This window comes from Sminthopsis crassicaudata, chromosome 1 (genome assembly GCF_048593235.1).
Source record: "Sminthopsis crassicaudata isolate SCR6 chromosome 1, ASM4859323v1, whole genome shotgun sequence".
Taxonomy (NCBI): Eukaryota; Metazoa; Chordata; class Mammalia; order Dasyuromorphia; family Dasyuridae; genus Sminthopsis; species Sminthopsis crassicaudata.
This window is the reverse complement of record NC_133617.1, coordinates 507,695,394-507,767,482: the sequence shown is the minus strand read 5'-3', so window position 1 is coordinate 507,767,482 and position 72,089 is coordinate 507,695,394. Positions and strand designations below refer to the sequence as shown.

The 72,089-nt window shown below is 33.9% G+C and overlaps 1 long non-coding RNA gene across 1 annotated transcript; it reads left to right on the top strand.

Moving 5' to 3' along the window:
- The first annotated feature begins 32,994 nt into the window (after positions 1-32,994).
- On the top strand, positions 32,995-46,422 carry LOC141555127 (uncharacterized). Its single transcript, XR_012486080.1, has 3 exons — positions 32,995-33,212; positions 34,594-34,722; positions 43,825-46,422. It is a non-coding gene; the product is annotated as an uncharacterized LOC141555127 (long non-coding RNA).
- Positions 46,423-72,089: the final 25,667 nt, after the last annotated feature.

Genomic DNA, 72,089 nt, shown 5'->3' with positions numbered 1-72,089 from the left:
GTTTTGGGCACATTTGTATGTTGAAGATAAGCAGCCAATAGGCTGAGAGCAATTGAATATGAGTAAAAGAGTTGAAATGACAGAGAGTGCAGGTTGAGGGAGAACCAAAAAATGGAATGGGATCATTTGTAATGTAGAAGGGTTGGTTTTGGCAAGAAAAAAGTAAAGGGAGAGATAGTAGCAGAAGGTATCTGGATGATGTGAGATTAGGAACAGAGGAAAAGCGAAATCTCTGCTCACAGTATGTGCTTAATAAATGCTCTTTCTCTGTCTCTCATTTAGTCAGTCTTTTCTGATACCAGGAATAAGAGCTGTCCAGTAATGGTCCTAAAACCATGTTAATAAAGGACAGATTTTCTATAAGCCTTTTAATACTTTGTCAAGAAAGGTTAGGATGTAGTAGAATTATTTACTAGGATTCCTACCTTGTAGAAGCAGGTAAATTTTCTTAACAGTCAGAAATGTTATCCCATAGACTAAATAAAATTTGTTTAAAATGCTAGGGTTCAAGCTGTTGAAACAATTTCTTTATCACTTAGAAACAGCTAAGCACCTCAAGCCTGAAAGATGTTCTGTTGTCATAGAAGTCAGCATATTGTTCTGATTAGTTGTGTTTCTTTCATTTACATCAGTTAAAAAGGGTTGGAAGAAGGAAAGGCCATATCTATCGGAACCAGAACTGAAACCTTTCTGTATATCCTTGCCCCACAAAACGTCTTTTGTTAATTGTTAGATAACCTATGGCTGGCTAATTTAATTCCCATCCCGGGCCTGATTTGGTTGAACCCACTGGACCAGTTATAGTAAGTCCTGCCACAGAACACCTTTGTGTGTTTGTTCTATCATTGAGCTTATTTCATTTATAATTATTTATTCATTTATATATTATGTATTATTTATAAGAAACATGATTTTAATTTGCTTATTTTGCTTTTATGTGAAATATATGCATAGGTATATGTGTATTTTATTTATGTATCTAGATACTTGATCTTTCTTGGTTAGATGGGCTCTATTAATTTGAATTTCTAAGTGTTATTATTATTAAGGTAGCATTACATGATAGGAATTTTGGGGGGAATAAATCTGTGCTTTCATTGGGAAAGGGAATCACCGATGAAGAAACTCTTTCTACCATTGCAGATGAATACCTACTACTCAACTTGGTATTGCCTATATAATAGTATGACTTGTAGAAATAAGTTATTGCAAGTAGGCAAAGTCATGTGTTATATTTAATGGAGCTTGAGAATTCTCCTGGTGAAAGAAAGGCATTTACAATGAGACAATTGTAAATGATAGGTTTTATAAAGTTTTATTTTCTTCTAATGCATAACTAGGGACTCATTAACCCTCAAACACTAATTTCTTTTAGTGTTTTTTCCTTCATCATGCAGTATGGTTTTAAATATACAAAATATTCAGTACTTGGTTAGAGGCTGCTTTCTGACCCTTAGATCTGCCCAGGGAATCAGGGACAGCTGCCTGCCGCCCTTTCCCCACCCCCATAACTTCAGATACACAGCTGTTTTTCCTTTCATGGCATTCTGCATGTTTGACAGAAGGAGCAATTGAAGAAAAGGTCAAGGATACCATGGAATTGGTTTATAATAGAGTGGAGATTCTGAAAGGTACAATGAAAGTGACTTATAGAGGATCAGAAAAGACTAATTTGGATTTGTGGAGGGATAGAATGGGAATGAGAACACAGGAGGAGATATTAGGAGAAGGCTTCGCCTTCTTCTCCCAAACTCATACCTAAGTACTAAAGTTCAGGATGCTGTTCCCTTGTGAAACAATAGATATAAAAAGTAGGCTTGAGAGAGATACTAACTATACAGGAAGGGATTTGATTATTTCAAGATTAAAACTAGAATACTGATAACTTGCTGTTTCGCTGGTTCTTTTGTTCTTCTAAAATTGATTCCCTGTCACTACATACAAAAGCATTTCCAAGTCTTTCCTCTTTCCCCAAGCATTCTGCACTTCTCCTTACTCTTTCTCTCATCACAGCTGAAAACATCAAGAGCTTTTTCCTCCCCCTCTCTTCATCTCAAAATACCTTAAAATCATCCCTTACAGAATCCAGCCATTCTGGAGAGCAATTTGGAACTATGCCCAAAAAGTTATCAAACTGTGCATACCCTTTGACCTAGCAGTATTACTACTGGGCTTATATCCCAAAGAAATACTAAAGAGCGGAAAGAGACATGTATGTGCCAAAATGTTTGTGGCAGCTCTTTTTGTTGTAGCTAGAAACTGGAAGATGAATGGATGTCCATCAGTTGGAGAATGGTTGGGTAAATTATGGTATATGAAGGTTATGGAATATTATTGCTCTGTAAGAAATGACCAGCAGGAGGAATACAGAGAGGCTTGGAGAGACTTAAATCAACTGTTGCTGAGTGAAATGAGCAGAACCAGAAGATCACTGTACACTTCAACAACAATACTGTATGAGGATATATTCTGATGGAAGTGAAAATCTTCAACATAAAGAAGAGCCAACTCACTTCCAGTTGATCAATGATGGACAGAGGTAGCTACACCCAGAGAAGAAACACTGGGAAGTGAATGTAAATTGTTAGCACTAATACTTTACATGTACCTTCGGAATCTAATGCTTATTGTGCAACAAGAAAATGGTATTTACACACATGCATTGTATCTAGGTTATATTGTAACACATGTAAAATGTATGGGATTGCCTGTCATCGGGGGGAGGGAATAGAGGGAGGGGGGGATAATTTGGAAAAATGAATACAAGGGATAATATTATAAAAAATATATAATTAAAAAAAATCATGCCTTACATTATTCTTCACTTCTGTGTCTGACAAAGAGATGGCCTTTCTCCTCGATATAGCCAACCTTCTCCACATGGCTTGATCCCATCTTCTTTTGTCTTCTCCAGTAGATAATCATTTCAAACACCCTCCCCTTAACCTTCAATCTCTATCTATTGCTTCCTTTCCTACTGCCTTCAAACAAAATCAAGTCTCCCATATCCTTAAAAACAAAACAAAAACAAAACAAAACAAAAAACCCTCACCAGGCTCTGCCATCCTTTCTCTCCTCCTACTATCCACATCATTTCTTACTTTCTCAGCAAAACTCATACAAAAAGTTTTCTTCAATCATTGTATCCATTTTCTTTCTTTTTACTCACTTTTTAACTCATTGCAAACTGTCTTCTAGCTTAATCAATCATCTGAAACTACTCTTTACAAAATTACAAATTATCTCTGAGGGAAATCTGATGATCTTTTTTTCAGACCTAATCTTTCTGAATCTTTCTGCTGAATTTGACACCATTCACCATACTTTGCTCCTTGATAACTCCCCTCTGAGCTTTTGTGACACTGCTTTCTCTTGGTTTCCCCATTTCCTTTTCCAGTTTCCTCCGTTGATTCATCATCCAGATCATGTACCCTGTCAGTCTTCCCCAGAATTTTTTCTCTGCACTGTCTCCTTTGATGACTTCATCATCTCCCATGATTTCAATGATAATCTCTGTCAATGACTTCTAGGTTTGCATATCCAACACCAGTGACACTTTGGGCTTCAATCATATGTCACTAATTTCCTATTTGACATTTCAAAAAGAATATCCTGGAGAGATTTGAACTTAATGTGTAAAAAATAGAGGATATATACATATATATATATATATATATATATATATATATATATGTATGTACGTGTGTGGATATATGTATATATACGAAGTGTGCATATATGTATTACAAAGCTTTAATGGATATGCATATTCACACAATACATGTACACACATGTTTTATACACACATGTGTACATATGTATGTAGACATGTGTTTATGTATGTATTTATGTACTCCCAAATAGCTCTTCTTCTAGATTTCTCTGTTTCTGTCCAAAATATCACCATTCTGTTGCGTTCTCAGATTTATAACATTGGTTACATCCTACATATACAATCATTGGCCAATTTTTTCCACTTTTACCTGTATAATATTTCATGTATTCATTCTTCTTTCCCTGCTAACACAGCTAACACTTTAGTTCAGGGCCTCCTCACACTGTACCTAGATTACTGTAGCAACTTAATTGCTCCCTCTTTCCACTTCAGATCATTTTCTTCCATACCACTACAAAGTGATTTTCTTTGCAGATCTAACCATATTGCTTTCCAAATCAGGCAACTCCAATCACTCCTTATTCTAGAATTAAATCTAAGCTCATCTGTTTAGTTTTTAAAGCCCAAACTGACCCCAAACTATCTTTCTGGATCTTTTGGATATTACTACCCCTTGTTGTTCACTGTTCAATCACATGCTACTCCATGAGATCTCATGAAGTTTTCTTCGAAAAGATACTGGAGTTGTTTGCTGCTTCTTTCTCTGGCTAATTTTACAGATGAGGAAATTGAGGTAAACAGAATTAACTGATTTATCTAGGGTCACACAACTAGTAAATATCTGAGTCTAGATTTGAACTGAAATACTCTTGACTCCAGGCTCTGTGATCCATCCATTATACCATCTAGTTGCCTTCTTAATTTTTCTACTTTCCACCAAAGTGTGCTTTTTATTCCTCCCATTTGACACTTGAACTTCTGCTGACTGTCCCTAGTCCCTCCTCATCTCTATCTAAATATAATCCCTTTGTTTATTTAAGGTTCAAACCGAGCCTTCTACAGGATGAAGCCTGAACCATATTAAAATGTTATTGGGAAATAATGAAATATATAAAAATAAATATCCTTACATTTTAAAACTAAGTCAATATGTGGCCTGTGTCTCTATTTGAGTTTGACACCACTGCCTTATACTAAAACAATCACAGTAGATATGTAGTTTTACACATCTTAATGCAATTTTAAGATTATATAGCTCACAACTACACTAACACTTCTGAAAACCTTGAATATCTCATTCTTGTTTCCCTATTACAATGTAAGCTTTGTGGGAGTTTGGATTGTTTCATTAATTGTATTCCCAGCACTTAGATTAATACCTGGTACAACTACATATATAGGTGTTTTTAGTAAATACTTGATTGACTGATCAACAACCATGTAAATATTCCACAATTCACTTGTGAGGGATTATTCTCTGAAAGCCCAGGATCTAATCACTGAGATAGTTAAGGGACCAAAATGAGGTGCTAAGCTAACAGTAAAAAAATAATAATAAACAAAGGTGTATGGGGGACTAAATCTATGAAGTTCAAGGAACAAAAACAGAGCAAAACTGGCAAAAATAAAAAATAAAAATAAAAAAGGTTTCTCACCAATCTCCTCATCCAACACACACACACAATCCCTTCCCCTTAATCCTCCACCCATTGCCCTTAAAAGCTAGTGGACCTGTTTGCAAGGAGGTCAACTTGACTGAGCCAGCCATAAAGAACTCAGTCTTGACAAGATATGAAAAGAAAAGGCCTCCCAGTGGGAGAGAGGCAGCATGGGCTAATTGGGTACAAGTTGTGTTAGGAAAGATATTATGTTTTTGAAACTCCTTTCCCAGACTACAGACCCCAAGATAGTAATTCTCTATTTCCTTTGAGAGGGGAAAGCTTGTTTCTTAAAAGTCTGTTTACCTTTCTTTGTTTTAAATGTTTATTTTTTCTTATAAACAGTTGTTAACCAGGGCATTGGCTAGCCTGAACATACTTCTTGGGAATGTATTTGGTTGGCAGTTATTAGGAGTGGGGGAAAAGGGAGGAGGAGGAAAGAGAGAGTTTTAAAGTGAAGCATTTTGTCAGTCGGCTATCTCTGGCTTAGAGTTAAAAACTGGAGAGAATTATGGATTTGTTTTTTATGACTTCCCAGAGAAGAGAGAGAATATTTTTAATAGAGAGTCAATCTAGGGATTGAGTCAATAATAGGTTGGGGAGAGAATAAATAAGGATGATTGAAAAATCTTGTATACCTTTCCACTCCAACACTGTTACACACTAAAAATGAATAATGAAAATTAAACAGTAATATGACTTTACCTCAGTCTCATCAGAATGGCAAAGATAATAACAGAAATTATTAGTGTGTTGGAGGGTCATTTGAAAGACTGAATGAAAACATACTATTGACAAGTCTCTGAATTGTTCTAAACATCTTAGAAAAACAATTTGAAATTATTTTGGGAGACTAAATTAATTGTTGATCATTTTTGATCCAGGAGTATCACCAATGGGCACTTATCCCAAATAAGTCAAAAACAGAAAGAAAAGCCCCCAAAGTATAGATTCTTAGCAGCAATTTTTCTCAAAACAAAAAACTGGGGAGAAAGTAGATTCTTACTGATTGGGTAATAGCTAGGCAAATTGTAGTATATTAAAGTGAAAAAATATTAATGTACTCTAGGATAGGCAAATATGAGGAATTCAAAGATGAATGGAAAAACTTAGATGAACTGATGCGAAAAAAGACAACAGAACCAGAAGAATGTGTTCAATAATTATAATAATATAAATATAAATGAAATTATAATATAAATAATATAAATACATGATCTGATCATAAGACATCTTTTCTTCTTTTTGGTAGCGGGATAGGGAACTACTGTTGCTAACTCTTGTAAACATGGTCAGGAACAGTGGTAATATCAGTTCATCTTAACTTTGCATAAGGGAGAATTTTGAGGTGTGGGAAGAAATATTAGGAAAATTTGCAGCGTAAAAAAAAAAGATATCAAGAAAAGGGTTTTCTTCTTCTTCTTTTTTTTTTTTTTTTTTTTTTTGAATGACTATGCATGAAACCTAAATGAGACCCGGGGAATAACAGAGTAAACACAGTCTAAGGTCAGACTAGAGTTCAAATAAACTAGGTGGCCAACAACGGTCTAAACTTAAGCAAAGTAGCTACATTTGTCATGCTCAATTAGGTGACAGGGCCTGCATTCTTCTAGGTCTGTTTTGCTCTATTACTCCTGCTTTTCTTGCTCCTCTGAATGACCTTCAGCTGTGGACTTTCAACATTATTAGGCTGGTGGAATGGAATGTTGCTCAATGTAGCACCCCAAAATGGTCAGAGAGCCTGCTAATTGGAGTAGTTCTCAGGTTCACTACCCCCTTTCAACCCAGATTTTAATTCTACAGCAAATAAATACTGAAGATTTTTGTTCATAAGATCATAAATACAGACCAGGAATAGTCCTTGGAAGTCATCTAGGCAAATTTAATTTTATAAGTGAAGAAAATAAGACCCTGAGGGGTTCAATTAACTTGTCCAAGGTTACATAGGTGATGAAGAGCAGTTCTAGTTAATATATGGTTTCAAGTCCTTGGGCTCCTAATTCAGCAACTTTTTCCATTGCATCATGCAAGTGGAACTAAATTTAAAAAAAGAAAGAAAAGAAGAAATCAAGGGAGGAAGAAAAAAAGGAAAGAAGAAAGAAAAAAGGAAAGAAATAAAAAGAAAGAGAAGGAAAACAGACACCAAGTATAATTTACCTTTTTAGGTTCCAAAGTTAACACTTGCTTATGGCTGTAATGTATTATTTTTGATCTGAAATAATTAGTGTATTTTTCCCAGAGTATCTAATTAAGTATTTTTTTTGGCGAAAGATGTACTATGAGAATTTTAATGTGTGTGGAAAGAAAATATATATATTCATGTTTATATGTGTATATATAGAGACATATATACAAATGTATGTACATACACATCTATGCATATACAGGAAGTATATTTGTGCATTATATACATATACACATAAATTTCCTATCTACAATAGCTCTGTGATTATATATGTTTATATATATCATGTATACACACACACACACACACATATATATATATATATATATATATATATATATATATATATATATATATATATATATATATATATATGCTTTATAGAGCTCGCTCTCTCTCTCTTTTTTCTTCTTTCCTTTCTTCCTCCCTCCCACCCTTATTTCCTCTCTCTCTGTCTCTCTGTTTCCCTCTTTTTCTCTCTCTTGCTGATTTCACAACATAATCTTGGGCAAATTATTTAACTTTTAAGTGCCTATGGGCAATTCTCTAAAACTACACAGTTATGGATTGCAGATAAAGGACCTATTAATATTTATAGAGGGTATTCCTCACTAGGATTTCCATTCACAGAAGAACTCATACCACATGTTTTCTTCTGATATTATCACACAATATTTCCTGTCTCCAACTTGTCTCTCCACCTCATGCCCTGGGAACTTGTGCTCTGATCAGTAAGAATTCTTCCCAAATAGCTAAACCCATAAGACTATACAGTCTTCTCCCCTATTTTCATGCTATTCTGCTGCTTTTGTACTCTTCCATCCACTCTCATAACAAATCAGCACTCTCATTCCTAGAAAGAGGATGTTAATCAATGCTCTACTTACCATCACTGTGACTTTCCCAGTCCAAAATACTTCTCCCTAGCTCCCTTTCTGTAATCGGTCAGAATTCTAGAGAAATTCTTACAACAAGGTGCTAACTCAGTGGAAATGATTAGCCAATGGTTGTTTAGTTTATCATGTTCTCTAGTTCAGTACATGTATTTAGTACTTAATATAGTTCTACAAGATTGACACTTATTCTGCAAGATTCACACTTACGATGATGTAATTATAATAGAGTATACAAGAGCCAACAAGGACTGAAGGAGAGACATTCACTCTATCTTCCACCACTGGTGGCTGGCCTGTCCTTCTTCATTTCTCCACTGAGACCAAGGCCTGTCTGAAGGACCTCCAGAAAGCTAGCCCGGGCCCCAGGCAAGGAGACAGACTGTGAAGGAGACAATAAAGAATCTGGACTTTATCCCTGGCTATTCTTGTGGTGATTACTCTGCTGAAATGAAGGCTGGTCCAAAGACCTCCAGAAAGCAAACTGGAACATTATACCTCACTATTTTATGTATAGTCTTATTTTATTAGAATGCAGATTCCTTAAAGACAGGTAGTTTCTCTCTGTCTCTGTCTGTCTCTCTGTCTCTCTTTCTTTGTCTCCCTTCCTCCCTTCCTCTCTCTCTTCTCCCCCCTCAAATGTATACCAATGCTTTTTTCATTTTTTATCCCTTAATCCCTGCAAGCTTGTGAGAGATATTATCCATTAATTTAATAAATGAATGAATGAAGAATGAAAAAGCATTTATTAAGTATTTATTATGTACACTGTGCTAAGTATTTGGAATACAAATAGAAAAATAGGATAGTCTCTGCTCCCCAAGGGCTCATATTATAATATGGAGAGACAACCCGTAAAGGTTTCAGCAGCAAATCAGAAAGAAAGATCTTTTATTTATTTATTTATTTTGTAATATGCCTTCTCTAATGTCATTTCCAAAGATAAAACTTTATCCATCCCTGTTGCTGAATTATTTAAAAGCACCAAGTTCTTTGTTAGAACTTTTTCTCAGTCTTTAGTAGCTATGGCTGATGAAAAGACAGTAGACACTCTGCGGGCAGTTGCCATGTTGCCACAAGTATTGCTTCTACAGATGGTCCAGGAGAAAGAGCCAAAGGCATAGTGTAAATAAGGGGGACCACTGCTATTATTGTAGCTCTTAGACTTAGAGCCTTGAATTATCTCCATTAGAGTTTGAGAGGAAGTGATAGTCAAGGAAGTATCAATGGCTTGCCAGGTGGCTGAATGATTCAGTAGAGACAATGCTGGACCTGGAGCATGAAGATCTTCCTTTATATCTGACCTCAGACACTTACTGGCAATGTGAAAGTCTTGGCAGGCCATATCTGGTTACCTCAGTTTCCTTAGCTATAAAATGGGGACAATAATAGCACTTATCTCACAGGGGTTGTCAGGAAGATTTGAAAAGTGCTTGACATGGTACTTGGCCCTTAGTAAGCACTATATAAATGTTAGCTGTAATCATTATCAATAGTTTATGATTATTATTTGTCTGTCTTGTGTTGCCTGTCTCTGCCCTTGATGCCTTAGGGAGGCTTACTTACATACCTGCTGGTGGTAGTTGGTAGTTTTTGTTGTTTTGTTGGTAGTGGGGGTAGTGAGCCTCTTCTTCACAGTGGTTGTTCCCTTGGATGGTAGCTTTGGGAGTTGGATTAACAGCCTTGGGGATACTGATTGATTGAAAACATCCATGCATTTGTATTCACAATCCACTTAATGGGTTTGTGTGTTATATAATGCAGAATAGGAGTGAACAGCAGCTCATGTGAAAGACTTAGGGATTTTAGTTGACTGCAAACTTAGCATGTCAGCAATATTACACGGCTACCCAAAAAGCTAGCACAATTGTAGGTTGCATTAGAAGAAGCATACAGAAATATGCACTGTTGTTTCAGTCAGTAACAGTTGCCTTGGAAAATCACCTTCACTTTCTCAGTTTTTAGGATTTTAGCAAGTTTAGGTCATTTTCACAGTCACAAAGAATGGGGAAAAAAAGTTCAATGACCCAGCTGGAATGTGTGAATAAGAATGGGGGAGTGTGTGTGAGAGGGAGGGACAGAAACAGAGAAGAGAGAAAAAAATATAAAAGAAAAAAGAGAAAAAAATCAGTACTTCTGAATATTGTCTTTATCATACATCTTTGAGGATGATGTGCTACAACACCAGGTTTGCTGAATTGATACTTCAAGTATAGTACCTAAGTGGTATATTTTTAATATGAGATACATTAAGATGATATGCTATTACATCATGTATGTGTATATGTGTATATATATGTATTTATGTATATGTGTTTACATATATATGTGGAGAGAGAGGTAGAAAGAAATGAAAAAGGGAGGAGAGAAGGAAAAGAAAGGAAGAAAGATAGAAAGAAAAAGAAAGAGAAGGAAGGAAGGAAGGAAGGGAGACAGAAATCAAATCTATGGTTTTCATCAGTACAAGGAACTCTCAGATTAGGAGTTAAGATAAGAAACTCTACCAAACTAGGCCAGCTCCAGTCATCAAATCCAATAAGCTGGGTGCTCAACATAAACCATATGGTAAGAAGTACCTTGTTTCCTCTTGTTTATTTTTTAAAATATATGTTTATCTTTTTCTCTGCCTCTGTCTTTCCTCCTTAAAAACATTATGATTGGGTCTTTTTTTTTTTTTAATTCTGTGTGGCTTTATTAAAGTGACCCAAATTTTCCAAATCCTAAGTACTGAGAAAATGAAGTACTGAGGTCACTGTCTCATGTGACCTCAAGTGATCAAAGTAATAGTGTACATTTCCATGAAACTTGACAAATTTGTGATGCATTCCTATTATCTTCCTGGAGATTTGTACTATCTTTATATTAGTAGGTATAAGAATTTGACTTGTGATTTCAGTGATATAGGGAATTCCCAAGTGAGGGAATTCCTGCTACCAATGCGAGGTTGCTACTTACTCTGCAACTTATTGTCTTGGAGATTAACAAGAACACTAAGATATTAGTGACTTGTCCAAATTCACAATCAACTTTGTGTCAAAGGACTTCTAGGCCAGCTCTTTTTCATAACATAATCCAGTCTTTATGTTAGTTTGTTAATTCAGCCTACAATTGCATTAACTTTGTGAATTGTCATATCATATTGTTATTGAGTTTTATTGAGTTTATAATCAATTTTTTTCATCCAAGTTGTTGCTCCATTCTGTCCCATCCATAAGTGATTTTTTTTGGGAAATCATTTAGGATTTTATGTTTATCCCCATTTCTATAGAAGGATATAAAAATTAATGTAACTATTCTCTGAAGTCCACACAGAAAGATTTTTTTCATTGATTTTGGTGTTAGTAATCTACATCAGGACTTCTTAAACTTTTTCTACTCATGATCCCTTTTTGCCTGAGAAAATTTTACATGACCTCAAGTATATAGGCATGTAAAATAGGTATACAAATCAAATATTTACTGATAATAAATCATAATTTCATCCCCCCTCCATTCAGTTATGTGACCCCATATGAGGGTTTAGGAAGTTTTGATCTACTGAATGGGATTTACCCACTTTCTCATTTCTTGTGGAATATTTATCTTCACCAAATTCAGAGTTGATTTATTAAATTAAACTTTGATAAATAACATTGTGTAATTATTCAGATGCCAAGTTGTTGCCATTAATAACTTTGCAATGAAATCATTCTTATATTTTCCTTTTCTTGATCTGTTCTCCAGATCTGTCATTTTTCTTATGTTTCATATTCTGTTCTATCCTCTCATTTTTTATAATCTGTTTGGTTATTTTTTGGTCTCTCATTGGCTTCCCCTTGCCAAATTCTAATTTTCTTTTTTTTTTTTATTTTTTTTTATTTTTTTTTTATTTTTAAATAATACCATTTTATTATGGAATTACTCATTTTATGAAATAAAAGTGACTAGTAAAGAGGATGTGAATGAAGCTTGTGAGCCTTTTATGCCATTTAATTGCTTTTTTATGTATCCCAATTCATTAATAAAAGCAAAAAGGGAAGAACATTGGTGTATTTTCTTCATCATTACTATTCAAATAGTTTTTCTTTCCTCTTTTAGTACAAATCTTTTTTTTTTTATATATATATATATATATATTTTATAATATTATCCCTTGTATTCATTTTTCCAATTTACCCCCCCTCCCTCTATTCCCTCCCCCCGACGACAGGCAATACCATACATTTTACATGTGTTACAATATAGTCTAGGTACAATACATGTGTGCGAATATCACTTTCTTGTTGCACAATAAACATTAGAATCCGAAGGTACATGCAACCTGGGCAGACAGATATTAGTGCTAACAATTTTCATTCCCCTCCCAGTGTTTCTTCTCTGGGTGCAGCTACCTCTGTCCATCATTGATCAACTGGAAGTGAGTTGGATCTTCTTTATGTTGAAGATTTCCACTTCCATCAGAATACATCCTCATACAGTATTGTTGTTGAAGTGTACAGTGATCTTCTGGTTCTGCTCATTTCACTCAGCATCAGTTGATTTAAGTCTCTCCAGGCCTCTCTATATTCCTCCTGCTGGTCATTTCTTACCGAGCAATAATATTCCATAATCTTCATATACCACAATTTACCCAACCATTCTCCAACTGATGGACATCCATTCATCCTCCAGTTTCTAGCTACAACAAAAAGAGCTGCCACAAACATTTTGGCACATATATGTCTCTTTCCGCTCTTTAGTATTTCTTTGGGATATAATCCCAGTAGTAGCGCTGCTGGGTCAAAGGGTATGCACAGTTTGATAACTTTTTGGGCATAATTCCAGATTGCTCTCCAGAATGGCTGGATTCTTTCACAACTCCACCAGCAATGTATTAGTGTCCCAGTTTCCCCACATCCCCTCCAACATTTGTCATTATTTGTTCCTGTCATCTTAGCCAATCTGACGGGTGTGTAGTGGTATCTCAGAGTGGTCTTAATTTGCATTTCTCTGATCAGTAGTGATTTGGAACACTCTTTCATGTGAGTGGATATAGTTTCAATTTCTTCCTCTGAGAATTGTCTGTTCATATCCTTTGACCATTTATCAATTGGAGAATGGTTCGGTTTCTTATAAATTTGGGTCAGTTCTCTATATATTTTGGAAATGAGACCTTTGTCAGAACCTTTGTTTTTAAAAATATTTTCCCAATTTGTTACTTCCCTTCTAATCTTGTTTGCATTAGTATTATTTGTACAGAAACTTTTTAGTTTGATGTAATCAAAATCTTCTATTTTGTGATCAATAATGATCTCTAGTTCTCCTCTGGTCATAAATTCCTTCCTCCTCCACAAGTCTGAGAGGTAGATTATCCTCTGTTCCTCTAATCTATTTATTATCTCCCTCTTTATGCCTAAATCATGGACCCATTTTGATCTTATCTTGGTATATGGTGTTAAGTGTGGATCCATATCTAATTTCTGCCATACTAATTTCCAGTTTTCCCAACAGTTTTTTCCGAATAATGAATTTTTATCCCTAATGTTGGAATCTTTGGGTTTGTCAAAGATTAGATTGCTATAGATGTACCCTTTTTTGTCCTTTGTATCTAATCTGTTCCACTGATCTACCGGTCTATTTCGTAGCCAATACCAAATGGTTTTGGTGACTGCTGCTATATAATATAGCTTTAGATCAGGTACACTTAGACCACCTTCCTCTGAGTTTTTTTTCATTAGTTCCCTTGCAATTCTTGACCTTTTATTCTTCCATATGAATTTTGTTGTTATTTTTTCTAGGTCATTAAAATAGTTTCTTGGGAGTCTGATTGGTATAGCACTAAATAAATAGATTAGTTTGGGGAGTATTGTCATCTTTATTATATTCGCTCGGCCTATCCAAGAGCACTGAATGTCTTTCCAATTATTTAAATCTGATTTTATTTTTGTGGCAAGTGTTTTGTAATTTTTCTCATATAATTCCTGACTTTTCTTTGGTAGATGGATTCCCAAATATTTTATACTCTCAACATTTGTTTGGAATGGAATTTCTCTTTGTATCTCTTGCTGTTGCATTTTGTTAGTGATATATAAAAATGCCGAGGATTTATGTGGATTTATTTTGTATCCTGCCACTTTGCTGAAATTTTGAATTATTTCTAGTAGTTTTTTAGCAGAGTCTTTGGGGTTCTCTAAGTATACCATCATGTCATCTGCAAAAAGTGATAGTTTGATTTCCTCATTTCCTACTCTAATTCCTTGAATCTCTTTCTCGGCTCTTATTGCCGAGGCTAGCGTTTCTAGTACTATATTGAATAGTAATGGTGATAGTGGGCAACCTTGTTTCACTCCTGATCTTACTGGGAAAGGTTGCAGTTTATTTCTATTGCATATTATGCTTACTGACGGTCTTAAATATATACTCCTGATTATTCTAAGGAATAATCCATTTATTCCTATACTCTCAAGAGTTTTTAGTAGGAATGGATGTTGGATTTTGTCAAATGCTTTTTCTGCATCTATTGAGATGATCATATGGTTCTTATTAATTTGATTATTAATATGGTCAATTATATTAATAGTTTTCCTAATATTAAACCAGCCCTGCATTCCTGGAATAAATCCTACTTGATCATAGTGTATTATCTTGGAGATGATTTTCTGAAGTCTTTTTGCTAATATCTTATTTAAGATTTTAGCATCAATATTCATTAAGGAGATTGGTCTATAATTTTCTTTCTCAGTTTTCGATCTACCAGGTTTAGGTATCAGTACCATGTCTGTGTCATAAAAGGAGTTTGGTAGGACTCCTTCATCCCTATTTTTTCAAATAATTTATATAACATTGGGGCTAATTGTTCTTTAAATGTGAATCCATCTGGCCCTGGGGATTTTTTCCTGGGGAGTTGATTAATAGCTTGTTCTATTTCTTTTTCTGAAATGGGACTATTTAAGCAATTTATCTCCTCCTCTGTTAATCTAGGGAGCCTATATTTTTGGAGAAAGTCATCCATTTCACTTAAGTTATCAAATTTATTGGCATAAAGTTGGGCAAAGTAACTCATTATTTCTCTAATTTCCTCTTCATTGGTGGAAAGATCCCCCTTTTCATTTGTAAGACTATCAATTTGATTTTCCTCTTTCTTTTTTTTGATCAAATTTACCAAAGGTTTATCTATTTTATTGGCTTTTTCATAAAACCAACTCTTGGTTTTATTTATTAATTCAATAGTTTTTTTACTTTCAATTTTATTGATTTCTCCTTTTAATTTTTGTATTTCGAGTTTAATTTTGGTTGGGGGTTTATAATTTGGTCTTTTTCTAGCCTTTTAAGTTGTAAGCCCAATTCGTTAATCTTCTCTTTCTCAATTTTCTTCAAATAAGCCTCTAAAGATATAAAATTTCCCCTTATTACTGCTTTAGCTGCATCCCAAAGATTTTGATATGATGTCTCATCATTATCATTATCTTGGGTGAAATTGTTAATTGTTTCTATAATTTGCTCTTTCACCCAGTCATTCTTTAAGATGAGATTATTCAGTTTCCAATTACTTTTTGGTCTATTTACCCCTAACTTTTTACTGAATGTAGCTTTTATTGCATTATGATCTGAGAAGAAGGCATTTATTATTTCTGCCTTCCTACATTTAATTTTGAGATCTTTATGTCCTAATATATGGTCAATTTTTGTATAGGATCCATGAACTGCTGAGAAGAAAGTATATTCCTTCCTATTGCCATTCAGTTTTCTCCAAAGGTCTATCATACCTAGTTTTTCTAATGTTCTATTTACTTTTTTAATTTCTTTCTTGTTTGTTTTGTGGTTTGATTTGTCTAAATCTGAGAGTGCTAGGTTGAGATTTCCCACTATTATAGTTTTACTGTCTATTTCTTCTTGCAGTTCTCTTAACTTTTCCTTTAGAAAGTTAGATGCTATACCACTTGGTGCATATATGTTTAGTATTGATATGGCTTCATTATTTATGCTACCTTTCAGCAGGATATAGTTTCCTTCCTTATCTTTTTTAACGAGATCTACTTCTGCTTTTGCTTGATCTGAGATAAGGATAGCTACCCCTGCTTTTTTGGCTTTACCTGAAGCATAATAAGCTCTGTTCCAACCTTTTACCTTTACTCTGTATGTATCTCCTGCTTTAAGTGTGTTTCCTGTAGACAACATATTGTAGGGTTCTGCTTTTTGATCCAATCTGCTATCCGTCTCCGTTTGATGGGATCGCTCATCCCATTTACATTTACAGTTAAAATTACTAATTCTGTATTTCCTGCCATCGTATTATCCCCAGATTATACTTTTTTCCCTTGACCCCCCTGATCCCCCTCCCCGATATTTAATTTACAAACCCCCCTTGTGACGCGCAACCCTCCCTCTTTTTTTTTTTTTTTTTTTTTTTAGGATCCCTCCCCCCTCCCTCCAAGTCCCTTCACTTATTCTCCTTTTCCTTTCCCCTTTTCCTCTCCCCCCTTTTAATGAGGTGAGAGAAAATTCTCTGAAAAACAAATATGTTAATTATTTACTCTTTGAGCCTCTTCTGATGAGAGTAAGATTCACACAATGATTCTCCCCCTCACTAAGTTCCCTCAGATATGGTGTATTTTCTATGTCTCTTCCTGGGATGTAGTTTCCCTCTTTTTATCACTCCTTCCCCTTTTTCTGAACCGACCTCCTTCCCTTTACCACACCCCCCTTTTTTTCTTTTATATCAGTAAAATCAAATTATCCTTGAGTATTTTTTATATACCCACAACAAAGTTACAGTTCTCAAGGGTTCTGTGTACCTTTTTCTGTTTCTCTTCAGTCTTGTGGATGTAGATCAAATTTTTTGTTTAAGTCTGGTTTTTTTCTTAGAAACATATAGAATTCCTCTGTTTCATTGAATGACCATCTTCTTCCATGGAAAAAGATGCTAAACTTAGCTGGGTAGTTCATTCTTGGTTGCAGTCCTTGATCTTTTGCCTTTTGGAATATCAGGTTCCAGGCCCTTCTATCTTTTAATGTGGAGGCAGCCAGATCTTGGGTGACCCTTATTGTGGCACCTTGGTATTTAAATTGTTTTTTTCTAGCTGCTTGCAGGATTTTCTCCTTTGTGTGGTAATTCTGCAGCTTAGCCACAATATTCCGTGGTGTTCTTTTTTTAGGGTCTATTTCAGAAGGAGTTCGATGAATTCTTTCCACATCTACTTTCCCTTCTGTTTCTATTATCTCTGGACAGTTCTCTTTGATAATTTCCTGTAAAATAGAATCTAGGCTCTTTTTTTGGTCATAGTTTTCTGGAAGTCCAATAATCCGCAGATTATCTCTCCTAGATCTATTTTCCAGGTCTATAGATTTTCCCAGTAAGTATTTGACGTTGTTCTCCAGCTTCTCATTTTTTTTGTTTTGTTTGACTGATTCTTGGGTTCTCTGTGAATCATTCATTTCTATTTGTTCCATCCTGACTTTTAAGGAGTTATTTTCTTCTTTCACAGTTTTTAGTTCTTTTTGTAAATGCCCAATTTCATTTTTAAATGAATTATTTTGCTCTATTGAATTTTTTTCCATTTCCCTAATTTTTTTTTTTTGAGAATTATTTTCTTTTTCCAATTCAGAAATTCTATTTTCTGAGACTTTTTTATCTTTTCCAATTCAGAAATCCTACTTTCCTGTGTTTTTTTAACCTTTTCTAATTCACTAATTTTGTTTCCCTGCATCTCCTGTGAATTCTTTATTTTTTCCAACTCCAATTTCAGGACGTTGTTATTCTCTATCATAACTTCCCTTTCCTTTCCCCATTTTTCTTCGATCTCCCTCAATTTCTTAAGAGCTTCTTCTAGGAGAGAGTTATGTGATGGGGGGCAGAAATCGTTCCCCTTTAGGTTGTTATCTTCTGAATCTTTGCTGTTAACTTCCTCGGGGTTGGATACCCGCTCTTTCTCTGTATAGAAGGAATCTATGGTTTTTCTGGCTTTTTTGCTCATACTTAAAAAATGTTTTGGGGTCTGTCCCTGGGGTAGGAAATTATTTACTTCTTTACCAGCTTCCTCCCAGACTGGATGGATGCAGCGGCCCCTGGGCCTGAGCTAAGAGAGAGCTCTGGGAGAGAGTTCCTCACCCCCTCCCTGGAAGTGCCTCAGAGGTGATTAGCACTGCTGTGCTTTGAGGGCGTAGAATAGTGAAGACAGCAAGAAGCCCAGCCTATGTGTCCGGGTGGGGAGTGGATGTCTGCAGCAGGTGACGTGAGAAGCCCCTGCACTCAAACTGGAAGTGTCTGCCAGAAACCGCGGGTCCCTAGTTCAAAGGTTCCGCTTCTCTGGGACTTCCTGGAGCTGAGTTCCACTCCCTCCAGCTAAGCTAGGCAGTGTGTGTTGCCTTGGGCCGTATCCACCCACTTGTCAGTCTCTTAACTATTCTCAGGAGGGAGCTGAGGCCACACCCCCTGGTGCCTGAGTCACCCCCAGGGTCCGGGGAAAATCTAATCTGAGTTTTAAAATATTTTGGCTTTCTCTTCTGAACTGCTAAATAATTAGCAGAGAAGAGCTAACAGCCTGTGCCAGATTCCTTTACCTCAGTGGCTTCTCTGATCCCAGAGCCCCTCCCAGCGCAATGGGCGCAGTGTGCCCCTACCCCACCGTCTGTGCTGGTCTTTCTTATTCCTCCCCTGAGAACTGACCTTTCCTGTTGAAACTCCAGATTCTCTTCAGCTGGTAAGTCGTGCTTCCAGTCCTTGTGGTATCTATCAGTCCTGAGCTAATTTTGAGACTTAATTTATCTAATTGGTTGTGAGGGAGTGAGGACGTTCACTGAGTCCTGTGTTTCCTCTCCGCCATCTTGGCTCCGCCCAAATTCTAATTTTCAAAGAATTATTTTCATCTTTGAGATTCTGTATCTCCTTTTCTAGTTGGTTAACTTTTCCCCCCATAATCTTCTTGGTTTTCTTGGATGGGTTTTATTTTTTTCCCCTCAATATCTCAGATTTGGTTTTTAAATTCTTTTTTGAGCTCTATAAATTCTCTCTGGGCAGGGAGCTATTTCATGTTATTCTTTGGGGTAGAAGTTGCTTTTTTTTCTTTTAAAAACTAAAGTGTCCTCTAAACATGAATTCTGGTCCTATAGTGGATTCTTTTTTTTTTTTTTTTTTTTTTTTTTCCATTTAAAAAAAAAAATAGACAGTATTAGTGTAAGCCCCTCTAATCTAAATTAGTGTAGTTAATGATGGTACCTCAAGCTTCCCTTCAGCTTTCCTCTCTGACCAGGAACCCCAAATCAAGAGCTCCACCCTCCTGCAAGAGCCCATAGCCAGCAGCATCCCTGCCCCATTGATTCTGCACTGGCTGGATGCTAGTTCTTTCTTGCTCAGGATGGTGTCTCAACAGCTGGGGCTGGTGTTCCCAATCAGCCTAGGTTCATTCAGTTTTCCCAGACTCAAACCTTGACAAATAGTCCTGGAAGTGAAAGTCTCTGTGGTTCCTGCTGAGGCTCCAGCCACACCCCACTAGTGGAAGGGGGTCCCACTTGATGTTTCTGCAGAGCTATCCCAGAGTTAAAACCCAGTCCAGGGTCTTTCTTTAGATTATCTTGGGTTGTACCTAGAGAACTCCTGTTCTACCCCAAGTCTTCTTGATTTTTCACTCATGTTTACCCTGAGGCATACATTTTTTCTATTTGTGGGGCAAATCTGGAGAGCTTGAAATTTACTTACCTACTCTGCCATCTCCCCAGAATCCTTCCCCTCTTAATAACTTTGCTAAAATGTTTTACAATTCTTTTTTCCAGTGGACATATATTAACTGCCATCTTTCTTTAGCTTGCTCTTTTTTCTAGTGTCTTAGAATCCAGATTTATGCCAAATTTTCTACCTAACGTACGCTATTAAAGATTAACCATGATCTAATAGTCAAAATCAATGACCATTTCCCCTTGATATTTATTGTTGTTTTAAATTATATTATATTTTTTGCAATTAACTGTAAAACAATTTTAAACATCCATTTTTTAAAAAAAAAATTGAGTTCCAAAATCTCTCCTTTTCCTTATCCCTCCCTGAAAAGATAAGCAATTTGTTATAGTCTAGGCATGTATAGTCATGCAAAATGTATTCCCATATTAGCCATGTTGTGGAAAAAAAACCCTCCCCACAATCTCCAACAAGAAAAATATGCTTCTATCTGCATTCGCACTTCCATCAGTTCTTTTTTCTGGAAGTGGATAGCATTTTTCATCATTCATTCTTTGGAATTGTCTTGGATCTTATATTCTCAGAATAGCAAAGTTATTCACACATAATCATCATACAATATCACTATTCTTGATTGTTCTTGATTCTTTGTGGCATTCTTGTCCTCTAAAGGTATTTCCTTAAGTTCTTTCCTTGGACAATTTCTTTCTCTCTATACTCTTTCCATTGGCAATTTAATTCATTTATTTGATTAAAAATTATCCTATGCAACAGGTTTTCCTATTTAAACCTCCATCTCTAACTGCATATAAGACTAAAATTGTATGCTTCATTAGCATCTGAAATATAATATGGTCTAACCAAACTATATTATCTTATCTTCTGCCTTTATTATTTCCATAAGTGGAATCACCATTTACTTAATCTTCCATTTTTGAAATGCTGGTACAATCTTTGACTCTTTACCTTTATTACATCCAATTAGTTGCCAAAACCTCTCCTTTCTAACGCTATGGTCTCTCTCCCACTAACTTTCTCTCACATTGTAAAGGCTTTAGTTATTATTTTCTCAGATTTTTTTGCATTAACTTCATTACAATTGTTTTCACCTTTAGTTCTTTCCTCTTGCAATCCATACTTCCTGCGATTATTAGAAAAGTCTATTTGACTTAGCTTTTGAGATGGCTACATTACTCCTCTGAACAAAAGCTTTAATGTTCCACATTTGCTAACTAAAGTTAAAATTCAAGGACTCTCTGTAATCTAGCATCACCCCTATTTTTCTAAGAACACTCTCATCTACATTCTTTGTGCTTTAGCCAAACTAGACAATCACCCATCCTCTGGTCATAGCCTAGTCTTTCTCATTTCTGTGCCTTTATTTATTTTTTTCTCCTATATTTTTATAGGAGAATTAAAAAAATTCTTTAAAAATTCTTATCAATTTAAAATAATCTAAATCAAATATCACCTCTTCTCTGAAGCTTTCCCTGAGTTCTCTCATTGGTAGATACATTTCCTTAGCCCTCATATTATACTTTATCTGTACTCCCTGGAATACAACTAGCATTTTTAAAAATTTAATGCATGTTTAACCTCCTGTAAGCCCCACAAAATCAGAGACCATATTTGACCTAAACTTTCTATCCTTTCTAAGACATACCACAACAGTCATCAGATAGTAGGTACCTTATACCTTTTGTTAAATACATTTAATTTTGTTAGATTATCATTCTAGCCTGCCAAGATCTTTTATGATCTCCATTGTGTCATTTGAGGTATTAGCTAGTACTCCTATTTTGTCTTATCTACAAAAATGATGAGCACTTTCTTCTGGCATAACTTGTTTTTAATTAACTCCCGCTGGATAATGGTGATTGCTACTTCCTTTTCAAAAGTTTTTAAAACCCATCCATTTACTAATCCATCCTAGAATTCTGCCACAATTCATGCTTTTACTACCTCCCTCTTGATAGCATCAAGATACCACTTGGCTGACACACAAGATCTTGTGAATGTTTAGAGACTTTCTTCTTAGATTTTACATGTTACCTATATCTATATTTGCATATCACTATAGATATACTACATACACATATATATTTGTAGGTAATGGGAGCCATCTTTAGGGCAAGGAAGAAGGAAGGAAAAAAATGGAAAAAAGAAATTTACCTGATAACATTATTATATAAGTTGCATATAATAGATTTGCAGTTTCAAGTGCAATGATCCTTTAAAAATTATCCTATGTTATAGAAATACTTATTTTATTTCATAAAATAAAAATAAAATTTAAAATTTAAAAAATTATGAGATATTTGATAAAATGCATAATCAACCTCAGGACCAGGAAGACCTGGATTCATTGGTTGCCTCTGACACATATTGCTTACTTGGACCTGGGCAAATTATTTAACTTTTTAGTACTCCAGAAAAATCTAAATACCGTAAGCTACAGTTATTTCTCTACATTGGTATATCATTTCTGCATTTTGAATAGTTCCCTAGGCCTAAAGTACTGTTTGTGTCACTTTCCTCATCTGTAAAATGAGCTGAAGAAAGAAATGGCAAACTACTCCAGTATCTTTGCCAAGAAAATCTTAAATGGGATCACAAAGAGTTAGTCACAACTGAAACAAATGAATAACATATCCGTCATATTAACAATTTCTGAAATTGTTTGCATAATTGTTTGGAGGACAAAGAACCACAGCATTTGTTAAGAAGTCCAACATTATGGGATAAATGTAGTTCTACCCTGCAATATTTTATAAAAAAGGTTTATTCTGGTTCATCTATAATAGGATTTTATAATTGAAAAGTAAAAGTATACTTTTAGCTCTAAAATATAATGATTCCTTTCTCTGCTTGTTTATGGAATTTATGGAAGATGAAGAAGTCATTAATAAAGTAACAGTTCAAAATCCCTAGATAGAAAATTCCTGACATTCAGACAGATATTTAGGTCTCTATCCTATTTAAATTCTTTGTATACCCAGCTAACAGAACTTCCTCCACTCACTTTTCTTTAATCTTTAAGACTGAACCATAGATTTTTACATGAATCAAAATCACAATAAAGGCAGCAGCTTTGATAAAAAGAAACAAGATAAACATATGCAAAAGTGCCTGTTACCATGCAAGCATGTAAATGGGAAAGTTGGAGAAAGAGTATATAACTTTTCAGAAGTTCCCTCTGTCTGTGAAGAGATGATTAAAACTAGTAGCTTCAGTATGAATTTTTGTCCCAAGATTCAGCGGCCCCACCACTCTGTCACACCTCTTCCTTCTATCTCTCCCTCCCTCCTCCTTCTCTCTCTTTCTCCTTTTCTGTCTTCCCTCCCTCCCTCCATCCTTCTCTCTGTCTCTTTCCCTTCTTCCTCTTCGTCCTTCTCTGAGGAGAAACCCTGCCTCCATGCCCCCTCCTTTATGGTTATAAGGATTAGGAGGAAGGCATTTTTTGATTGGGATTTACAAAGGTCTGGTCAGCAATCAATCAGAAAGAAAAAAAATAAGAGAAAGCTTTAGGAACTGGGATAGATTTCTCAGCATGACCTCACCATGATTAGGATGGTACATTAGCTAATAGTCCCAGTCAGTTTCCTTCTGGCCTAATGTTGGGTCATTGATTTGTCTCACATGCTCAACACCTTGGTTCCATTTTGTTCCAGATCTGCAAGCAGCACTTGTTCCAGTTTGTGATGATCAATTCAAATGGAGCTGCTGCCACATTGGCTGAGCAGCTGTGACAGAAGACTCAAGTAATTATGAGTCACCTAGTTTCTCCTCCACTATAAGAAAGGGAAAAGAATGGGAAGGAAGACTTCAAAGAGAAAGAGAAAAGAAAATCTCAGGATATTGTGAGGTACATATTTGCCATCTTTTTTGTTTTCTCATTGATCTTTTTCCCTCAATCAACTTCCAGAAGACATTTAAAATATATATATATATATATATATATATATATATATATATATATATATATATATATATATATAATATGACTGCTATGATTCAGTATCTCTAGTAGCAACTAGATCAGTTATTGAAAAAAGATCTCACACTGGGAATGCCAAAAGCCAATGATATTTATGAGGCCAGATTTGCTTTCTTGTGTTAGGATCATAGTTTTTGTATCTCTGTATTAAAAGAGGCACCATATTAAGTATAATCATTAACAATCAAACTTAAAATATAAAGATTTGCCTAAGAAGTTCAGGTTTGGGATTAGGTATTCAAAGATCCTGACTTTCCTTCCCAAGTTATGCTCAGAAAAGACATTGTAGAGTTAGATTATTCTCTGAGAAGCAATTTTAAGCAGGACTTGAAGGGAGGTATTAAATTTGCAGAACAGTGTAGACTGCATCATTAAATAGCATATATAAAGTCCAAACAAATTTAAAGAAGCAACCAATAAAAACAATAGAAACATTGGTAGAACAAGACAAATAGTATTTAAAATGCATATGGATCTACTTTACAATAAATATTAGTTCAATTCCTATCTCTAGCCTAATTTACCCATAGCTCTTAGGTGAATATGTTGATCAGCCCTGTGGACAAAGATCAATGAGCAGAGAAAGCAGAATGATTCCTAAGAGAGAGAGAGAGATCATATCATATATATAAAGTCCAAGAGAGGAAGGAGATATACTTTTTTCATTTATTCAGCTATGGCTTCTAAGTTTTCTATCCAGACATAAAATTATACCTTGAAGAAAAAGTATGGTAAAAACATTGTGTTCAGCCTGATTCTTGATTAGTTAAAATGGATTACAGTGAAAATTAGAACCTAACATAATGGTAAAATCTCTGTTCCTTTAAATTCATGTTCCCCACAGATTCTGGGATTCCTGAAATGGTAAACAATATTTTCTTCCCAGAAAACAGGGTGGGGAACTTTTGGTCTAAATAAAACATAAATTCAATAAAATAATAATTTTAAAATTTCTAAGCTCCTGCTGTGTCCAGGATAATGAGGTAGGCATTCAATGAGATGCAAAGTTTCATTAAGATATTGCTGTTGCTTTTTCCTCCTCCTCTTCTTCCTCTTTCTCTCTTTCTTTCTTCCTCCTCTTCTTCTTCCTTTTTCTCCTTTTTCCTTCTCCTTCCCCTTCTTATTTTTCTTTAAATATTAAATTATTTTTAACATTTAGTTTTTAAAAGATTTGAGTTTCAAATACTTACCTTTCCTCCAGGCCCTTCCCTACACATTGAGAAAGCAAGTAATGCATCAATTATGCAGGTAAAATGATGAAAAACCATTTTTCTATATTAGCTATGTTTCCAAAAGCAAAAAAAAAAAGTAAAAAAAATTCAATTTTTATATAGAGTACATCAATTTTCTCTCTAGAGGTAGATAGCTATTTTCATCATGGGTTCTTCAGAATTGTCTAGAATCATTTTATTGATCAGCATAGTTAAATATTTTATAATTGATCATTGCTACAATATTGCTGTTAAATACATACAGTGATCTCCTGGTTTTCCTCACTTCACTTTGCACAAATTAATATAGATTTTCCAGTTTTTTTTTTCTGAAACTACCCCCTCACCATTTTTTATAATACAGTAGGGAAAGTTATGTATTACAGTGGATAGAGCATTGGACCTGAAGTCAGAAAGTCTTCAGACATGGCTGAAATAACTAAACTGAACTGAACAACAGCAATTCCATTACAATGAAATACCACAACTTGTTCAGTCAATTGATGGTCACCTCTTTGATTTACATTTCTTCACCATCACAAAAAGAGATGTTATAAATATTTTTCTACATATAGGTTCTTTTCCTTTGATCTCTTTGGGATAGACTTAGTAGTAATAGGCTTTTAAATGAACAGAGGAGGAGGGAAAGCAAAGGGCAATTTTAAGGGACAGAGAATATTCCAGTTTAGCAAGGCAGTAGAATATATAGCAGTGAAAGTTTGAGGTAAAACTGGAAGACAATATAGTGACAGATGATGGAGGGTTTTGAATGTTTAGCAAAGAAGTCTGGCTTTTGCTCCATATGCAATTTTGTTGTTCAGTTGTTTTTCAATCATGTCCAGTTCCTCATGATTTTATTTGAGGTTTTCTTGGGAAAGTTACTGGAGTGGTTTACCTTTTCCTTATCCACCTCACTTTACTTTTTTTTTTTTTTTTTTTTTTTTTTACAAATTTTTTTTACTTTACAAATGAGAAAACTGAGGCAAATGGGGTTAAGTGACTTGTTCAGAGTCACACAGATAGTAAGTGTCTGAGGACAGATTTGAATTCAGGAAGATGAGTTTTCTAGATTCCAGGCCCAGTACTCTATCCACTACAATACCCAATTGTCATCCACAGGCAAAAGTGAGCTATTGAAAATTTTGTAGCAATGGATTAACATCTATTGCTCTGGTCCACTGGTTTCAGGGGGCTGAGACACCCTTTCTGCTAAGACTTGGCTCAAGGATTGTGTAATCAGATTCTGTCCTCAGGGAAGCCTAATCCCATGAGACAGAGTCAGATTTGAAAGAGTAGATTTGTCTCATCTCTAAGACTTCTCCGAAAGAGATTTACAGACTATTTTCTAAGAAGGTGTTCCTCCCCTACAAAACAAATTCTTAAAAGACAAAAGACTAATAAACACGTATTGACAGATATTTAAAACATATACTTATCATTACATTTTCCTTGGAAGCTAATACTTAAAACATTAAGACATGAAACATGAACTTTGTGGAACTGTTGGACAGGTCAAACAGGTAATTTTCCTCGCAGCTCTCCACCACCTGAACAACCACATTTTCTAGGCAATGGTCATTTCAGCTTCTAAGAAGTTACTTCAAGGTTACTGCTTATTGGCAATCAGCACCCCAACCTAAAAGTTCCTAACCTTTTGAACTCATAAGGCTGTTTGCTAAGGCAAATTTGCTAAGGCAATTTCTTTGAAGATTATTGTTTAGTTACTTGTGATCTGGGAAAGAAACAAAAAGCAGTAGTTAACAGCATTAAAGGGGGAGTCAGAAAGATTTAAGCTTGAGTCTAGACTTTGATACTTGTAAATCTAGGCAAGTTATTTAGCTGCTGTTTGCCTGAATGTTCTCCTCTCTAAAATTGACAATTTTGTTTTAATTTGTATTTCTCTAATCTATAGAGATTTAGAACATTTAAGTAAATTCATATATAGCTTTATTTTCTTTAGAGGAAATTTGTCTGCTCATATTTTTTTGATCATTTGTCAATTGGGGAATGACTTGTATTTTTATAAATTTGACATAGTTCTTCATATAAGGCCTTTTATCTGAAAAAGTACCTGCAAATTTATTTCCTAACTTTTTTGTTTTCCTTCTAATTTTGTCTTCATGAAAAGTTGGGAGGTAAGTGAGATTATCGTGTCAATTTTATAGATCAGGAAACTGAAGCAAACACAATTTGTGATGCCTAATGTCATATAGCTAGTAAATAGATGAGATAATATTTAAAAACTGCTCTTCCTGACTCTAGGTGTGGTTCTCTAGTCACTGTTTGGTAAAGAGGATACTAGATTCTATGTAAAAAGGTCTGGGTTAAAATTCACAGCTCTACAACCGGCTGTGATATTTACTAGTTGTTTGACCCTGCACAAATTACTTAATTCTGTTTGCCTCAGTTTCTCATTTGTAAAATAAGCAAGAGAAGGAAATGGTAAATCACTCCAGTATTTTTGCCATGAAAATCCCAAATGACATTATAAAAAGCTGGAGAATACTGGGCTTATATCCCAAAGAAATACTAAAGAAAGAAAGGGACCTGTATGTGCCAAAATGTTTGTGGCAGCTCTTTTCATAGTGGCTAGAAACTGGAAGTTGAATGGATGTCCATCAATTGGAGAATGGTTGGGTAAATTATGGCATATGAATGCTATGGAATATTATTGCTCTGTAAGAAATGACCAGCAGGAGGAATACAGAGAGGCTTGGAGAGACTTACATCAACTGATGCTGAATGAAATGAATAGAACCTGAAGATCACTGTACACTTCAATGCTGTATGAAGATGTATTCTGATGGAAGTGGAAATCTTCAACATAAAGAAGATCCAACTCACTTCCAGTTGATCAATGATGGACAGAAACAACTACACCTAGAGAAGGAACACTGGGAAGTGAATGTAAATTGTTAGCACTACTGTCTATCTACCCAGGTTACTTATACCCTCGGAATCCAATACTTAACGTGCAACAAGAAAATTGGATTTACACACATATATTGTATCTAGGTTATACTGTAACACATGTAAAATGTATGGGATTGCCTGTCATCTAGGGGAGGGAGTAGAGGGAGGGAGGGGGAAATTTGGAAAAATGAACACAAGGGATAATGTTATAAAAATTACTCATGCATATATACTGTCAAAAATTTATAATTATAAAATTAATTTTAAAAAGCTGGAGAATGACTCAGTTGAATGACTCAACCACAACTTTTATCTTTCTGAGTCTCAGTTTACTCATATATTCTAGCCTTGTTTTAACTCACTGATTCATAGTAAATTGTGTTGTTGAGCTGTTTTTCAATCACATCTGATTCTTTGTGACTCCATTTGGAGTTTTCTTGGCAAAGATAATGGACTGACTTACTATTTCCTTCTCTAGCTCATTCTACAGATGAGAAAATATAAGCAAACAGGGTTAAGTGACTTATCCAAGGTCACATAGCTATTAAGTGTTAGATACTGGATTCTAGACCTGGCACTATCCACTGTACCACAATAGATTGTACCCTTGTAGAAAGATTTATTTTCACTTTGCCTGAGCAGTAAATATCCATGTAAGATTTTATATTTTCCAGCCAGCTCAATAAAGAAATGGGGAAGAACAGAAGCTGTTTCCTTCCATGACTCTGACAAAAGATCTTAATTTTAACCTGCAGAGCCCCCCTCCAGAGATAAAAGCCTGTTCAAATTTTCTAAACCACTATTGGCATCTCACCTGGCACTTGCAAAGATCTCCACTGAGCAAATGTGTATTAGTGATGTGTTTTCCTTTAGGATTTGAATGGCTTCCTCCCTTCTGGCTTCTTTAGAGATATCAGATAAGAACCAGCTGGCTGGTGAATATATGTGTTGGTCAAGGGGCAGATACCTGAGAGGTGAAAGAGGGGAGCCTTAATTTTCAGGCAGCCATAAAAGTGGCAGATGAGAAGAGACATTACTAATTAGGAGGCAGATTGATTGATTTGGACATCTGGTTTTACTGTTCTGTTAACTCAATTATCCACCTTTCCAGGGAACAGAGGAAAAGTCCTGGGTTCAAATCCTACTTCCTAGCTTCCAACTTTGCTACTTACTATCTTTATGCCCTAAGAAATTCATTTCTATTCCTATGGATTTTAGGTGCCTCATCTATAAAATGAAAAGGTTGAATTTGATGATCTCTGAAGTCCCTTCTAACTTTGAACCTATCATCCTATGATAAGAGATAGTTTTGGGAAACTGATGCTTACTGCTCAAACTCTTAGAAGACTAAGAAGTGATGTAGTATTTAAAATGGAAGAAATGACTGTTTGGTAACTAAAATATTTACATGCCCTTATAACAGAGAATTTTAAGGGAACCCCCCAGACTATGACACTTCTCAGAGCTGGATATGGATTCTGTCATATTCTGAATCAGAGTTGAAACATTTACACTTTGTGATGGTGCAATGTTCCCTTGCTGGTCTCCATTACCAGGAGGCTACATTAAAGATCAATGATGACTGTCAGAAAAAGATACTTCACTGTAGTGAAAATAAATTTGTTTTTTTTACCTTTATAATACATTAAGAATGAGTTCATTCAATAACGACTTCATTTTGTGTTGTCTACATTTTGTTGTTGAACTGCTTAAGTAAATTATTTTTCAATTAATATAAGTGCTTTTGTGGTATGATATAGTAAGCAATATGTGTGTATTCTTAAATAATTGTTAAAGATGTAAATTATTGGATTAGACAAACCATAAATTATGAAAAAAATGTTGTAAACATCAGTAAATCTGGAGTAAACTGACAAATAAAGTATGTGGTATAAAGAACTGGGGATGGGATAAGCAATTTAAGAACACCTATAGTTAAAAATATAAAACACCTACCTAGACCCTAGCCATCAGCATGTTTCCAAGACACTAAGTGCCTCTACTTGATTTTAGGTTAAAAAATGCTAATGAGATGATAGACAAGTAGCTGGGAGAAGATATAACTGAAAGAACTGATTAGGAGATTCCTACAGGATAATATCCATGGTTCAAAGGATGCCCCTCCCACAACGGGCTCTGGTTCTATACTCATGCTAATTATGTTCAATTCTGGATAATCAGCATCAATGATAATGTTAGCATATATATATACTGCCTAGGACGAATAGGTGGTACTGGGTTTGGAGTTGGGAAGACCTTAATTCAAATTCGGCCTCAGATATTTACTATTTGTATGATCCTGGGCAAGTCACTTAACTCTGTTTGCCTCAATTTCTCATCTCTAAAATAAGCTGGAGTAGGAAATGACAAACCACTTTGCTAGGAAAACTTCAAATGGAGTGAAATGGAGATGTGACTGAATTTTACAGTTGAGGAAACTGAGGAAAACTGAGGTTAAATGATTTGTCCAAGGTCTTATCGCTAGTATCTGAGACCAGATTTGACCTTTCATCTTTCTCACTCCAGGGCTAGCATTCTATCCACTGTATCAACTTTGGAGAGCAATGAAGCTTTTCTTATATTCTCAAGCTCATTTTCCCCTCCCCCTGGAGTTCCAGGAAAAGGCTCTTAAATAAAGCTAAGGTATGACTCATGTCTAGGATCTCCCCTAAAAGAAATTAACAGGATCCCTTCTACAAAAGGTACTCAATGTAAAAAGTAGATATTGGATGTCTGATATTTATTTCTTTTACTATGAAAGAAATGCTTTAAGTACAGAAGAACCCTAAGTGTGCATTAACAAATACTTCAAATAAGAAATAATAACCTATCATGTTTTATGTTTTCCTGAAAGTAAAGATGCTTTGTAGGACTTTGAATATATATATATTTAACTTTCATTTCTGAACTATGCTAAGCCCAAGATAACTTAACCTTTTAGTTCCCGAGTTCTCATTCTAATGTCCCACTATTCCAATGATGAATGCCTCATATGGACTAGTATCTAGGTATAGCTAACCATACATCATACTACAAACTGGCTATCTTCTTACTAGCAACCCTGTTATTTCAGTGTAAGAGCAGGTATCATGCCTTGGAGAACTTCATCTTTACAAATTAGGAAATCTCTCCTTGGGACTCTGTTGCCTTGATTAGTGAGTGCTTGATGGGTACCTTTTACCCCACACATCTTCTGCCTATTTAGACTGTTGCCATCACCCTCCATTATTCACATCCACCATCTCCTCTTCTGAGATCTTCTTTCCTACACATTTTCTAATTCTAGAGCTATAATCAAATCAATTGTGCCATTGTTAATCTTCAATTCCATTCATCATCTCAGTAACTTCCTTTGATTCTCGTTCCCCTAGATGTACTATTTCCATTTATTAGATTGTAAACTCCTGAAAGGCAAGACCTGTCTCTGTTCTCATATTTTATGAAGTGGAGGGAATGGTTGGGGGGGGGGCAGGAATGATAGTGATGACAAAACTAAAATAGAAGAAAAAAGAGAATACTAATAATGAAGCTTTAAAATAATACACAGGAGAAGGGTCAGAGGGAGGCACGGACAAGCTGGATAATTTTAATTTATTGCATACCATTTATATAGGAAATGAGATGAATGTGGTTTCATAAGCAATCATTTTTTATCATTCTTTGTATATAGAAATATTCATGTTTGCTTTTTGTCAAATAACAAGTAAAAAAAAATTAAAATTAGAAAAAGGTAAAGTATATATTTATAGCCAAACATGCAGAAACAAGTTAAATACCTTTGGGCTTTAAAGTTAAAAGGTATTACAAAGCATGCTCTTCTCATGAAATAGTCATAGTAGGGTAGCCTAGGACTCTTACTAAAGCCAAAAATTACATGATTCTGATAAAACGATGTTTGGTAGTGGTCAGATTAGACAACATGTCAATCAGAGATAATATGGTCAATGGAGATGATACAGAAAGACTATCCAATAAGATCTGAGATCAAATTCAATCAACACAAAATTGGTCACACTGGATGAGTGACCAGTGTTTGCCTCAGTTTCCAAATATGAAAAATAGGGATAATAATGTATCTACCTCCCAGGATTGTTGGGAAAACAAAATGAAATAGTATTTGTAAAGTGGTTTGCAAATATTAAAGTACTATATAAAGCTAATTTATTAACCGCTTAAACTTTTTGAGTGTTTCTTCTCATGTAAAACGAGGATAGTAATTCTAACAGTATCTCCAGACAAGGTTAATAGGATCATATGAGATAATGTGTGTGAAATGCTTTATAAACCTTTAAGTGCTATGATATTTTAAAAATAATACTTATTATGTGATTATCATGTATGTTATATATGTAATATACTACAATATGTTATAGATAATATGTAATTAATATATAAATATATTGTAATGTATAAATTATATTATATATAATATACTACTTTATATTATATATGTAATATATAAACTATGAAGTATAATGGCACAATTGTAATAATACACAGTACCATTGTATTTGGATTTGGAGATCTGAAGAAGCTTGTGGTCATCTAGTTTAACTACCTTATTTTACAGATGTTCATGGAAGATGTGATTTGCCCAAGGTTATGTAAATACTGTCAATTTTTATTATTAGGAAATACTATTGTAATATATTGAATCTACATTTAGAATGGGTTTCTTTTTTCTCTAAGGAGGAAGGTAGCTTTCAAATAAAATCTGCAACCATGGTATTAAGGGCAAATAAAACACAATTTTGTTATTTAGTGACATATTTCCTAATCTCTTCTTCAGATATTCATTTTAAAAACAATTGATATTTTTAAGCTACTGAATTTGAAATTTCAATGATTCAAAAGAAATTAAAATTTTTTTTTCCTTGATTCTTTCAGTCTGTATTCCTCAATCACTCTTGGAGAGCTGGTTGTAAATTTCAGAAACGAAAAAGAAGAATTAGGTATCCATGTCTTCAAGAAAAAGAATTAGGCAGAAAGGCAGGGAGAGACTTGCATGAACTGATGCTAAGTGGAGTAGAATCAAGAAAACATTGTACACAGCAACAACAAGATTATGTGATGATCAGCTGTGATGGACTTGGCTCTTTTCAACAATGAGGTGATTCAGAGCAATTGCAATAGATTTGTGAGGGACTGAGTAATTTGCATCCAGAGAGAGCACCATAGGGACTGAATGTGGATCACAACATAGTATTTTCACCTTTGTTGTTGTTGTTTGCTTGTTTTTTCCCCCTTCTCACTTGTTTTTCCTTTTTTGATCTGATTTTTCCTGTGCAGCAGGATAAATATGGAAATATTTTTAGAAGAATTGCACATATTTAACCTTTATTTAATTACTTGCTGTCTAGGGAAGAAGGATTGGGGAAAGGGAGAGAGAAAAATTTGGAACACAAGAGTTTTGCAAAGGCGAATGTTGAAAACAATCTTTGTATGTATTTTGAAAATAAAAAGTTATTGCATTTTGTTTCTTTCTACTCAGGTTATTTTTAACCTTCTTTATAAATTTGATCTTTCTTATGCAATAAGATAACTATATAAATATGTATAATATATTGTATTTAACATATACTTTAACATATTTAACATGCATGGGACTACCTGCCATTGGGGAGGGTGTGGGGGGAAGAAAGGGAAAAGTTGGAACAGAAGGTTTTGTAAGGGTCAATGTTGAAAAATTACTCATGCATATGTTTTGTATATAAAAACCTATAATAAAAAAAGAAAATAAAAAGCTATTATTAAAAATACAAAAAAAAGAAAAATAATTAGGTAAGCAGCAAATTATGTATCTAATATAGAACAATGAAGAAGAATATACAATTTTTTGACGTTCTTTTCTATGTATCAAACACTATGTATTTGAAAAAAGAAACCAAATTGGAGATAAGTTCTTGCCTTTGAAGAGACTACATTTTAATAGGATAGATAACACATTTAATGAGTGGTATCCAAGGGTGCTATTTTGGTTTGGAAAGTTCTAGGATGCTGAATGGAGCCTTAGGAGAATTAACCAACACATTTTTTTCCTAGTAGCAATGGCAGAAATGACTTGTTTATAGTACCAGAATTTGAGAGCTGGGGTGGGAGGAGGAAAGAGAAAATATTACATATAGAGGACAGATGGCTGCAAGAGGATAACTTGGAGTAAAGTGAAGCAAAGCTGGGGCAATTTAAGAATACTCATTCATACAAGGACCTTGACAATCAGGAGAGGTGGGAATCCAAAATAAGAGTGCTAGAGCTGAAAAAGCTAACATTTGGAGAAAAAAGTTAAAACTAAGTCAGCTCAGAAGACAAAGTTGCTGAGTACTTGCAGGGGTTAAGTTTCTTAGGAATGGTAAATTAAATGATGTGCCTATTTATTTAAAAGCAATACACAAATTCAATAGCATAGTAGATGTCAGTTCGACTTGTCATTAAAATTTCCCATTTCTTTTCCTTTGCGTTTCTAACTCCATTTTCTATATCTTGCATGGAAGTTTCCAGGGAGACCTTTTCTATGAATGGAGAGAAAATGAGAAGATTAGAATAGATCCGAGAGAGAAAACCTCTTACTTCTAAGATGTCACAAATAAAAGTGGGAAAACATCTGACAACTTCAAGGACAGGTACAAATTTTGACCTTCCAATGTTGAGTAATGTTGAGAATGTCTCTTATTCAATAAAACAGCAGAGTTTCCTTTCTCTCTGATTAAAGGAGAAATTTAAATTGCTCAAGTAAAAAGAAGCACAGTAATGTCTTTCCAGTTATAGATAAGCATCACCTTTTTCCCCCTGATCTTCTATATTGTCAGCTAAGTAAAGACTGCTTTTTGTGTGCATTGTTCTCTCTATGAGGGAATACAAGAGAGAGTAAACCTTATCCACAATATCCTGTTACTCTGTAGGCTCTTCTGCAATCAGAGATAGGTTTTCTGGAGGCACTGTTAGTACACTCACAAATTAAAAGAAAAGAAACAGTCAACATTTATACAAGTTATTGATACACTTGTCCTATTTAGCTCTGTGGTTTTATCTGAGCACTGCCTATCTTAAACACACACATACACACACACACACACACACACACACACACACACACACATTCCTAAGAGAGAGACATAATTTTTAATTTTTCATGGCTTTACCAAGATAAATATTCAAAAGTTCTATCACATTCCTTCAAATTAGAGCCTTAAAACATCTTGGAATTTCAGACATATTCCATTTTCTTTTTACTGTAGCATCCCAAAATCCAGGAAGCAAGTATCTTGTTCCTGGGGATCTCTCTTTTTGCAATGTCATCTTGTTAATGCTCATAATGGTGTTCTTCAGTTTGGAGTTAGCCAATAACCAGTCAGAGGACAGGGGTTCTCTCTGAGATTTGTGTAACCTAGGGCAAATTTTTTTCTTTCTTTTTAAAATTAATAAATTAAATTTTTTCTTGTAGTATTTTATTTTTCCAATTATATGTGAAGACAGTTTTCATCATTATTTTTTAGTTTTTAAATAATTAGCTTTTCACTTTTAAAATATATGTAAAGATAATTTTCAATATTTGCCCATGTAAAATCTAGTGTTCCAATTTTTTCTCTCTCCCTTCTCTTACCTCCCTCCCCTAGACAGCAAGCAATTCAATATAGGTTAAATATGTACAATTCTTCTAAACATATTTCCACATTTATCATCAGCATTCATTTTTGTAATATTTTGAATTCTTTTTTTCTCCCTCCTTTCCTTACCTCTCTCCTCCTCAAGAAGACAAGTATTATGATATAGGTTATACATGTACAATAATTTTAAACATATTTCTATATGTCATATTGTTAAAGAAAAATCAGAATAAAAGGGAAAAACATGAGAAAGAAGTCAAGAAAAAAGTGAAAATAATATTATTTGATCCATATTCAGTCTCCATAGTTCTCCTTCTGGATATAGATGGCATTTTCCACCTGAAGTCTATTGGAATTGTTTTGGATCGCTGCTTTGCTGAGAAGAGCCGAGTCTATCACAGTTATCATCACATAATGTTGCTACTGTGTACATTATTCTCTTGGTTCTGTTCATTTAACTTGTTCGTGTAAGTCTTTCCAGGCTTTTCTGAAATCAGCCTGTTCATCATTTCTTAAGAAGAATTGTATTCCATTACATTTATATATCATAAATTATTGAGCCATTTCCCAACTGATAGGCATCTCTTAATTTTTCAATTTTTTGCCTCCACAAAAAGAGCTGCTACAAACATTTTTGCATATGTGGATCCTTTTCTCCTTTTTATGATGTCTTTGAGTTGGGCAAAATACTTGATCTCTCTGGTCCTTAGTTTCTTCATCTGTAAAAAAAAAGAGCATTAACCTAGATGGTCTTTAAGGTTCCTTTCAGCTCTTTCTTGATCATATTGGGAATATGGACTGGATTTGGTATTTCATTGGTAGAAGAAATTCCCAGATGAGGAAACTTACTCTATCAATTAGGCCAGTGACTTCTCAGCAATTTATAGTCTCAAAAAGTTGCTTAGAGTACTGGGTTTAAGTGACTTGATCAGGATTATACAGACATTACTTGTCAGAAGAATTTGAACACAGGTCTTTCTAACCCCCAAACTAGCTCTCTAGCCAATACTCCACAATGCTTCTCATATGATCCAATGATCCCCATAAAAGTACCAATTTATCTTGAATGGTAATTAATCAATATACAAATATCATCATAGAGAGGACTATATGATTTACTTCCATATCCAACAAAATGTAACTATGGATCTCAATCCATTTTTATGTGTCCAGTATGTGACTTACATCTTTACTAATAGACAGATTTTTTCTATATGGGGTCTTGAAGATCTCTAGTAGAAATTAGTAAACTTTACAGGCATGTCACTAGGTAAGTCAATTTCCAATGGAAATACTTCAAAATGATGCACAAAGTAGGATTTCACCCAATATTTGGCCTTAGATTTGGATGCAGCATCCTTTAAAAAATAGTTTTGTACCTGAAAATTATATGTTAAGTAATTTTTGATCCTTTCCTAATAACTTCCTTCAAAAATTATTTTGCATTTAATTTGTATACAGAACATATGTACATATAAAGATCTAGAGGATAAGGATTTTCCCCCCATTTCTTTCTTTATATGCTTAGCATAGGGCTTGACACATAGGAAGGGGGCACTTAATAAGTGCCTGTGGATTAATTTATTGATTGTAAATGGAGATTTTATAAATAAAATAATATTTTAAACTTAGAAAAGGGCTCACCATTCTCCAATCGATAAGTGGTCAAAGGGTATGAACAGACAATTTTCAGATGAAGAAATTGAAACCATTTCTAGTCATATGAAAAGGTGCTCCAAATCTCTATTGATCAGAGAAATGCAAATTAAGACAATTCTGAGGTACTACTACACACCTCAGATTAACTAAGATGATGTATATTGGAGGGGATATGGGAAAATAGAGGCACTAATACATTGTTGGTGGAGTTGTGAACTGATCCAAACAATTCTGGAGAGCAATTTGGAACTATGCCCAAAGGGCTATCAAAATGTGTATACCCTTTGATCCAGCAGTGCTACTACTGAGCTTATATCCCAAAGAAATCCTAAAGGAGCAAAAGGGATCCACATGTGCAAAAATGTTTGTGGCAGACCTTTTTGTAGAGGAAATAATGGATGCCCATCAGCTGGAGAATGATTGAATAAGTAATAGTATATGAATGTTATGGAAAATTATTGTTCTATAAGAAATGATTAGCAGGATGATTTCAGAAAAATCTGGAGAGACTTACATGAACTGATGCTAAGTGAAAAAAGCAGAACCAGGAAATCCTTGTACACGTCAACAACAAAATTATATGATGATCAATTCTGATGGACATGGCTTTTTTCAACAATAAGGCTAGTTCCAATGATCTTGTGATGAAGAGAGCAAAAGAGTCATTTACACCCAGAGAGAGGAATGTGGGAGCTGAGTGCGGATCACAACATAGCATTTTTACTCTTTTTGTTGTTGTTTGCTTGCATTTTATTTTTTCTCATTTTTTTTCTTTTTGATTTGATTTTTCTTGTGCAGCAAGATAATTGTATAAGTATGTATGCACACACACACACACATATCTATATCTATATCTATATCTATATCTATATCTATATCTATATCTATATCTATATATATTTTTTTTTAACCATGTTTTAACTATATTGAAGTACTTGCCATCTATGGAGAAGTGGAGGGAAGGGGGTAAAAATTGGAACACATGGTTTTGAAAGGTTTAATGTTGAAAAATTATTCATGCATATGTTTTGAAAATAAAAAAGCTTTAAAAAAGGGGCTCACTATTTAAGGGAACCTTATAATAAATAATTTCACAAAGCAAATCATTTACCGATCAATAGTTAAACTATTCCATAAGTTCTGATTTTCCTATCTTGTAATTATTGTAAAGTAAGGTGAATTTAAAGTTTTTAAAATCTTTCCTCTAACAAATACTGGCTGTGTGATCCTTGGTAAAAGAGATAACCTTTCAGAGGCCCAAACAACTCTTTCAATTTCAGAGTAGGTGTCAGTCTGCATTAGTATAGAGAATTTTCTCATTGGAAACTAATGAAGAAATCACAGAACTGGTTAAAGAAAGTGTATTTACAAATAAAATAATTCATCCTCTTAATGAGTTTCTCTGATCTTGTCACTTCTTTGCTCAAAAACCTTTAATTGGCTTTTCATTGCCTATTAAACAACATATAGGCTATTGATCTCAGCTTTTAAGATCTTCCATGATTTGGCTTCATTGCACTGTTCATATAAAAGCCTTACATGTATTCTGACAAAGTCAGGCTATTCTTTGGCCTTGTCTCATGGCCAGATTTTTGCTTACATTATTCTTTGTGCCTGAAATGGACTCTTTCTTTCATCTCCACATTCCCTGACCCCGATATCAATGTGTTGAAACTATTACAATTCATTTAAGGGTCAATTTAGTTATTAACTTTGATTGTCTCAGATGAAAGTGATCTCTCCCTCCTCAAATTATTACTAGCATTATTATCTGGGTCTTTTCTTTACAATTTTCTCATTCTTCTTTGTGTCACAATTGTATATATCTTCCCTCCCTGTTGAACATTAAGTTGTAAACTCCTTGAGAGCACTTGAACATAATATTTGAGAAATGAACCTATTTTTAAAAATAAGGTGCAAGCGAAGGTATACTGATAAATGTTTAAAAACTGGCTCTTTAAAAAATTAAAGGACATGGCACACTTCAAAAATTTAACAAACAGATGTTATGAATTGATTTAAGTTGGCTCTAGCATATCCCTGAAGATATATCTCAGGTCAAAAGCTTCAATATCAATGTATTTAAATTCTGAAGAAGTTCAGGAGAAGAGGGAAGTAAGTACTTCCAAATAAGTAAAAATACTATATATGATTTAGAAGGGGTACAGATTAGATAAATAGGTCAAAAGTTGCTTTGGTGGAGGAGAAATTGAAGAGAATTCAACAAAAATTGGGAAAAATTTGAAAAAGAGAAACATTCAAGTATTTGCTAGTCTGGATTTTACTTACAGGTTGTAAGAGAAGATTTATTGAGAATATATTTTTAAAAAGGATTAATGTGAATTAAGGATGATCAAAGAATATTTAGGGAGTGGTACCTGAAGAGTAGACTCAAGAAAGACAAGGAGATGGTAGCTGGTAAGGCAAGGCTAGGTAAGCAAGAAAAGGTAGTTGAAATAATTATAATCAGGTTCCAATTAGTGTGAATAATGAACCCCTTGAACTGGTTGCATGTATTCAAAAGTGTACTATTTAAAGTTATAATTATGTAAAATATGATAATTAGTTCTAGCTCAATGGAAATATGCAGTGTAAAGTTAAAATAATTTTTATTACTTTAGAAGATTCATTATTTGAACTAATAGAGACTGAGATATAGAAGGTTAAATAAATTTACAAAATAAATGTGAATTGGAGCAAGTTGGTAAACCAGACAGGATATTGTTTCAAAGCTGAGGAAAAAACAGGTATGACTAGAAAATATGGAAATTTTTTTTAGAAAAAGAAAAGAATTTGAGTAATTTTCAAGTTATTAAGAGGTAACAATCAGGGGCAGCTATATGGCTTTGGATTCAGGAGGACCTGAGTTCAAATTTGACCTCAGACACTTAACACTTGCTGCCTGTCTGAACCTTAACTTAATTCTAATTGTCTCAGTTACAACAAAAAAGAGGTAATAACTAGCTGTTAAGTTTTAATTCTTTGATGCACAAATACACACAATAATTCAATGAAAAAAAAAACCTGAAAATCTTAACCATAAAGAGAAGGGAGAATTGTTCAGCCACTTGCATTAATGTTCACTATTTATTTATACCCCATGGAGAGTCCAATCTCCCTTCTAGAAAAGATTAAGAACTCAAAGTTTATTTGCATTTTAATTTCTTAGGGACAATGAACTGTTCCTAAGGGAAACAATTTTTAGATTTCAATGGGAATTACAGGTGGGATCTGTGATGGAAGAAGGAAAGCTTGACCATTGTCATGATAATAGAGAATTCTGAGAGGGGGAAGAAGGAAAGGAAAAAGGACAGTTGTATAATTGGCACTTAGAAAAAACGTTTTTAAGGAGGTCCTTCCGGAAGGTGAGAGAATTGGATATTCTGAAGAAGAAATTCTACATACTCCCTAAAATAATACAGATATCATGTAGTTAGGTCAAAGGAAGAAGGATGGAGGAATAATGATTGTAGAAGTTTTGCTTAGCATAATCAAGGAAGCTCTGATAAAACTGATTAAAACTGATTAAAAATAACAGAGAGGGCTATTGTTTTCCCAGAGCACACATCCAAGACATAACAGAGATTGTTCCAAGACTTAACAGAACATAAGACAACCACCCATTTCTGGCTACTCATATGGATACAAATAATACTTCTAGAAAGAGCCTAACAAGTATTACCAATGATCGTGGCTTGGGTCCTGAAACTAAAGACTATTGAACCACAGTCCAATATTTTCCTCACTATTGCTTCTTGAAGGAAAGGAACAGAGAAGAGAAAATTTAATTTGGGACATAAATACCTGTCTAAGAAGATAGAAAGTAAGATTATGATCTGAATTTCTGGGCTATGATTGGTTTACAATATAGAAATGATAGGGAGGGGGCAGAGATGTAGTCCACCTAATAAAAGCTGATAAAAATTTATTTTCTACTTGTCTTCTTTCTCTCTCTCTCTCACTCACATATATAGGTATATCTACATAATATATATTATATATGTATGTTATACATATATGCATATATATATATACACATTCATATATATAAACATGTATGTGTATTCTCTAGTTAGATACCATAGAGAATAATTATGAAGGAAAAAAAATAGAGTAGATGCTGAGAAAAATCTAAGAAAATAGACAGTAAACAAATCTATAGTTTCAAATGCTATATACTATATGCCTAAACTTTGAATAATAAACAAGAAATAAGAAGACAAATCTGACCTTATAGGTATAAATGAAACTTGGTGAAAAAAATCCCATAATTAGACCCTAGGCTCTAGATAGGCATATTTTATTTAAAATAAAAGAGGAATATAACATTATATATTAAAAGAGTATACTTATGTAAGGAAATCTAAGAACTAGAACAGAGAATTATGAGAGACTATTTTTGTGAAGGGAAAAGGAAAGAGAAGTAGAAGTGACTTATAGAAGTGACTTACATATTGGAGAATATAGCCATAGCTCATTTTATTGTGCTTTGCTTTATACTTTACAGATATTTTATATATATATATATATATATATTTACAAATGGAACATTTATGGAAACCCTGCATTGAGTAAATCTATTGCAGCAATTTTTAAAAGCATGTGCTCACCTTGTTTCTCTGTCATATTTTGGTAATTTTTGCAATATTTCAAACTTTTTCATTCTTATCATGTATATCATGGTATTCTGTGATCAGTGATTTTTGATGTATTAATTATCAAGCAAGTTGAGATGGGATTGAATTCTAGAAATCTGAGAGATTATGGAGAGTTCTAATTGAAACCCCTGAGAGCTTTTGGTTTTGGCTCTTTGCTATTGGCTATCTTCACTTCTATTCCTCTTTTACTTTGACTAGAGAAGGATTTTGCAAGCTTTGAAGTATAAGAAAGATGTTGCTCTTCTTATGAATGTCCTATGGGCATACCTAAATCAGCTTATGGCAGAATCTTCATTGAAAGACAAGTATTAGCTGGACCTACATGAATGATTAGATAAAAAGTCCAGCAAAGAAACTACTCTATGTCAAGGTAATAATGGTGCTTTGTCCTTCCTTCTCTAAGAGGACCATAACATCAGGGAGGGGATACCATGGCATGCAAATGAATTGACTTTAAGTGAGGGAGGGTTGTGTAAGGTCACTTGTCTTACTTTACCCTCTAGAGCCAACTAGGTCCAGGGGCAAGATATAGATGAAGATCTGGAGATGGCTCTAGATGCAATGGAAGATATTACCTTTTTTTAAGCTTTGGTCTTTAACAGATCTCAATTTGACTGAGGCTGTACCCATTCAGTGATTTAAGGTTAAGTAGTAAGTAAAGAAAAGTTGAGTATTCTAGGAATGGGAGGAAATGATTTTCCGAACCAGGAGTTTAGAGTTACCCATTTGTCACTTATGCTAAATTTATGCCCACTTTTCTGCCATCTGTATGTAATTGTGTGAGAGTATATCACAGACTTTAGAGAAGGATATTTTGTACCAACTATTATTACCATATCACTTTAGTAAATGTTCTCTTTTAAAAGCTACTTAAAATCTGGCTATGTAAAATGATTCTCAACTGATAATCTTTTTTTTTTTTCTTTAAAAAGCTTTTAATTTATTTTTTAAAATTTCAACATTATTTTTCTAAACACATGTAAAGATAGTTTTCAACATTCATTTTTTTGTAAGACTTTGGTTCCAATTCTTTTCCTTCTCTCCCTTACCACTTCTTTCCCCAAAACATCGAGCAACCTGATATAAGTTGACATGTGCAATTATTTTAAATATATTTCTATATTTGTCATGTTGTGCAAGAAAAATCAGATCAAAAAGGGAAAAAAACACAAGAAACAAACAAACAAAACAAACCAAAAATAATTCAACTGATATTCTTGAGAGAAAACACTAGCGAGGACACACAGTCTAAACACATTGGTACTGAGCTTATGGCATTAGAGAAGCTCTTATGTATATGATAGGGTGTGATGAAAATAGTTTGAACTGACTTCAGAGAGATGAATAGTACATTTTTGTGTACTATTTTTTGTGCGAGTATTTATTCCTCAGAAATCAGCAAATCATATAAATTAGAGCTTGATTTATTGTTCTGTTAATTGTCTACACTTTAAGAAAGCAATGGGGAAATACTAATTCTGCAGATTAAAAATTAGAGCTTGATTCATTGTTCTGTTAATTGTCTACACTTTAAGAAAGCAATGGGGAAAATACTAATTCTGTAGATTAAAATTAAAAATGTGTCAGTTATATATATATTTTTTCTTTTGAAACCTGGTTGTTAAACATCTACTAACACACCCCTGCTTATAGTCCATCAGGGAGACTTTTAGAACCTTGAAAGAAAAAGGTAGCTAAGCTTTTGGGATTTGAGATTCAAAGCTGAAAGTGAAAGTTGAAATGAATATGCTCAATTTCTGCCATTTTGGAGACACTTAAATTCTTGTTTGTTGTTTTACAGGAGTCACCTGACAGTGGCTGCTAGAGATCCAACCCAGACCTGCAGAACGAATATCCTCTTGTGAGAGGATGATACAAGGAAACTGAGAGACAGTTGCTGTTCTCCGACCTCTCTGACTGAGAGGGTTGCATTGTCTGATTGCCTCCAATTTATCTCATTCACAGTCTGCAACACCTGTGTCAGCAAAGGCTGCCCTGCAACTCCTTCAGATGCTATGATCTACAGCTGTGGAGACTCTGGAAGAATTGACCTACCCCTTAACACTGTTAATTGATTGATTCTAAGAATTTGTTTTTAAAAATTTCCTTTCAGTAGTTATTATTTTCAAATATTTATGGTTTACTAAAAATGTTGCTGAATCCTGTTTTTAAGAAAAAGTCTTCAAAGTTAACATGGTAACTGCTATCACTTGCTTATGCTTCATAAAAATCTCTTTTATGCTCTGGAATAAGCCCTTTTTAAAAAATCAACACAATTTTCCAGCTATACTAGTGTGAGGTTGGATAAGAGGCAGAATATGCCTCACTGGCAAGAAAATGGGTTATGATTATACTCCAGTGCTCATTTGTTTCCATTTCGAATTGTAAACAATTACTTTTTGATAATCAATGGTGACAGCAAAAAGATTTCCACCCCACTAACTTGTATTTCTGCTACAGAGAAATACAAGCAATTTTCATAAAGTGTCATGTGTCCAGTGAAGTGATTTCCCTGTTACTTGGTTTTTAGTGAAGATCCATAATTAAATCACAGAGGGACAAAATGCTAGCATGTCACCTGATGTCACATTTATTTCTAGTGTATGCTAGAAGCAATGAACTAGTTGCTTAAGGGAGCAAAAAAGGGCCAAAGACCAAAGGAGAAACCAGGCTAAGTAAAGTCATGATACTACTTTCCATTTCTCTTTTTGAGATCATTCATTCATTCATATTTTCCTTTCTTCATTCTTTCATTCATTTTTAAAAAAATTATCTATCCATCCAATCATTCAACTTTAGGGATGAGCTCAAACAAGTAAGAGAATCAGTGTAAGAGGGAGGCCTTGAGATAAGTCTTGGAGGAAACATAATTGAAAGTTTCTAACAATAAAAAAGTCCTTATTTATGTTTTTGGGGAACAACTTGGTCAAAGAAAAATCTATCCCAACATTCTCCTGCAAAGTAATTCTGTCAAGTCTGTATTTTCAAAGGAAGCTGCCAGTTAATAAAGAAAAGAAAAAATCATTCATAAAATATTCAAAAAATATCTACCCCCTCTCCTTTTCCATGTCTCCATACACATTATTATTTAAAAAGCTGTTAAAAGACAGGAGACACATTCACCATGAAACAAGATTAAATCCATGTTTTATGACAAACTATTTAAAGCTCCAGGAATCCATCTTTAATTTGTACACATCAAAGTCTGTCTTTCACTTAAACTGGTGGTGATTGCACCGTCTACTAGAAATATGGAGGCACTGTACAGAATATATACACCAGTATTTTTTCCTTTCCTCATTATAACATGGCCTGAGGCCTGGAGCTAAACAAAAAAAAAAAAAATTTTTTAAGAACATAATGAGCTGTATACTGTAATGGAGGTGTTTGAAATTGGTTTGACTGCTATTTTGAGGTAAAAAAAAAAAAATCCCAGATCAAAGAACCCAGAAGACCCACAAACTCATGGACTCATATAGAAAAAAGGAAGTTAGGGAGAGGTTAAGATGCAGTTCTTAAGTGGAGAGGTGTGGTGGCTTAAAACAAAACAAAACAAACAAACAAACAAAAAGCAAAGGAATCTATCAAGCACAATTTTGCACTACATATTTCAGTTCCCAGTAAATCACTCACAAACTGCCATATGGCACTGAAAGATTTTGAGAATCATTATTTTGAAGAATATTCTGAAACCTGATTTAATTTCCCTCTTCTTCCATAGCATTTTGCATTGCTCCTTTATCACAGTCATGGACACCCTCCCAGGCTAATTTGTAAAATGAATTTTACTGAATGCCATCTAATCTTATTGCCATAGTTACAACCCAAGAAATCGAAGATTGCTATGCTGAGCTGAAAATAGCTGACTTGATACAAGGAAGATGACTAATTCTTATGCAAAGCTCTGTACTCAAATATATTCTCTTATTCAAAGAACAATAGAAAGTTTGATCCTTGGATACACAATCTTCTGATGCCTTTTCATTCTGAAATGATGTGCAGCTAAAGAATTGAATGAAATGTGTAAAAACTAAGGAAAAGGTTCTGCTTGCAAACTGATGTTTAGCTTACGTGTTATTGTTGTAATAAGCTAAGGGAATATTTGCCTTTGTATTTTCACAGCAATGTTGGAGGTTTTAACTGCCTTCAGATTGCAGAACTAAAATTGTATCTGGTTCTTTGAAAATCTAGAGCTGCTTAAACCATCCCTGAAAGTAATAATAACTAAAATCCCCTTTATGTGTGTTTATACACACATATGCAGAATTTGATTTATATTGACTTGATTTTATTAATATCTTTTATTTTAAAATAATTTACACATTCCTATGTATTTTTCTTTACTTTAGAAAAAGAAAAAAAGACATTTTAAGTAAAATTAACCAACATGTCAAAAATACTCAGCATTACATATATGTTACAGAAGCAAATACATATGTGTATATATATATATATTCTCAACCCTTAGTGTTGCACCACTGTGAAGTAGTGAGGGGAGTTATCTTTTAGGACCAGTCTTTTAGATTATGAGGTCTTCCCTTGTACTATAAATTTTGAGGTGTTTTTTTCTTTCTCTTTTTGTATTCCCTCCTCTCTCTTTTTCTCTTTCTCTCTCTCTCTCTGTTTCTGTGTCTCTCTGCCTCTGTCTCTCTGCCTGTCTCTGTCTATATATGCTTGTATGTGTTAATTGAATGATTAAAGCTTAGCTTTTATAGTTTTATAGCATTTAGTTTCAATTTTTTTGTTGTCCTTTTCATTTATATTTTTGTAGTCATTTTGCGTAGTTTTTCTTGATTTTGTTTGTTGAACTTTGTATTACTTTAAAACTTTTTATGCTTCTTCATATTCTTTGGTTTTTAAAAGTACAATAATACTCCATTTAATTCTGGTTTAATTATTCCTCAATTGATTTGCATCTACTTTGTTTCTAATAATTTACTTCTATACCAAATGCTGCTATATACATTTTGATATATAGGGGAGAGGGGAAGGCCTTCTTTTTATTATTAATTTTATTGGTACATATGCCCTGAAGTAGAATTTGTAAGTCAAAGAGATGGAAAGTTTAACTATTTTCTTTGCATAATTCCAAATTATTTTCTAGAGTAGTTGGACAAATTCAAAATGTCACCAAGTTATTAGTATATACTCCTTTAATAATGACTATTTTAAACTTTTGTTGTCTTTGCCATTTTCCTGATTTTGGGGTAAAACATTTGAATGGTTTTGATTGTATTTTTAATGTGTTATTAATAGTTCACAATTTTTCTCTTTAAACTATTTACTCATATTTTAGCCAGTTATCTTTTGGGAAGTGGATTCTAGTATATTCTATTTCACTGTTATCTAATATTTTGGATGTTAGACCATAAGAGATATTTGATGTAAAGATTTCCCTCCAGTCAACTACTTTCTTTTTTTTTTCTTAGTTGCATTAATTTTGTTTCATGCAAAGATCTTTCAATTACATTTAATAAAAAATTATCTATTTCATCTCTTTTTTGAGGGGCAATCATCTCTATTATTTGGTTAGGAATCAATCTCCTAACCATATCCATGAAAATAACCAATTTGGTTCTTATTTCTTTATTAATTTTTAATGTTATGATTGTTAACATTTAAGTTAAGTAGTTTATTGGATTTATTGTGGGATATGATACAAGTTGTTTAAATGGTTAAAACTTAAGTTTTATCAATTTCCTTCTAGTTTTTCCTAACTATCTTGTCAAATAGGGAATTCTTTCCTTGGTGATTTATTTTGTCAGGTTTAGAGGATATAATTAGTTATTTCTGATTCTTCCTTATTTAGTTTATTCCATTGATTTAATTTTGTATTTTTAAAGTAATAGCAAAAAGTGTTGATGATAAACTTCATATAATACAAATATAGAAATTCTGATTCTCATTCATTCTTACATCTACCCTCCCTCATAATTTTCATGATATTCCAGTGTTTTCAAAAGGTTATTAAGGGCAAGGAAATAGTGTGGTGAATTCTATATCTCCTATAACAAGTTAGTTGAACTGTTTTGTGTTGTATTCATAGAGGTATACACATGTGAAAAAAAAGTAAAAAAAAACAAAAAGTAAGGGACATGGGAAATTAAAAAAAAACCACAAAGTCTAAAATATTAAGGATTTCAAGAGAAAAATTCAATAAAGATTAGAGAAGAAACATATATCCACAGAGTCTGAAAACTTGAAGGAAGAATACACGGCATATCCTCAAAGATAATATAACACTCTTAATGAATATTACAAGACAAAGGGAAATGAACAAAAGCCCAGTGAAATACTGGATTCCAAGTAAGTTTGGAGAAACAATAACAAAGATAAGGAATATTTCAAAATAAAAGAGAAACCCACAAAAGAAAGCTTAGAGTTCTTTGTGAAGAATTAAAATTTTAATAAGCAGATTAAATAAAGTTGAATCCATGATAGTTTCTCCAATAAATAGAGATTAAAAGATTTGGAACACAGAAATACTAAAATGGAAAGAATGTAGGATTTAGGGACAGAACATTTACTGACTTTTGGTCTTTAGATTAGTTATTTAATTTCTCTAGGCCTTATTTTCCTCATCTGCAAAAAGACATATTTCAATGACATATAAGGTCCCTTCTATGAACCTGTCAGAAGAGAAGCTAAAGGCAACAACATTAAAAGAATACATTAATTCCATATCAGTCAAAATGATTGACCTTTAAGCAAGGAAGTACAGAGGCAAGTTAAGGATCATTGGTTCCTTGGTTCCCTAGAAGACCAAGGTAAATAAAAAAGGCAATAATCAGAAAATAATACAAGAAAACTGCCCAGAATATAGGCAACATAGCATCAATGGAGAATCATACATGTTTTGCCTCTAGAAAGAGAAATACAAATCGTTTGTTTCCAAAACAGAGACAAATAGTGATTGTCCAACAATTTAAATAACAGACTATATTTTGCCCTAGCCAAGGTCTTTCTTTAAAAAAAAAAAAGGACATAAATTGGAATAACATAATATTATTCTATAGTCCATATGCAATAGTAGAAGTTGGTAAAGAGATTGTACCAGAGAAACCAGTGAGAGTTCAGGTAAAGAATGAAAGAAACTATTGGAGTTGGGGAAATAAATCATGTCAGGAAAGTAAACACCATTTAGTATAAATGGCTTTGAAGACGAACTGGATTCTGAACAAGAGTGAGGAAGGGAGTGAAAAGGAGAACATACCAGTTGTATGGTTATTCTCCCCCAGCTTTCTATTTTACGTGGGTCGCCACATCTACCATTTTTTTTTTTTCTGGATAGTTGATTTCATAATCCTTAGGGATATGCTATATACTCCTAGCAGTCCCTGGTCCCCTATTTTAGAAACTACTATCTTTGGACAAAGCTATTTTCTTCTTTTTTCTGTTCTACTCCATTCCTGGGTCAAAGAACATATCCTACATAAAGAAGAAATATACAAAAATCAACTATTACATAAGTTAGCTAACTTTTTCTTTGCCTTTTGCAGGAATATCTATGGGCTACCCCTCTATTTAGCTTTAACTTCTTTCTTTTCTTCCAGTTTTGTTTGAAGTGAGACTATCAAGACTAATATAATTCAGATACTCCAGAGGCATTTTCATTCATTGGTCAGTGCAAAAGAAAAATCTCCCATTTAGAACACCAAAAGCCAGGTTCAAGATTATAGAAGCTATAACTCTAATCACCCTCTTCCCCATTTTTCTTCACTATGTTACCATTACTAAAGGTGCACAAGGGGTCTGTATAGGACTGAGGGCCATTTTATATTGTTCTTTGGGTTGTCATGTTAAAAGAATTTGTCAATCAAGGGGCTGTTTTAACCCTATTCAATCAAGAAAGAGGAATTTGATAAAATACCTCATTGGAAAAATAGCTGACCTAAAAAATAGGTCAAGAAAAGGCAATTTAAAAATTATTGGTCTTCTTGAAGGCCACAACCAAAAAAAGAGTCTGGATAGAATTCTTCAAGAGATCATCAAGGAAATCTGGCTTGATATATTTGAAGCAGAAGGCAAAATAGTCATTGAAAGAATCAATCACCTTTGGAAAGAGATATCACAAGGAAAACCTCAAGGAACATTGTTGCAAGACTCCGGGACTCTAACTTAAGGAAAACTACTACAAGCTGCCAGACAAAAACAATACAGTATTGGGGAACCACAGTCAGGATTGTCCAGGATCTGGCAGCTTTTGCAATAAAAGTTTGGGGGACCTGGAATACCATATTCTGGAAGGCAAAGGACCTGTATCAACTACTCAGCTAGACTGAGCACCATCTTTCAGAGGAGGAGATGGCTCTTCAATTAAGTAAGGGACTTTCAAGGACTTTCAATTATTTCTTTTGAAAAGGTCATAACTAAATAAAAAAGTTTATCTTCAAACATAGAACTCAAGAGAAGCATAGAATTATAAACAGGAAAGAAAAACAAAACAAAACATTACTTAAAGGTTAAATTGTTTATATTCCTAAATGGGAAAATGATATTTGTAACTCTTGAGAAATGTATCTTTTATTAGGGCAATTAGAGGGGACATAGATAAAGGGTGTGGATATAAATTGACTCTGATGTAATGACATCAAAGGAAAAAACATTAAAGGATGAAAAAAGTATTATACTGGGAGAAGAGGAAAGGGGAGGTAAAATGGAATAAATTAGATCACATTAAGAGGCACAAAAGACTTATTACAACAGAGGGAAAGAAAGAGAAGGGGGGATGGCCCTTGTTTAAAGCTTAATCTCATAAGTTTTAACTCAAAGAGGGAATAACCTATTCACTCAGCTAGGTATAGAAATTTATCTTACCCTATAAGGAAGTAGGAGAAGAAAGGGGAAAGAAAAAGGAGAGGCTAGAAAGAAAGGAGGGCAGAAATAGGAAAAAGGAATAAGAGAAGAGGGGGGGATAATAGGAAGGAAGGGCAGGTTGAGGGTGGGATGAGTTAGGAAACAACACTACTAAGGAGGGACAGGATGGAAAAAGAAATCAAAAGTATATACAAGAGAGAAAATAGGATGGATGAAAATATATAGCTGGTAATCATAATTGTGAATGTGAATGGGATATACTCTCCCATAAAATGGAAACAAATAGCAGAATGGATTAAAACCCAGAATTCTATAATATGTTTTTTTTACAGTAAATTTGAAACAGAGAGTTACATATAGAGTAAGGGTAAAAGGCTAGAGCAAAACTATGCTTCAGCTGAAGCAAAAAAAAAAAAAAAAAAAAAAAAAAAAAAAAAAAAAAGCAGAGGTAGTAATTCTGACCTCAGATAAAGCAAAAGCAAAATAGATCTAATTATAAGAGATAAAAAAGGAAACTACATCTTGTTAAAGGGTACCATACACAAAGAAGTGTTATTGATAATCAATGTGTATGCACCAAGTGGTACAGCAACCAATTTCTTACTGTAAGCCAGTTACAAGAAGAAATAGACAGTAAAACTACACCAGTGGGGGATTTCAATCCCCTTCCCTCAGAATTAGACAAATTTAACCACAAAATAAATGAGAAATAAATGAGACAGGTTAATAAAATCTTAGAAAACATACATATGATAGACTTCTGGAAAAAAATGAATAGTGATAGAAAGGAATATGTTTTTTTCTTAGCAGTTCTTGGTACATATACAAAAAATGACCATGTTTTATTAAGATATACAAACCTCACAATCAAATGCAGAAAGGTAGAAATAGTAAATGCTTCCTTTTCTGATCATTGTTTCATTCTGATCATTTGATTCATTCTGAATCAAAATTACATTCAATTAAGGGCCTAGGAAAGATAGACTAAAAACTAGCTGGAAATTAAATAATCCAATTCTACAGAATGAGTGGAATAAACAACAAATTATAGACACAATTGATAATTTCATCTGAGAAAAAAAAAAAAAAAAAGCAACATACCCAAATCTGTGGAATACAGCCAAAGCAGTTCTTAGGGGAAATTTTATCTCTCTAAATGGTTTCATGAATAAAATAGAGACAGAGGAGATCAATGAATTGGGCAAGCTAAGACGACCCCCCCACACAATTAAATACCAAATGAGAAAATTTGAAGATCAAAGGAGAGATTAATAAAATTCAGTGTAAGAATTGAAGTAACTATTGAACTAATTAATAAAAGCAAGAGTTAGTTTATGGGGGGAAAAAACCCCCCCAAAATAGATAAACCTTTGGTTAGTTTGATTAAAAAAGAAGGAAAAATAAACTAGCAGCATCAAAAATGAAAAAAGTGAACTTAACACCAACGAAGAAATTAAAGCAATAATTAGGAACTATTTTGCCCAACAATATGCCAAAAAATCTGACAATATAATTGAAACATATGAATATTTACAAAATATAATTTGCTCAGATTAACAGATAATGACATAGATTACTTAAATAAATAATACTATTTGAGAGAAAGAAATTAAATAAGCCATCCAGAAACCCACTAAGTAAAAAAATCTCCAGGGCCAATTGGATTTACAACTTGGATTTACAAGTGAATTCTACCAAACACTTAAGGAATAACCATGTAAACTATTTGGAAAAATAATCGAAGGAGTCTTAACAAATTCCTTCTATGACAGAAACATAGTGCTGATACTTAAACCAGGAAGAGCCAAAACAGAGAAAGATCCCTATTGGATATTGATGCAAAAATTATAAATAAAATATTAGCAAAGAGATTACAACAACTTATCTTCAAGATAATAATACATTATGACAAAGTAAGATTTGTACCAGGAATGCATCACTGGATCAGTATCAGGAAAATTATCAGCATTATTGACCATATCAATAACAAAACTAACAAAATCTTATGATAATCTCAATAAAAGCAAAAGATGCTTTGGACAAAATAGAGCACCTATTCCTATTAAAAACCCATAGTAATATATGGAGTTTTTCTTAAAATAAAAAAAAAATATTATTTTAAAAATCTATAATCATCGGCAAGAATTATTTGTAATAAGAAGCTAGATACATTCCCAGTAAAATCAAGGGAGAGTAGATCAGTTGTGCAGCTTCTCTCCCCTCTTCTCCCAGCTTTCTATTTTATTGGATTGCTGATCTAATACTCCTTATGGTTGTGCTATATACCCATAGAGTTCATGGCCTCTACTTTAGAGACTACAATCTTTGGGCAAAGCTATTTTCTTTTTTTCTGTATTCCTACTCCTTTCCCTGAGTCAAATAACATATCCTATATGAAGGGGGAATTTTAATAGATTATGGATTGAGAAGGATAAATATTTTGGTCAGACTATAGAATATGGGAAGAGGAATAATTGATAATATATTTGTAAAGGTAGGTTTGGGCTAGGTTGTAAGAGGAGTTTATATTTGATTCTAGAATTAAAAGAGTGCTACAAAAATTGAGTAGTAAAATGATATCAGAGCTGTACTTTAAAAGAATCCTTTTGCCCAATGTGTATAAGATAGATTGGTCATAGAAAGGAATCAAGAAAGGGAGATTAATTTGAAGACTATTGCAATAGTCCAAGGTAAGGGTAGTAAAGGTCTAAAGTGGAATGGTGACTCTAAAAATTGAGAGAAAGTGATGTATATAAAAGAGACTATGAAGGTTGAAATGACAAGTTTTGGCAACTAATTAAATATATAGAATGATGAAGAATTATAAACAGAAAATAAGGCTGAATTTGTCAACTTAGATGACTAGAATGAGTGTATCTTCGAGAAAAATGTAGAGATGTTTAGATACCAGTAGTAATTGGAGAAAAATACAAGGAGTTCCATTTGGGATATGTTGGGTTTTAGATGCCTATGGGATTCATAGCTTAAAATGTGCAAATAGACTGAGATGTGGGATTGGATTTTAGTAAACAAGGGGCTGGAAATATTGATCTACAAGTTATCTTCTTAGGGATGATAATTAAATTCATGAAGCTGATGAAATTTCTGAGAGAGTATAGAGCAAAGAGAGAATAGAATCTAGGACAGAACCTGGGGTTACATTCAGTCAGATGGAGGAGCAATATGAATAATGAAGCTGAAAAGCTAGCTTAGGCCTTGGAAAACAGACTCATTCTGCTACAAGAGCCATAAGAAATCTTTTGAGTGTGGTAGAATCTTCAAGACTTTCAACTCCACAGTCATATTCTTTGAGATTCTAGCACTTGGTGATGACATATAATCAGAGTGTTTTGTGGAGACTTATAGACCATTAAAGATTAAAAAAGAATCCTTGTGCCTTTATATTATGAATAGTCTCTTTAAGAAATGAATTAATAGGTACTGTATATGTTGAGTAACATGTATATCACAAAAATTAGATTAGGTATATTTTAACAGTCAGGAAAAAAAGGAAACTTTTATTATGGGAACCATTTCTGAATCAGTTGTCTGTATATGGTCAATTAATTGACATATCAGAAGCAAGATCAGAATTAGTAAGAATTTTAGAGAATAATAATGAGTATAATAATATAGATAAAGAGAATAATAATGGTATACAATCAAAACAACTCATTCCTGAGTTATTTTAACACACAAATGAAAAGGTAAAGTAGTTAATGGACAATAGAAATGACACCAATACTGCATAATATTTTTAAACAGAAGTTTAAGATAAATCCATTATTGCAATGAGAACAAGAAACCTAAAATGCTTTAGTCAGCAAATATTTAATTGACTTGTCAATCAGAAAGAGATGGTGATCAAAAACACCACTAGTTTAAACTATATTAAAGCCCATTTGCAAAATTTGCTTTGTTTCACAATTTAAAGAAAGTGTAGCAAGAGATATAAATAAGCAAAGCTTACTCAGATGGCTATTGGAATACTGTAAATATCAAGAGAATTTAAAGATGAAAATGGAGGAAAAGTAACAAATGGTAAGGAAGTGAAAAAAGATAAATTTAAAAATTAAAATTATTGTGAAGGACAATAGAGCTACATATTGAGATCACAAACAGAAGTAGCAGATTTATTTACAAGGGATATAGAAATTGCACTAAAAATATAAAGATGGAGAAAAACATGTGAATTGAATCATTGGTATAAAGAAAGAATTCATGCTAGTGCCTAGCAAAGTGTCTGGCACATTATAAATACTGACATGTCAGATTGACTTTGAGGGATTGATTCACAAAGTATTTGAAGGAAAGGAAGTTACCAAGAGAATGGAGGAAATTCCCAACCTTATTAATGCTGAAATAATCATCATCTGTGCCTATATTTTCATTTATCTGAAATGTTTATGAAACTTAATTACACAGATTAAGGACACCATCAATGAAAATATTAAGAAGGAAATAAATGGGATCAAATCTTACTATTTTTCTAGTAAATTTATTTCTCTTTTAATTATTTTATGAATCACATTACTTTATGAATCATATTGGGAGAGACATTTTTTTTAATTTTTAATTTTAATTTAATTTAATTTTTTAAATTTCTTTTTTATTTTATAATTATAACTTTTTTTTTGACAGTACATATGCATGGGTAGTTTTTTTAAAAACATTATCTCTTGCATTCACTTATGGTCTGATTTTTCCCTTCCTTCCCTCCACCCCTTCCCCTAGATGGCAGGCATTCTTATACATGTTAGATATGTTATAGTATATCCTAGATACAATATATGTATGCAGAACTGACTTTCTTGTTGTACAGGAAGAATTGGATTTAGAAGGTAAAAATAACCTGGGAAGAAAAACAAAAATGCAAACAGTTTACACTCATTTCCCAGTGTTCCTTCTCTGGGTGTAACCGATTCTGTCCATCATTGATCAGTTGGAACTGAATTGGATCTTCTCTTTGTTGAAGATATCCACTTCCATCAGAATACATCCTCATACAGTATCATTGTTGAAGTGTATAGTGATCATCTGGTTCTGCTCATTTCACTCAGCATCAGTTCATGTAAGTCTTTCCAAGTCTCTCTGTATACATCCTGCCGGTCATTTCTTACAGAACGATAATATTCCATAACATTCATATACCACAATTTACGCAACCATTCTCCAATTGATGTGCATCCACTCAGTTTCCAGTTTCTGGCCACTACAAAAAGGGCTGCCATAAACATTTTGGCACATACAGGTCCCTTTCCCTTCTTTAGTATTTCTTTGGGATAAAAGCCCAGTAGTAGCACTGCTGGATCAAAGGTTATGCACAGTTTGGTAACTTTTTGGGCATAGTTCCAAATTGTTCTCCAGAATGGTTGGATTCGTTCAAAACTCCACCAGCAATGCATCAATGTCCCAGTTTTCCCACATCCCCTCCAACATTCATCATTATTTGTTCCTGTCATCTTAGCCAATCTGACAGGTGTGTAGTGGTATCTCAGAGTTGTCTTAATTTGCATTTCTCTAATCAGTAGTGATTTGGAACTTTCATATGAGTAGAAATAGTTTTAATTTCATCATCTGAAAATTGTCTGTTCATATCCTTTGACCATTTATCAATTGGAGAATGGATTGATTTCTTATAAATTAGAGTCAGTGCTCTATATATTTTGGAAATGAGGCCTTTATCAGAACCTTTAACAGTAAAAATGTTTTCCCAGTTTGTTACTTCCCTTCTAATCTTGTTTGCATTAGTTTTGTTTCATATAGTATCTCCTTTATGCTCAAATCATGTACTTTATTTTGGTCTGAGGTATGAGATGTATGTAGGTCTATGTTGAGTTTATGACATAACTTTCCAGTTTTCCCAGCAATTTTTGTCAAATAGCAAGTTCTTATTTCAGAAGCTAGAGTTTGGGAGTTTATCAAATACTAGATTATTATAGTCCTTGACTATTATGTTGTGTAATCCATTGTCCAACACTCTATTTCTTAGCTAGTACCAAATGGTTTTGATGATTGATGCTTTATAATATAGTTTTAGGTTTGGTATTATTAAGCTGCCAACCTTTGTATTTTTTTCATTAATTCCCTTGATATTCTTGACCTTTTCTTCTTCCAGATGAATTTTATTATTATTTTTTCTAGTTCTATAACATAATTTTTTGGCAGTTTGATTTGTATGGTACTGAAAAATTAGATCAATTTAGGCAGAATTGTTATTTTTATTACATTAGTTTGACCTATCCATAAGCAACTGATATTTTCCCAATAGTTTAGATTTGAGTTTACTTGTATAAGAACAAATCTTATTATTTTTCTATTGATTAGAAGATATATAGAATGCAAGATCCTGTTGTGCTGATTATTTATTGATTAAGCAAAATAATTTGATTAGGTAGAGTAAAATGTTTCCTTAAGGACTTTTGCAATAATATGTCTCTCCATTCATAAGTCAAAATCATTTCTTTTATCATACCTGTAGAGTTTGTCCATCAGTATGTGTTTTGGGAGAAAAAGTACAAATAGCATTAAGACAGGAGAAGATTGGCTGGATTGTCTTTTGAAAATTCCAAAGCACCTTTAGCAATACAAAGGTCTAATTGTAATGTATTTGTTGGTTTTCTGGAGGTCTTGGAGCAGCCTGCCTTTCAGCAGAATAATCACCAGAAGAATAGCCAGGTGTTAAAATCCAAATCCTTTATTATCTCCTTCACAATCTAGTTTTCTTGCCTAGGACTGGGCAGCTTTCTGGAGAGCCTTTCAGACAGGCCTTGGGGAAGCAGGAGGACAGGCCAGCAGAGGCTGATGAATATGGAAATGAGTCTCTCAGATTCCTAGAGCTTCAGCTCTTGTCTTCTCTGGCTCTGACTCTAGTTGAGTTTGTCCCAGCTTATTTGCTCTTATAATTACATTATCATAGGTGTGAATCTTGTAGAACTATATTAAGTACTAAATATATGTACTGAACTAAAGAACTAGTAAGTGTCATGTTAAACTTGATAACCATTGTCTTTATCAATTCACTGACTTAGCACTTTGTAAGAGTCCTTGTTTTAAGTTCAGAGTTCTGGCTCTTAACATCTGATTATGGCAGAAATCTTTGGTATTTCAGAATCCATGAATTAAAGAGGAGTTGTACATAAAAGTTATGATTTTTCTCTGTCCTAGAAAGACTTAATGGGTTCTTAAAATATATAGTTTACTTCCAAGTTTTGCACTTCCTACCCAAAGGCAGCATAACCTGGAGTCAAGAAGCTTATTCTTTGTGAATTCAAATCCAGCCTCAGATACTTACTCTCCAGGTGGGTGATCCTGGGCAAGTGACTTAACCCCATTTGTCTCAGATTCCTCATTGAAGAAATGACCTAGTGAAGGAAATAGAAAAACACTCAAGCATTTTTTTTTTTGCCAAGAAAATTCAAAATGGGGTCATTCAGAATCAGACACAATTGAAAAACGACCAAACAATAGCAAATTGTCCACTATAAGCAGCCTCATTAACTTTTGGAAAGTTCAAATTGTTAGCAATTTGATTTGATCCCTCTTCTAAATGAGTCTTCACATATCTTGTAGGTGTCTATCATGTGCCTTCCCAACTAAGTTTTTCTGTTTCTTTTTTTAGTCTACATACCTCTCAAAACACATATTCTCACCTGAATTCTTTTCAGTTCTTAAAATGTAAGGTTCAAAACGGGAACACAATACTCTTGATTTTATCTGACCAGCATAGTGTACAGTTGAGACTATGAGATTCCTAGTTTTGAATTTTATGTCCCAATTCAGCTTAAGACTATCTTGACTTTTGAGAAGAATGATCACATCATAGTGTCTATAAAGATCTAGTAGGAGGTCATTGAAACCATCAAGTTCCTTTTTTTTAAAGATGAACTATTATGTAACTTCACCTTCTCCATCCTAAACTGCTGGGTCTGATATTTTAAATAAAATTATAGGATGTCACATTTATTCCCATTAAATCACATCTTATTAAATTCAGCAAAACATTCTAGGCTGTTAAGATTTTTTTTTTGACCCTTACTTTATCATTCATCATGTTCATGATTATTCCTGGTTTTCTGTAATCTGTAAATTTAAAAAGCATGCCATCTGTGCTTTTATCCAAGTCATTGATAAAAATGCTAAATAGAACAGATTCCTGGAGCGATTTACTAGAGACCTCCTTCCAAGATGACAACAAATCATTAATGAATACCCTTTGGGTTCAGTTGTTCCACCAGATCAGAACCATCTAACTGTGTTATCATCTAACCTCGTCTCTTCTTCTTGCTCAAAAGAATACTATGAGAGAATTTGTCAACTGCTTTGATAAAATCTAGGCAAACAGTATGTCACATTTTTATGATCTATTGATTTAACTGTCGAAAAGGGAAATCGCTTTAGTCTAGCATGACCTGTTGTTGATGAAGCCACATCACCTTTTTATTGTTGGTTAAAAAAACTTTAAAAAATTGATTAACTTTTTTTTAGTATCTATCAATACTTGAAATACATGAATAAGAATAAAGAAAAGACAGTAGAAGAAAAATTCAGTGGGAAAAACCAAAAATAGCACTACAAAATAACAAATACTACAACAAAAACTAAGTAAAACAAAATTGAACAAACAAAACAAAACAAAAAAACAAACCGAAAACAAAGACAAAAGCAAAATTCAAGTCTGAGAAAAATTAAGCAAAACAATGGAATAAAGTCATTTTGAATTATTGTACAATAATTAAGGGTGCTCATGATAGATACTAGAGATAAAATTCTCTGTGTTCAGGGAGTTTAACAATGCAGAGAACTAATAAATAATTTTTTCTCATACATTTAAATTCCTTTCTGTGGCAGTACATGTCTTTCTAGGTGTGTGTGTGTGTGTGTGTGTGTGTGTGTGTGTGTGTACGCGTGTGCACCTTACCCAAGAAATTGAAACACAGCTGATAGATGTCCCCAGTATGATATAAAAATCCTCAGTAAATTCTGATCCAAGTACTATAGGGTTTGTAACTTACTGAAAGGGGCAATCTTTTTTTCCTGAAAAGGGAGAGATGGTATTTCCCAACAAGTGAGAAGTGAGAAAGTTCCTCTGACAGAGGGTAGAGAATGAGTGGTCCTCTCCAGAATTACTAAAAAACAGGAGGGTGAAAAGGCAGCCTCAGTGGGAGACAGCTCATTGTGACCCCTATTATTGCCACCTGGACAAGAGAAGATTTTTGCTTATATTATTATTCCACATAGTTATATGGAAACCATATGAATCATGAGGCAGAATGGCTATAGCTCTTCCTGTTGGCTAAGAATGAAATTGTCAATGCTCCAAATTTCCTATCCTTTACCTCTCTATGGCTCTTGTGCTATACTTTATATTCCAATATGTGAGCCTATGTTCCAACTTTCATTTCTTTAAGACTCTGTTCACTCTCTGTATTTGATATGTGTTTTCAGAAGAAATTGGTTTCTCAAAGATATCCTTCATTGTGTGCCTGTGAGGGTCCCTAGGGAATTAAATGCAAATGAGGGTGAGGATATAGTTAGCCAAATATATGGAGGGAGAGAAAGTAATAGACTTTGTCTAATTGCTGGGAATACCAGCTGGGGGCTCCAGCTGAATAAAAGAGATGTTATTGATACATATTCATACAACTCCCCAAAAGCAAATTAATCTGTTCTGTCATACACCTAGGCTGAGCCAGGCGGTTTTCTGGAAGAAAGTTTAGTAAGTGAGTAGATCATCCCAATATGACTTTCCATTTGTTTCTTCTGAGACATCTTTAAAGAACTCCATTTCCCCCCTAAAATATATTTACTGATTCCAATGCCTGGCCACAATTTCCTGATGCCTCTACTCTCATAAATCTGCATTTTTAGTAACAACTTATAGAAAGCCAATATAACTGCTTGTGGATCTAGAGCCTCTTATCTCAGGATACTAGAAAAGAGAAGTTTTCCCTTATTCCGTAGCTGATAAATTCTACCTCTTTTTGCTCTACTCTTCACAATTCTGATGAATTGCCCAGGTGAAAACACTTTCTGCTCACTTTCCCCATATTCTTATCCGTATCCAGATTTCAACTCATTTCCCAGTGCCTTTTTGTTCCATTGTTGACAAATTGCCCCCAAAACTAGAATTCCTCATATCACATTTTAAAACAGCAGATGGTCTGTGAATCTCCTTTCTTCAAATTCTCTAATGCATTTTAGAAGGGAGTTTAGATGCTAAGCAAGTCCAAAACTCAGAATAAAGATTATGGCATATCATACCCACTAATGGTAGTGCTTAAAAAATATGTCAAGCTCTCTGTGGACAGAAGGTGGACAAACTACTTTCCAATCTTTCTGATCTCTAGGTAGTCATGGTGACTTATCTAACAAGAAATCATGTGTAATTACCTAATCAGAATAAATTCTGTCTCCATTCTATTGGCAAAGCTCTACTTCTTATCTGAATGAGGTAAATTTCAGTGAACCTGGCTCATATGAATAGAAAAACCATGTTTAGCTGTGTACAATATTTTACTCAGTGTAAAGATAATTAAAGTAAAATAATACATAATAAAACATCTACTATATGGCTAAGCATCATTTCTTCTAGTCCTAAATATCTATCCGCCATATACTACATACAACATTTTTTTTCAAATCTAGAAGACCTAATCTGGCTCTGTCCAAAAGATAAGCCATTCTTGCCTACCTTTTCTTATGCTTCAAACACTATTTAGAGGAAAAGTCTTCCTACTTCTAGTTTTCCTTCTTATTTACATTTCTTTTCCTCTGTCGCCATCATTTTATGTCCTTTCCTTTTTGAGATTCACTTCATCCATTCCAACTCATGTAGGTCCTTTTATTCTAAACTGCCAGACTTCAGGTGGCTCTTCCATATTTTTAAAGAATTTTAGTATATGGCTTATAGATATTCTAGCTCTGTTTTCATATTTAGAGATTTTCATATACTTGTTGATGTCCCTTTATACATCTTTTTTTCACAACTTGTTCATTTAACAAGACCCATATTCTGGAGTCTTCTGAAACCAGTCTGAACCACCTCACAAGAGCCCATTGTTAAGTTTTCAGCATGAGCACTTCCATCTCAGAAATCAGTAAGAGCTACAAATCAGGGTTTGATTTATTGTTTTGTTAATTGTGTGGCCTTAAGGTAGTGATGGAGCAAATGCTAATTCATGCAGATTGAACTTAAAGGTCTGTGGTGCATATATATTTCCCCCCAGAGAGCTAGCTATTAAACATTTATCAGCAGCCTTTGTGCATCTTCCTCTACTTCAGTCACCCAGAAGAGGTGGTAATATTTTGAATTTCACAATTATTTATAAGCTGGACAGCAAGCATTTAAAAGTATACTATGTGCTAGGCACTGTGCTAAATGCAGAGGATATAAACATAAGAAAAGAGGAAGACAATTTCTGCCCTTGATCTTGAACTCTGAATTCTTCTTATGTAATTATTATAATCTTCTTCCATATCTTTCTGTCTCATTTTTTCTAAACCTTTTTGTTCTCATGACCTCTATTTGCTATTTCTCTCTGTTCTCTCAATCCATCAACCTTGTCTTGGTTTCACTCTTCTCCCACTCCCTTTTTATGGTTTGGATCTTTCAATCAAATAGTTCAACTAGATACTCTTTTTTCCCCCTTAATTCCTTGCCTTTCCAATCTTCAACCCTTGTTCACCCATAATTGTCTTTCCTCACCTCTCAGTCTCATGATGCTGAATATTTTTGCAGGAAATCACACAAATACACTAACTGGATACATTGAAAATTCACATTATCTTCATTTTATATGAAACAATGCTTTTATTTTCCCCCACTAACTTCCTATTGACAGACTTTCAACAAATTTTTCAATCATTCTTTTCTCTAATCCTCAAAGTCAGCCACAACTTCGTTCTCTCTGAATCTCCTACTTAACTGAGGAATATATATATACATATATATATATATATATATATATACACACACACACATTATATATACATACATATAAATGTATCTATATATACATACTTTACTTCTCTCTCTCTATGTATATATATATACATATATATATACATACATATATATATACATATATATATATATATATATATATATATGTGTGTGTGTGTGTGTGTGTGTGTGTGTGTGTGTGTGTGTGTGTGTGTAATCTTTATCTCTTCTATTACACTCCTTCACCCATGTCTTTAGGTACATCCTCCTCTTGTGCTCTAGTGTCTGAGGAAGAAATGACTTATTAAGGCTGACACAATGATTTGGCCTTTGGCCAAGAACTCTCTTTTCTTATCTCTATACTAGTCTATAAAGGCAGGGACTGTGCCATATTGAAACTTGGTATCCACAAGTTTTACAATAGCACAATCAATGGGAGCTACTCAATGTGATTTAATTAGACTGCAGTGACTGGATGAAATAATGGGTTATTTCAAACATTTAAAGAATTTAATTGGATTAATTATATGGCAATTCCTTCTACTTCCTAAGAGTTAGCTACAAATGTGGTTTTAATATACAAATATATAGAAAAACAATAGATTTGATTTTAAAGTAGTTATAAATAGTAATCATTGAGAAGCAGGTCTTCAGGTGTTTTCCGCAGGTAAATTTGCAAAGGTAAGACTCTCTCTCTCTCTCTCTCTCTCTCTTCCTCTCTCTCTCTCTCTCTCTCTCTCTGTCTCTTTCTCTCTCTGTCTCTCTCTCTTTCTCTCTCTCTCTCTCTCTCTCTCTCTGTCTCTTTCTCTCTCTGTCTCTCTTTCTCTCTCTCTCTCTCTCTCTCTCTCTCTCTCTCTCTCTCTCTCTCTCTCTCACACACACACACACACACACACACACACACACACACACACACACACACATTCACATATAATCTTTCCAGGATACAATGTTTTCATCAAGAGAAAGTTGAAGGCAGTTGGGAGTAGGGTAGAAAGAATTCTGTGACAATTTGTAACTGAATAGCAAGCAGATAGCCTTTATAACAAGAATTTTAAATGGCAGTACTCTTATACATTCATATTATTATAATTGTTACTAGTAGTATGCAAGTTTGAAAGCTGAAGAGAACATATATCATCTTCCTCACAAACTCAACCAAGAAGAATAATTATCTCATAGGGCCATGGATATGCATCTTCAAGTACTTGAAGGAATATAATGCAGAAGAGCAATTGGACCTATATTCTTCTTGATCCTAGGGAGCAGGCCCAGAAAAAATATATTGAAGCTGTCTGAAAGCAAATGTGCACTCAATATAAGGGGTAATTTTAGGGATACTGGAATCATATCATTAATTGAACAATTTCATCAAATTAAAAAATCAGTAGCTTATAAAAGCTGATTGTTAAGTTTTCAGTATTTATACTTCATGAATTAGAAAATGTGACAAATCAGGGATTGATAATTGTATTTATTACCTATACTTACAGTGATAAAAATGTTAATAAGGCAGATTAGATTTAAAAGTGTATCATGTACTTTTTGGGAGACAGCAAGAGAAAGTCAATTGTTAGATATTTGCCAGCATACCAAAGGATACATTCCCAACAATTAGAACCATGACAAAGTGGCTTGAGCTGCTTTGGGAAAGTGATAAGGTATAAAAGGCCCAGTCATAATCTTTGATCCAGTGATATCAGTACTCAATATAGATCTCTAAAACATACAAGGACTCATATATATAAAATATTTATATCAGCACTTCTTGTAATAGCAAAGAATTTAAAACAAAATGAATGCCTATGATTTAAAGAATAATAAATTCTGTTATGTGAATATAGGAAGCATGGGGTAGCATCACCCCACCCTGTGATTAGAGATGCTTTCACTAGTACCTTTTATATTTTTTTTAATGAACTGACAGAAAGGTGATGGACTAGAGATAAAGAGTGAACATACCTTTTAAAAATTCAATATATGGATTTGTTTTACTTTATTATCCTTATTTATTATAAGGGAGGACTTTTTTTGGGAGGTGGGGAGAGAAGAGATTTATGGACATGTCAATAGAAAGAAAAGAAAACAAAATAATCAAAAAAGATTTTAAAATATATAGGAGAGAGCAGACACTTCAAAGGGAGACATAGACAAGAAAGAAAGTTACTGTGTTGAATTTGTTATATACTTAAATACATATAGCAGTAAATTATAGAAATGCTTGCTTTGATAGACTTTTAGACATATTATATACTTATAATACTCCTATTGCATTCTTTACATATGGAAATGAGTGTGTTTATTAATGTTTGCCAACTTGATATAAATAAAAAGGAAAATTGAAAATGATGTAGATGTATTTTGTATCCGTCTCTGGTCTTTTGAAATATGAAACTTGGCTGAAAAGAATATAAACTCAATGATTTTTCCCTTTTACTTATATTGAGAGGGTAATGAGGATAGCTATTGCATTCTAGCAAATAATATCCTGCCGTGGGAGTATGGATATTTAGGTCCTCTTCCTGGCCTTCCTGTATGACCTTAGGTTAATTGCTTGCCCTCACTTCCTTATCTTTGAAGTAGAGACTTGAAAATACCTACTCAAGGAGAACTTCTCTAGAAGGGTTAATGAGGGTATAGCTATACAGTATTTTGACCTTCCTCAGAAAAGACTCTACACAACTCCAGTGGGAACTTTTGTGAAACAACTAAAGACTCTATGCTGTATTCAGTCACCTACTTGTAAAAGCTACAAGAATATGATAACTTCTCTAAGCACACAGAAATTCCTGTTTCCAATTGGAAGGAATTTTAAAGAAGGAAATATATAGGTCTACTGAAACAGGGGTGGAAATAGAAAATGGAACAATGATTGCACAGATAAAGGGAATTAATTCCCTCATGAGGAAATTTTCTTATCAGTGGAGATTAATGCAATTTTGACCTCAGAATGCTGCCTTGAGTTTAAGTGACTTGCCTAGAATGACACAATGAGTAAATGTGAAAATTGGAACTTAGACACAGATCTTAATTCTAAAGCTAGTTCTTTATCTAACAAAAACTTCCCCCTTAATATGTCATAATACTATAACAAGTCATTAAAATTATAGTCAATATTTACATAACAATTCAAGGATTGTAAAACATTTCACATATATTATTTTATTCCTACAATAATATTGGGAGGTGGATCCTATTACTATAATCATTTTATAGATGAGGAAACTGAGGCAGAGATGGGCATAAGTTGTATAGGGTCATGAAGCTAATGTGCTAAGCTGATATTCAAATTCTGGCCTTCTCAACTCCAAGTCTAATATTTTATTCTTTATACCGCCTAGTTGTCTTTCTCTAACAGAGACACAATGGGACAGAGTGAATAGAGAATTGACCTTATAGTCAAGAGCATATGTTTGAGTCTCACTGTGACACTAATAATATGATTCTGAGTGGTCTGTTTAATATTTTAGTGTCTCATGAACCTCTCTAAAACTGTGAGTTGTTGAATAGTTGCCTCGATAGAAGGAATCTTCTCACCAGGGAATTGCCTAAAGAAATGAAGTCATAGTCTTTAAAAAAAAATAAAAGAAAGAAAGAAAGAAAAAAAAGAAAAAGAAAAAAGGAAGAAAAAAGACTTTTGGTATAGTCCCCTCTAATGGGAAAGATCTAGAACACATATCTTGAAGTTTTCTATCAATTATACTCCAATGAAATTATAGATAAGACCTAAGAATCCATATAAATGATGACTTTACTTCTTGGAGAGGAACCTTGCTGACTACTCAAAAGACCTAAAACTTGCACTGGAATGTCTTCTAAAGTCTTCCATTTCTCAGATGTTCATTGGAACCTGGATTGAGAAGGTGGAGGACCATTGTTGGACACCATAGTCATATTGGATGCTTCTGCATTTGTGAGATAGCCATCAGTAAGGTCTGAAGTATACAAATTTTCCTAAAGAGGTAATCAAGTGGTAAAGGTGGGAGGAGAGACTCAGTGGCAATACATCCTAATAAAAATCAATGGTCTTTTTGTAGAAGTAACTTACATGGACATATTTTGAAAATAGAATTTTCACTTAAAAAGTGAGGTTTCTTTGGCCTTCCTTAATCTGCAAACTTGTAATCTTATTTAATTTATCTAAGGATCAACAGGATGCAACAAAAGGGAATGTTCCTAATTAGTTGCCCAGTGGACATTAGTTTCTAATAATAAGTATTCAGAAATACTTCAATAACCCAAGAACCATCAGTTTAAATTCCATAAAAGAATTGTCAGTGACAAGCTCCATTTTGTTTGCAAACTCCATGATGATAGGTTTCTATGTAGAGGCTTAAAGGAAGACATACAATCTAAACCTACTTTCCACCCCTGCCATAACAAAAACAAAAAACAAAAAGCTGTCATCAGTAATTCTATACTATACAAATGGTACCGGATGACATTGTCAAACATTACCACTATATAAAAGCATGCAGAAAGCATGGGAGAAACCATATAATTCAATTCCCCCAAAAAACCTAATCTAAGGCATCAGCTTCTATCTGTCTTCACTGGCCATATTTCCTGGAGAAATAAAATTAGATTAAGGTCAGGATCTATTGTCGTCTGCAATGTCATCCTCTCTCCAAGCTTTGATTAGTACCTCTCAGGGCCTACCTGCTGACTTTTTATGCATGCAAATAGCTACTAACATAATCTTACTTAATTTCACTTTAATTAGTTTAATCACCAGTTTTTATTGAAAAGTTTAGAAGTACTTAGGAGTAGTTAGAAAATGGTGAAACAGTCAATATTTTATTTCCCCTCCTGTTTTGATATGTTTGTAGTTCCTTTGTCTCTGAGGGCTCCAGACTTAAGCCATTGATGATATTTGACTTATATAGCTTACAATTCCTGTTCCACAGAATGAAAAGGGCTGATTTATAACAATCTCAAAATATAAGTACATTTCTCTCTTACTTCTTTTTAGAAGCCATGGAAATAAACTTGTGTTACCAAATGACCAAATTCTGCCAGCTATACCAAATGTTCTGAGCCAGTACATGCTAATCCTAAATATACGGTCAGGATTTGATGAAATTGAGTTTAATAGGTCACTAACCAAAAATGCTTTAATTGAAGTATAGTATACTATATACTATATAAATAAATAAATATATATATAATGTATATATATATATATATATATATATATATATATATATATATATACATATATATTTAATAAATACATACAGTGATATACACAAGTCTTTGTATTCCTCCATTCATGGCAAAGAAAACCAGATCAAATAGTAAAGGCAGCCTACATGAGAATGAGTAATCCACTAAATCCAAAGGCCTACACTGATTTCTTGAAGCTGATTTGTTCTCTTTGAGTTCTTGGAACATAAAAACATAAGTTTATTTGTATCATAAAAAGGTATAAAGAGGAATAATGTATAATAATGTTGGAGTTAAGGCTTTAGATTCCAAAGAGGAGAGTTTATATTTAGGGGCATGGGAGTTGTGTTAGGTAATCATAAAGACATGCACTTTAGGAAAATTCTTTTGGCAGTAGTGTGGATGATGAATTGGAGAGAGAAGAACTTGAAATCAGGGAGACTGATTAATAGGCAACCTCACAACTCCAGCCAGGAGATGATGAACTTGGTTTGTGACTGCATAGTAGGGATAAAGTAATGGATATAAGAAATATTCCATAAGCAGAATCTATAAGACATAGAAACAGACTGAACTTGTGAACCAGAGTGACTAAAAGGATAGTAATGACCTGTAAAAAAATAAAATAAGTAAATATATAAGAGGGCAGAGTTTTTTTTTTAGACATACACTGAATTCTGTATCCTGATTTCGGTGCTATGGAACACATGTAGTATTTGTAGTGGAAAGATTGCTGCCCTAAGAATCAGCAAACCTGGACTATTGTCTCTTTTCTGCCACTTATTTGCTATGCATCTGAAGATTAATGTAAGCTCTCTGAGCCACATTTTTTCTTATCAGTGAAAAGAACACATTATTTCAGATCAAAGCTTTTTAGAGTTTCAATCAAGACCCCATGTGGGGTAACTGAATGTGGAGTTCACAAAATTATGATTTACTATCAATAAATGTTTGATTTGTATACCTATTATATATATATGGGGATCTCATAAAAATTTCTCAGATGAAAAGGGTTCAAGAGTATAAAAAGTTTAAGAATCCTTGTTTCATATAATCTCAAAGACTTATAGTTCTAAAGAGATGAACTTCTATCTGCTTCCAGCTAAGATTAATCATTTTGCTTACATATCCCAAATAACAACGAGACTACAGATCTATTCAGCAACTGTGGATAGTTTAAAAAAAAAAAAAAAGCTGGTGGAAGGCTTTGTGTATTGGAGGGCTGGAAAAAATCTTAAAATGTTACCTTGTTCATTTTCTTTTCACTGGGTAGAAGACAGCAAAGTTGTCCTTCATTCTCAAAGAGAACCTACAATGTCAAAATCTTGGCTTGCACATGAATTGGATTTAAAGGAGTTAGAGTTCAGAATTGTCTGCTTTTCTCTCTTACTTCTTCAGTCATTAAAGTCCAGAGCCAGGTCAAAAGTTAAGATAACCAGCAATGGCCTAAGATACATGGATAACCTTGTTATCTTCAATGTCTGACTAAGACATTGAAGAAATTTGGAACAAATTGCTCCCATTTCACTGGGACAAGCATGTGCTTGGAGTAGACATCCCTCTAATTCACAGATAGTTCAGGGCTGTCTCTCAAGCTGTTTTAGCCCATTTCCAAAAATTTGGGGGGCATAGATAAGAGTTGATAAAGAAGGATAAAAGGGATTGGTGGGCAGCTCTGAAAAGGGCTTGGCAAGCTTTCACACTAGAGTGTGGTTATAAATATCATAACAGAGTAAGGTGAAGTTGCTGAAACTCCATGCTCTGCCCAAATTAGACTAAAAATAATATTAAGAGCAGAGAGAGAGATAATACTGTGTACTAAAGAGAGGATATGTCTCAGAGTCAGAAAAACTTGCATAAGATAGTTAACTAGGTAACACAATGGATAGAGTACAGAACCTGTCATCAGAAAAACCTGAATTCAAATCTGGCCACAAGAACAATAACAATTACTATTAGTACAATTACTACCACCACCACAACAATTACTGCTGTTACTACTACAACTACTACTGCTATTGCTACTACTACAACTACTTCTACTGATGGGGGTTGAGATCCCTTTAAGATTCCTTTCTAATTGCCCAACCCATGGCTGACCTTAATTTACAAATCCTGGTCAAAGGCACCCTTTGAATATCCGGGCCCAGCCCCCACTATCTGCTCAGCTTCCCCCAGTCCTCACCTGATCTGAGCTGATAAGCCCGCCAAGAACTTGGGGGTACCGCCCATCATCTTCTAGGTATAAAAGAGCCGAGCTAGAGCTCCCTCATTGCAGGAGCCCTCCTGCCAACACATGGTATCCTTCCAGCCATGTAGGGGTTCCTGCCTGCCCAGCGGCCACCTTTGGCCCTGGCGTCTTTCTAACTGAACATTACTTCCAAATTCCTGCAATAAACCTTTTATTTATCAATCTAGGTTTTCAGGCCTGTAAATTCATTTACAGGGGATACTATGCCGCATGGGATTATCTTACTATCTATGCTCTGAGAAATGGGGTTTCCCCCTTTCCTTTCCCTCATTACTACTACATTACTATTACTACTACTGCTGCTACAACAAAAACAACTACTACTACTACAACACAACAGCTACTACCTCCACAACTATCACCACTACTACTACTACTAGTATTACTACTACTACTACTAAGACTATTGCTAAATCTTTTAGTTCTTAGAAAACTCTTCATAACTTAAGTTGTAGTGGATAACCTTTATTCAAAGGAATTTCCATGTAAGATAACCTCCCCACCCTGTCTCCTCTTCTACCCCTCACAAAAGACATTTATCTAGCACTTTATCATTATCATCCATTTTCTCATTAGGTTGAAGTGTATATGCAAAGAACACACTGCATTTACAGATAAAGAAATGGGTTCTGAGGGTTAATAATAACAATAATAATAATAATAATAATAATAATAATAATAATAATAATAAAATGGTTTGCAATTTACAAAATCCTTAAAAGTTTTATATTGTTTTTCTCATTAGGTGGATAAAGCAATTAAGGCTCCGTGAGCCAGACTTTGAACTGGAGCTCAGTGCTTTCTCACTGCACCAAGAAGATATTTAGATTTAAGACTAGGAAGCCACAGCCAGCCCTTATGCTACCACATACTTGGAAATTTTTCTAGATGCAAAGGATATAGCCAAAATATTCATCTGTGCATAATACCTCTATCTATTGAATATTGATAAGACCTGAGTGTTTGGGAAGTTGCATTTCACAAGGTAATAGAAGGTGGGAGGGGGATGTTTACTTGAAATTGCAATTATTAGTTTTAGAAATATTTTGTTTCTGTGGTCTTATCTACTATAAAAAGTATTTATTTACTGTCGGTATTCCACAGGAGTATATTACATCCTCCTTCTCCCTTCTTACTCCTGCCACCCTAAACTCATGCTGTTGATTCTATTAATTCCACCTTGGGAAGGCAGCCAGTTAAAGATAATCCATAGGTGTACAACAAATACTTAATGAAGGGGATTCAGGGAACTTCAGAGTGAGCAGATGTTAGTTGCAGAGTTATTATAGTAGACATATTAACAACTTCTCTTTATTTGCATGATTAATTTGATATTCTCTAGGACCATGAAATGGGAGAACTGATTTCCAATTTTGGTAGTGAGTCTAGGTAATTTGCAGAGATGCTGGAATATAGATGCTGCAGTGCAGGGTTCTTGCAGGGGTGCCAGAGGTGAAAACAGTTACATGGTAAAGAATACAAGGAAATAGTCTAAGGCCTATCTTATTCAATCACCTGGAAAAATTTGTAGGTAATATGCATGTGGCAGGAAGGGCATCATACACTCTGCTTCTTGTGCAACACTGTGTGCTAGTGAGTCTTAAATGAATTTATGACAGTAGAGTAAAACCATATAAAAGTTGTTCGGTCAGGTAAATTTTGAAAACTGGCTTGCTGAAACAATAAACTTGATAAATGGTGGTTTTTATAGTTGATGAAGGCTCTTTTTATGAATATCCACTAAAGATGGAAAAGCTGAAAACTTTAAAAACATACATGGCAAATAGTTGGGTTTGCAGATATAGATGAGTCATTAGAATATGAATGTTTTAGAAAAAATATTCATTTCCTGCCATCATCAGGTAACTGAGAAAATTCTGACAGTGAT